This window comes from Oryctolagus cuniculus, chromosome 2 (assembly GCF_051225735.1).
Source record: "Oryctolagus cuniculus isolate XC-2025 breed Fujian yellow rabbit chromosome 2, ASM5122573v1, whole genome shotgun sequence".
NCBI lineage: Eukaryota > Metazoa > Chordata > Mammalia > Lagomorpha > Leporidae > Oryctolagus > Oryctolagus cuniculus.
In genome coordinates this window covers 94931648-94992595 of record NC_142868.1, presented here as the reverse complement: position 1 = coordinate 94992595, position 60948 = coordinate 94931648, and the positions used below count along the sequence as shown (strand labels likewise).

General features: G+C 52.8%; 1 protein-coding gene across 9 annotated transcripts; it reads right to left on the bottom strand.

The window, feature by feature from the left end:
- Positions 1-290: 290 nt before the first annotated feature.
- On the bottom strand, positions 291-45729 carry IKBKB (inhibitor of nuclear factor kappa B kinase subunit beta). Of its 9 annotated transcripts, none has more exons than XM_070068618.2 (23): positions 45547-45703; positions 45000-45122; positions 35884-35978; positions 34938-35248; positions 34737-34854; positions 31963-32032; positions 21204-21292; positions 20226-20315; positions 18577-18701; positions 14613-14720; positions 13243-13372; positions 12668-12862; positions 11689-11803; positions 10591-10714; positions 9874-10025; positions 9679-9740; positions 8659-8768; positions 7455-7504; positions 7249-7348; positions 6941-7088; positions 4807-4934; positions 2110-2200; positions 291-1203 (listed from the first exon to the last, which is right to left on the bottom strand). In XM_070068618.2, the coding sequence occupies exons 5-23, from the start codon at positions 34806-34808 to the stop codon at positions 1138-1140; spliced, it is 2025 nt and encodes a 674-aa protein (XP_069924719.1). In that variant the 5' UTR covers positions 34809-34854; positions 34938-35248; positions 35884-35978; positions 45000-45122; positions 45547-45703; the 3' UTR covers positions 291-1137. The 9 variants fall into 9 exon arrangements, 7 of the variants coding, with proteins under 7 accessions (XP_069924719.1, XP_069924718.1, XP_051688369.1 ...); XM_070068617.1 differs by having other exon boundaries at positions 34938-35711; positions 45547-45696; XR_011386389.2 differs by lacking the exon at positions 34938-35248 and having other exon boundaries at positions 7249-7374; positions 45547-45729.
- Between the last annotated feature and the right edge of the window lie 15219 nt (positions 45730-60948).

Here is a 60948-nt window from a genome sequence, read left to right as displayed (position 1 = left end):
GGAAGCCACTCTGCTAACCCCCTTAGCCCAAGTTTCTTCTCCAACTACACTCACCTGTTTGGCTCCACCTCTGTCTTGCTCTCCTGCTCTTATACATGAAAGTAAGTTTGGTGAAATGCTGAGGCAGCGCTATCACACTTTTCTATGATCCAGGCACTGTTTAGTTGTTTATAAAAGTTTCCGTTAGGTTGGATTTTCAGTTCGGAAGTTCTAACAATAGGCACTATAAAACTGGATTGTGGAAGGAACCCTGTATGACTGATTGGGTCATGTGACAAAATACAGAAACATTCAAAAAATAAATCCATTTAATAATACTGCTAGATGTTGTGAGAGGCAGGGCACTCCCGTGCCACCACCATCACACCCAGCTGTGTTTGTGCATGGATGGAGGGAGAGGTGGGCACAGTGGGCACGGGACAGTAGTTGACAGACACCTCTTACTCCTTTTCTCCTCCATGACAAATCACTCCCAGGTAATCTTTGGAACTCAAGAAAGGCAGGCACTGTTCCATCCTGGCCCCAGTGAGTCACTCTGGCCAGTGGTGGGGCAAGGCAGCGTGGGTGGCGCTCACCAGTCACTACAGCCTTGCTGAAAAAGAGGACGACCACCAGACTAGTAGTAAAAATACAATGTTAGCAGCAGTGAACAACAGGAAGGGGGGATGCGGCCAGGCCAAATCCATGGTTAAAAGTCTGTTTAAGAGAAGCCGAATCCAGATGAGACACTAGCTGTGAGGTGATGGAGCACAGGCGGCTCGGGCCTCTGGAGCCGGGGGCGGAGTGGGGGTCAGGAGGGGACAGGCCCGCACCAGGTGCCGCCCAGACTGTTCCGAAAGGTTCCCGTGCAGGCACCGCCTGTGGTGTGCCGGGCACACTGTACCTTGAGCACCTTCTTCATGGTGGAGGAAGCAGCTGCTGTGGCTTCGCTTCCCTGGGTGCTCGAGACAGGCCTCAGCGCTGGCCAGGCCTCTGGGATGAGGGCTTCCAGTGTGCAGACGACGGGCCGGCACTGCTTGCTGAGGGCCACGCCTTTGGTGCAGGCGAGCGCCCCGGCGGCTGGGAAGGGGACAGCCCTGTCTGGGCCCTGGGCACGGCACGGCAGGAGCCGCTGCAGGAGAGCCGCCGCCACGTGGGTCACACCGCCTGCTCCGGCCTGCTCTGTTCCTCCTCCTCCGGCTGTAACCAGCTCCAGTCAAGAGTCTGAAAGGCAACAGGCCTGTTACCCGCTCGGCCGCCAGCGAGACCACCGAGGACGCAGCCAGCACAGGGCGGGAGTACACCTAAACCCTTGTGCTGGCAACACTCCTGTGACGGCAGGGACCCCGAGCTAGGCCATACAGGGCTGTTCTCTGGACGAGCTCAGAGGCCCCACAATTCTGTGCTACAGAAACTGGGAAGGTGATGCCGCACTACTTGCAGCTCACAGCCCTGATTTTGACGCTCTCTGCAGGGCCGGCCCAAGCGGCCTGAGGAGACGTCCTCTGGCGAAGAGCAGGTGAGCTGTTCAGCCCCAGGAGCAGTGCAGCGAGAGACACAGCAAGCCCAGGAACCGGAGAGGACACCTCAACAGACCAGAGGTGACTGCTGCCGTCCTCTCGGACTCCTCGGAAAACGTACAACCCCTGCAGGAGGCTGGGAGGCGACTCAGAGGTCTACGAATGCCTCTGGGTCCTCGCGGCAAGTTCAGCTTTGTCGCACTGTCCTTACATCTTGTTTTTCTCCAGGTTAGTTCCCGGGACTAATACCGCCTGCCACTAAGCTCTGAGTGTCTGAGGGGTGGGACCACGACAGGCTCCTGCTTTGTCACTAGAGCTGAGCAGGGTCCCCACCACAGATGTTCAGCAGTGGCCCAAAGGCAGGGTGGGGCAAGCCTTCCGGGGATATACTCCCTTGCTCATCAGGACTCTGCGTCACGAGGATTAAGTAAGGTAACACTCACAACGTTCCTACACACATTCAGTAACAGCCGCCTATCAGTATGAACAGGACACGCATAGAGAACCACACACACACGCTGAGGTGGAGGGTGACCCAGCCGCCCCTCCCACTTTCTCTCCTGTGCCGTGGAGACAGGGCTTGGACAGCTGGGTTCGCACGGGCTGTTACCATGAAACTCTGGTCCTGCTCCTTCACGGTGTCCTGCATTGCGCTTTCCAGCTGGGTGCAGAGAGAATGCGCTTCAGCCACCAGGTCTTCACTAGAGAAAACGACCAAACTCTTAGGCAGTGGGCACTGTCAGTTAGCAGAGCTGACACTACTGTTTTAAATAGGCTAACAAGCTTTTGACAATAATTTAAAGATGACGCCCCAACTGTTTGACCCTGGGTGTCTGAGACCACCACCACGGCACTGGGTAGAGACCACATTGTCTCCTCAGGCACTGGTCAGGGGCCCAACGCAGCCATGAGCATCACCGGTCAAGACGCGAAGGAGCAAACAGATCTCTGATAAAAAGTCGGGAGGAAAGGAGCTCTTCCTGGGGCTGGTGCTGTGGCGCAGTGGGTTAACGCCCTGGCCTGCAGCGCCGGCCTCCCATATGGGCACTGGTTCTAGGCCCGGCTGCTCCTATTCTGATCCCGCTCTCTGCTATGGCCTGGGAAAGCAGTGGAAGATGGCCCAAGTGCTTGGGCCCCTGCATCTGCATGGGAGACCCCGAGGAGGCTCCTGGCTCCGGATCAGGTCATCTCCAGCCGTTGCGGTCATTTGGGGAGTGAATCAGCGGAATGGAAGACGTCTCTCTGTAACTTTTTCAAATAAATAAAGTAATTCTTAAAAAAAAAAAAAAAAGAGCTCTTTCTGACCTACCACATATTACAAGTTAACTCTCCAAACTGCCAGAGCCTAACGCTATCTCCCAAATCACCTGATTTCCAATTTCCTGAGACCTGCTGAAAACCAAGCTCTGGGACGTGATTCCGCCTGATGCGACCTCCCTGAGTAAGCTCAGGAACGGGCCCCAGCGGGAAGAGGAGAGTACAGGAAGTAATGCTTCCTTCTCAGACCATCGCCTCTGCACTCCCAGGCCTTTAGGGCCCTCAATGCTGAGTATGTCCTCACTCTGCCAAATACAGCATTCCAAGGAGCCTGGAGCGCGTCCGCTAAACGCCGTCCACAGGCCGCCAGCTCACAGCTCAGTGCCAGCTCCAGAGGGCAACAAGGGAGGCCACGCCCGCTTGCTCTTCCCCAGGGGCTCACAGAGGCCGAGGAGAGTAAGAACCTACGGTCACGTCAGGGCGGGCATTTGGCACCACGTTTACGGTACCACTTGGGACACTTGCTGTTACCGGCATTTGGGGAGTGAACCAGTGTGGGGAGATCTCTCTAGGTCTCTATGCCTTTCAAAAACAAAACCACAATCTGTCGTCCTGTAGGATTAAGTACCAAAACAGGCTACAAACACTCCAAGGACAGAAACAGATTTTTAAGAACAGCCTGAGATAATCATTTGTATACCACAAAGCTCACCTGCTTAAAATGTACAATTCAGTGGCTTTAGCATATTCACAAAATCACGCAGCTATCAGCATATCTTGTTTCAGGACATTTTCATCCTCCCTGAAGGAGACCTTCCGCCTATCATCAGGCACTGCCCACCACCCTCTCCGCCTGCCTGAGGGACTCGTTCATCTACTTCCTACTCCCAGAGATTCGCCTGCAGGAATAGATTTTAACGTCTCCAGCACCCAGTGTCTGGCATACAAGAGATGCCGAATGAAAGCCCCATAGGAAGAGAGCGCTAGCATGTGCCCGGGTGCCCAAGGCTTCCAGTGTGGTGGATGCAGAGAGACGCAGACGTGGCATGGTGAGGGGAGGGACACCTGTGGCTGAGCTGGAGTACTGCGTCCCAGGCTTCACGTGCGTCAGAATCGACCAGGGGGCGCACCAAACGCAGACTTGCTGGGCCTCAGCCAGAGCTTGTGATTCCAAGGAAGACTGGCTGGGCCTCAGCCAGGGCTTGTGATTCCAAGGAGCCCGGGTGGGATGGGAGAAGGGCCATTCCCACAGGACTGCGGGTCTGGGTGGGACTAAGAAGCGGACTAGCACAGGGGCGAGCAGAACGGTGCGCAGATCCACGTGGAGGTGGCCACCACCGCCCGAGGAAGTCCAGACCCGATCTCTGAGATGGGGAGGGGAGTGAGAATGAGCTGCTGCCCACGAGATGACTCGGCTGCGATTCGGGGAAGACTGATCTGGCAGGAGAGGGCTTGGCGGCAGCGAGGAACAGGAAGCCGGACATGGGGAGCCCTGCAGGGAGGGCCTGGCCCGTTCTGTCCACCTGCAGTGCGCTGGATCAGGCAGGGGGACCGAAGAGGGGACGAGAGGCACCGAGCAGCTGGGTAACTCAGGGAGAGGTGAGAAGACGGTGACTGGCGGGGGGGGGGGGGGGACCGTGGTGTGGGGAGGGCGCCCCCGGAGGGAAGCTGCTCTGGAGGCGGCTGGCACTCACCACGTTCTGGGTAAGCAATGAGGCACAAGGAAGCTGGTGAGGGACTATTTGGGGCCTACGCACATGGTACTTTGAAGCATTTGTGGAAAATGGAAAGAAAAGATGTTTATTTTTATACCCCCAAAATGCTGAAATCCATGTATTTGAGTGGTTTTCCCAAAAAATTCCTGAAAATGTTGTTTTATGAGAAAACGAGGCATGGATTTCAACTTTTTTTTTTTGCGCCAAAATAAACTTTAATCCTTTTGCACGACGTTTTGCAGCACCCTTGTCTAGAGCAAACACAGAGCGTCTGCAGGTCATCAGCCTCCCCACGCCCACAGTCTCCAGCCGCACCCCCTTTCACCACGGCTTACCTCTTCTTGACCGGCTCAGGCAGGCTGTCGGAGGCAGGGGAAGGCTGAGACATGAGCTGACCAGGGTGGCTGAGCCGAGACGCGTTCATGCTGTCCGGACTTCCGCTGACAGGACCGCGGACCTTGCTCTAGGGACGAAACCGAAAAGAAAGTCAACAGCATCTTGGAGCCAAGTGATGAGGCCAGGTGTGCCTTCCGACCCCAGCACCTTCGCACGGCACCACTGCTGGTCCCGCCGTCCCTGGCCCCACGCCAGCGGGTCTTCCACACAGGCCTCTAAAGAGTTTCTTTCTAGACAGGAACACTCACTGGGAGAGGATCCGAAACAGGGAGACGTGCTACTTGCGGGCTTTATCTCATTAGTTTGATTCCTGCTAAACTCTTAGAAGAAAAGAAAAGGAAGGTGTTTTGTTCTCTTTTCTAAGACTGAGACACGTAAAAGGTTCCAAGGCTCTCTGGGAAGGCACCATGTTCAGCACAGCTGACAAGAAAATCAAGGTGTCTGGGACTGGCACTGTGGCACAGTAGGCTAAGCCTCCACTTGCAGTGCCGGCATCCCATATGGGCGCCAGTTTGAGTCCCGGCTGCTCCACTTCCCATCCAGCTCTCTGCTGTGGCCTGGGAAAGCAGTAGGGGACGGCACACATGCTTAGGCCCCTGCACCCACATGGGAGACCTGGAGGAGGCTCCTGGCTCCTGGCTGTGGCTTGGCCAAAGCCTGGCCATTGTAGCCATTTGGGGAGAAAACCAGTGGATAGAAGATCTCTCTGCCTTTCAAATAAATAAATACATTTTTTAAAAAGCCTACTTTGTAGTAAAAGATTTATTACAATACTGGAATAGTCACCATTGCTGTCTCCTCAAGGACAGCCTCTCCCCAGCACCACCCAGCCCGCCAATCCCGGCCCGGGGCTTGCGCACGTCCTCCTCCTTCAGCTGAAACCACACGCGCCGGCTACCTTGCTTGTTGCTCCCTCCGCTGCATCCGCGCGGCTCCCACGCCTGCCGGAGCTGCTTCCTGCCCTGCCCCGCCCTGGGCTCACTCTTGTCCTTGCTGTGCCCCTCACTGGCCAGGAACTCCCGAGGACCGGCGCCATGCCTTTCCCCGGCACCTCCCGTTCTCCACGCTGCTGGGCACACGGTCAGCATTCAGTGAATGCCGTGTGCATGCAGGTGGCAGACCAAGCCGTCACCTGTGTGAACCTCGCCTTCCCTCTCTTTCTCTGATGCTCCACCTCATCATCTCTCCTTTCCCACAGGAGGAAATGCCACTCACCCCTACCCCAGGCCAGCCACTGCTCCCGCGTGACCTGCATAAGCCTTCCTTCTCAGGAGTGTGAATCACTGCCCCTCTGACACTGCCCCCGCACCTGTGCCCACCATACGCAGCTAGCTCCCTCTCCTCCCCTCGGCCCAGAAGGCTGCTGCCGGGTAGCCCGTGCGCCCCTGCCACCCTCTCCCGCCGCCCACAGCCTTGCAGGACGGGGCGCGCTCTCCCTCAGCTCTGGCTTCCAGGACTCTGCCTGCCTCTGCTCCTTTCTCTCCTTCACTGTCCACCTCCTCCCCGAGCTGCACTCAGTGGCGTGGCGGCTACACAGATGAGGGACACAGAAAGCATGGGCTGCGATACTGCAGGTGCAGGTGAGGATCAGCCAGGGTGCACTGGCACCCACTATTATAGTGGCCTGAATGGGTGGCCTATGAAAGATACGCCCACGTCCTAACCCCTGGAAAAAGGGTCTTTGCACATGTAATCACGTTAAGGACACTCTGGACTGTTCGGGCGGGACCCAAATCCAATGTCTCGTGTTCTTGTGAGAGACATGCAGAGGGAGACACGGACACAGACGTGGGCAGACAGACAGGGACTGGAGTGAAGTGGCCACGAGCCACGGCAGGCCTGCACCACCGGAGGGTGCACAAGGCGAGAGGGGACTGGCTGCCTCGCCGTGGCGCTAGCACCCCAGGCGTCACTTCTGTTGTGAGCCCCGCGCTGGCTATCAGCTACCAGACGCAGCTGCCGGGGGTTCTGCGGTGGCTCTATGCCTCCCCTGCGGGATGGGGCCCGTGGCACGGTGGGAGGGGCAGGGCCTAAGAGGCCAGCGGGTCAAGGTCCGGGCCAGGCCTCACTCACACAGGCAATCTTCAGGAGGTTCCACAGCTCCTTCTGCCGCTTCTCCTGCAGCCGAACCACGGTCTTCTCGTCCTCGTTCATCAAGCTCACCACCTCCTCCACCTTGGGCAGCAGCTCCAGCGCCTTCTGCTTGCAGACCACGGTCTTGCTGCAAAGGAGAACCATGCCAAAGCGCAGCGGCGTTGAACTGCGAAGCGGCTGACTGGCGGACGCCAACACTTGCTTCTCTGGCGGCTGAGCAGACCAGGGCCGGGCCGGGCTGGGCCGGGCCGCTCCCCACCCTCTCCAGGGGCCAGAGTGGGCCGTACCTGAGCTGCGTGTAAATCACCCGCACTTTCTTCTCAAAGCCTTGGATGGCCTGCAGCAGCAGCCGCACCATCTCCTGGCTGTCGCCGTCCGTGCGCTGGTCTGAGGACAGGGACACAGGTGCGGTTCTGCAGGGCGGCCAGCAGAGAGCGCCACGTCTCAGCAGCCACACCAAGGCTGCCCTGGGCAGACGTGGAGCCCCACTCACCTCGTGGTTTTTCTCGCAGCCGCCTGTAAAGCTCCCTGGCTTGCTCCTCTCTGCAACGTAAAAGAAGCTCCGTTCAGACCCCAGGTCAAATGCTCGCGCTCACCCATCATGACTGCTGACTGCTAGGAACAGGGCTGGCAGGGTGCTGTTTCTGTTTGTTTTGGAGACAACAGGGCGGGGACTGTCCAGCTTTGCCGGCCTTACACGGCCCACAGAATCATCTGGTCTGGCCCTGCAGGCAGGACTGGGAAGCCACTCAATCTACAGCGAGCTATCAGTTGATAAATGTGCGTGGCCTGCAAATGATGTTCTCAACAGCCAAGTGTCCCTGGGCAGAAAAAAGGTTCTGCAGCCTTGGAGACAGAAACAGGGAGGTCCCCCAGCTCAGGGCTCACCCTCCGACCACCCACGATGGCCAGGGCTGAGCGGGTGCCAGGCCGGAGCTGGGAATGCAATCCAGTTTTTCCATTAGGGTGACAGGGACCCAACTACTTGAACCATCACTGGGTCTGCATTAGCAGGAGCTAGAGCCAGAGGCCAGGCGCAAACCTAGGTCTTCCTGGCGATCTACCATTCCTCAACAGAGACCCAGGTGCCACCGCTGGGCCTGGGCCCCGGAACATGGCTCCCCTGGGAACACTCAAGCCCAGGGGGTGGGGGGACCCGGAGTCCCATCCCTGTCCCTTAACAGGGCCGAAACTGATTGACACTCTCAAAAAGGGTTATCCTTTGAACACTGGAAGAGAAGAGGATTAAATAACTACAGAAAACCCAGGACAAATAACTGAGCTTCTGGCACTGACTTCTTGACCTAAATGTGACGAACGCTGCTGCCCTCCCTGCCCAGCTCCCCCTGACTGCGCACAGTGGAGTGGCCTCCGTGTCACTTCCCCCATGGAGGACTGGTCCACCTGGTTCCTCTGCCCCTCCTCGGGCCCAGATGAACAGCTCCCAGGCCTGCCTTCTGTTCTGCGTTCCGCTCGTTGAGCCACCCTGTGTGAGCCGCGGTGTGGACGCAGAGCCGCCTCTCAGCGTGGGCGTGGACAGGGCCTCACGCCCCTGTGACGGCACGGCGCCCTTTCTGCTACTCAGCAATGTGGAATCGAAGGCTCAGAGGGCCGGCGCCTGCCTGGGCTCCTCGCAGGCACAGGTGGGACGGGCCCACAGAGCCTCCCGAGCCGAGGGAAGGTGTGCGGGCACTCACAAGTCGTCCAGCGTGCCCCCCTGCTTCCGGCCCATGGGGCTCCTCTGCAGGTCCACGATGTCGGTCTGCAGGGCCATCATCCGCTCCACAAGATGCTTCACTTCGTCCTCCTGAGGGAAGAGCTGTGCTGACGCCACCCGGCAGCATCAGAGCGGCCCGAGACGCACGTTTGCTGGGGCGGCAGGGTGGGGGCCAGACCCACACAAGACTCTCCACCGACTGGCTGGGCAGGACGCAGACCCCGGAGTCACCTTGGAGTCATGGCGCCTGGGTTCCGCTCTCCGTCTACCTCTCCCTAGCTGTGCAACTGCGGGCAACCCTCAGGTACGGCTCCCTCATCCCTAAAACACACGTCTCCTAGGGCCACTACAGGGGCGACGTGAGATCAGGGCGTGCGAGATCAGGCACAGGGTCTGGTATCTGAAGGATACTGAATACGCACGGCCTTCGCGTCTCTGAATCCGTGCATCCGTGTGGTGTGCACGGATGACGGGTCCCAGGGCCACGGCCGGGTGAAATAAAGGACTGTCTGGCCAGCACCCACCCCGTCAGTACAGGTTCCTGAAAGCAGGCACCAGGAGTGCACGGGAGAGCCGTGACAAAGCTGTGCCGGGTTCCTGTGCTCACGCTTCCTCCCTCGCCTTCGTGGGCACTATCTTTTGGCGGCCCCTGATTGGCACTGCAGGGAAAAGCCTTTGGCCTAGTGCGTGCTGGTCATTCAACCAGGAGGTCTTGGCTTTTCTCCGAGGGCGCTCAAAGCCTCGCTCCTCAGTTAAACCTGCATCTTCTCTGCCCATTCGTATAGCTCTGTGAGGAGCTACAGCAGGGCTCCCTTTACTGCCTATTCTCTCTCTCTCTCTCTCGGAGCTCCCTTCCAGCGAGTTTGGTGAAAGTCAAAGAACACAGCAAAGAAAACGCGGTTTCTGCCCTGAAGATCAACCTGGCATTTGATGCGAAAGCAGGAGAAGGCGGCAGCGAGCCTCATGCCCTTGGCAACACAGACACCCGAGAGTCTCCTACCCGCCCACACAGCTCCACGGCCTGTTCCATTTCCCTCCAGGCCAGCAGCAGCTTATCTGATGCTGGAAAAAAAAAGTGAAAAAGAAAAGAAAAATACCATAAAACCAAAACAGAAACAAGCAACTCTACTATCACAGGACAAAAGAAACCCCGTGAGAAGCACGGCCAAGGGCTCACTGCCAAGGGCACACTCACTGATCCCGAACTCGGTTTGCTCGCTATACTTCTCCAGGTCGATCTGGATGCTGGTTTTAAAGAAGTCCAACTTGGCCTTGAGCTGCTGGGATATGGAAGCCATGGAATTCTTCATCTTGGAGAGGCAGCTGTTATTACGGAGGAGGTTCATCCTGCAGGGGCCGCAAGACACGGGACCTTGAAGCACCCTGGGGACCCAAATGCCATTTCCTGCATAGTGGCAGAAGCCCTCAAACATCAAGGGAGGTCCCTGCCATCACTATTATTATTATTATTACATAATAACCATAAGGACACTCTTCTAGTCCTTAGCAATTCATGAAGTTCTGAACCAAAACGGGAAGCAGGCCAGCGCACACAAAGGGACACAAATCTAGCTTACACTAGCTGTGGCCACGCAGAGTGGGTACGTTTTTGGTAATAATAACTAGGGGAGTGTTGCTAACCCAGACTGCAACAAGCTCTCTGGGTTCCAGATTCTGTCCGCGGTCGCCAGCCCAGCCCGCAGCGTTGCCCTGGGCTCCACGCGCCAACCACATGCACCTCATCAGGGCTAGAAGAGGCTCCAGCCCACCCAGCCACTCGCCGCCCTTCCAAGCCAGTGTCTCCCTCGTTGTCTCAACGGCTGCTTCCGGGCCCCTGCCTCAGCCACCTCCCGCGGCCAGCGCCACCCGGCAGTTTCCAAGAGAGGAAGTCAGAGGGCGCCTGGCACCGTACATGGCAGCTCGCTGGCCCTGCTGCAGCCGGTTGCAGTCCTCCTTCAGGGTCTGGATGCTGTGCCAGACCTGGCCCCACACCTTCCTCAGCTGGAAGAAAGGGAGATTCCTCTTGGGCTCCTGAACTGGAAACAGAGGGGAAGGCCACCATGAACCACATCCTGCCTGCAGCCTGCCGGTGCTTTCACACTTAGAAACATTATGTAACTACTTTCCTATTATGCAAGTGTTTGGGTCTCCTGCCTGGTTCCTGCCGCCGACCTCTGTGGGACCTGTTCCAGCAGAAGTGAACCAGCGGGTCGGTGGTCGGTGAGGAACTGCGGCCTGGACTCAAAGAAGCAGCTCGGGAACCAGGTGGGGACTCACCCTCAGGCACCCAGGCCCACTGCTTTCATCAGAAGCTCTCTGTTCACAGAGTTTAAGGGGGAAAAGTTTTAAAAAAGACGCGGCTTCACTCAGCAGCACTGGGCATGCGTGAATAAACAAGAAGCCCGCAGGCTCTGAGGCCTTGGCCCCCGGCCATTCTCGGTGTGCGGGGAGGAGGTGGGGGAGATGTAGAATGGCCATCAGACATTCAAACAAGGGATCCTACACGGCCATTCCCGGAGGAGGCAGCTCCACATGGACCAACAGCGGGGAATCTCCAAACCACACTGCTGGGGGAACGAGGCAGCATGGAACCGCTCACGCCGCAGGCTACCCGAAGCCCTCGAGGGACACCCGAGGACCGGGTGAGCTTACTGGCCGGGGCATGGAGAGAGGGCACGGCCTACTTCTCACAGAATATTCATTCTCTTGTACTTCATGGTTTTGGTTTTGGGTATCATGATCATACATTAATTACTAAAAATATAAGTGAAGCTTCACAAATAAATAAAATGGCTCTAGGCAGTGGTACTCTCTGTCCTGTGTTTAAAGCTCCAACTCGTGAGGCTGGAATTGACCAATTCCCCGACTCCGCCAGGGCTACGGCCTGCACATCCCAAGCACAGAAGGCTGCCCCGAGCACGGGGCAGACGCGGCACCCTGAGCAGCCCCTCCCTGCTGTCTGGTCCCAAGCACTGTGACCGATCATTTGGCAAACAAACGACGCTCTTACGGATACAGCTGACGCTCTCAGGCTGGGGCCGCGGGGAGATCTGAGTCTCATAGGCGACTTTGCTGTTGTCAAAGAGAAAAACAAGATCCATGTCCAGGGTGCGGCCTTCATTTAGCTGCAAAAAGACAAGAACAGAATGCGATGTCACAGATCGAAGCCTTTCCCCTCCACCTGCTAACGGCGAGGCTGTCGGGGCACCTCCTGCTGCTCCCCTGGCACAGCCTCCAGAAGCCTCCGCTGATGCCAGCCTGCACCTGTCCGAGCGCGTGCTGACCACAATGTGTTACCTTCTAGCTCCCTGGTGGTCTTTCCCGTGCAGCCTGCAAGTTCACTGAGCATTGCTCTATGCAAATGACTCTTTCTCAGGCTTTGCTTTGCTTGACAGGAAGTTGGGGGAGAACAGGAGTGCACACAGGCGCGCTCCCTCTTCCCACTTCCATAGGTTTGCTTCCCCAACGTCTACAGCAGCTGGGGCTGCGCAAGGCCAAAGCTGGGGGCTGGGGACTCTCAATCCAGGTCTCCTGTGCAGGTGGCAGGAAGCTGGACTTGAGCTGCAGCCAGGACTCAAACCCAGGTACTCAAACATGGGACACAGGCACCTTAACCGGTGTTAGGCGGTGTTACCCAGCGTCTTCACCAGCAGGCCAAACGTCTCACCCGCACCCACATGCGTCTACTTCATCTCTGTTGTTGGCTTATGACACACCACACCTTCCAACACTGTGGTGTGTGACACAGCCTCGCACAGACGTAGTCATAGATAGTGCAGGCTGACCCCGAGAAAGAAAGCATCGTTTTGGTCAGAACGGCACAGAAGGCCGCTCCCAGTGGTCTGGAAGCGACACGGGAGGCATGCAGCGATTCGGGCCGCACGGGGGAGCCACACTTAAAGAACAAGGCAGCCCGCGTGACAAAGCAGCCGCGATCTGAAAGTGAGAGGTGCTTCCCCGGGAAGGTCTGCGGGCAGCCGGGGGCTCACCTTGCCGTCAGAAATGCACTGCGTGGCGGGCTTGTCGGGGATCAAGGCCAGACCTGCCTCCTGCAGGAGCTCCTGGTCCTGTTCGGAGATGCCCGTGTCGCTCTGGATTCTGGCCTTTAAGCTCTGCAGGCTCTCGTCCTCTGACACTGGGTAGCTGTGAACGGTGCCCGTGACCATGTTCAGGATGTGAACCAGCTGCAACACAACCCGGATGTTACTGGAAAAAACTGGTCTCCACGGATGCCCATGTTTGCCTAGACCCTCTGCTACTCCCAAGGCTGCCCGGTGCAGAGCGCGGGTCTCTGTGAGGAAGGGGAGCCGGGGCCCCTGTTTCATCTCTTCTCATGTTTAATAGTCCTGTCTGTCCACAGCAAAACCCTTAACAGCGATGTCCATCAGTCAGCACAGGGGTTCTGCCCTCTCCCCTGTGTACAGCCCTCTCACAGGAACCTAAACATCCCCAGGGGCCAGCCCACCTTGACTGGCCTTGCCCTGGGCATTCTTTTGCTTCCGAGCTACTGCGTCCCACTGCGGGCCCGGCCGTGGCCTCGGGGCGGGTGCGGCTCTGCGCTCACCTTTAGGTTTAAGATGTCGTCCAGGGCCTTGAAGCAGCCGTTGGGCCCGTACGTGGGATCCGTGCCCCTCTGCCGGGGATGCCACATCAGCATCAGCTGCAGCCACTTTTCCAGGCGCTGGGCTAGTATGCTGCAAAGGATGAGGGTGTCGGGGGAGAGCCACGGCCAGCGCCAGCCGCCTCTGTGTGCAGGTTACAACGGCAAGCCTGGAGCAGCCCTTAGCCCAGGAAGGTGCTCATACCCCATTATCAGACTGTCGGGGTTTGATTCGCGGCTCTGGCCTCCAGCTCCGGCTTCCTACCAGTGGCACACCCTGCAGAACTGCACTCAGGTCCCTGCCACCCACATGAGAGACTTGGATTGAGTTTCCAGTTCCTGGCTTCAGCCCTGGCTGCTGCGGGCATTTGGGGAGTGAACCAGTGGATGTGGGCTCTCTCATATAAATAAAAACATTCTAAAGGAATTGGCTACATCTTACTACTACATAGATGGCAGCCAATAAACAATTACCGAAAATGAAACTGGATTAAGCAGAGAGCAAAAGCACAAACATTTCCAAGCAATTTAATTACTTAGGTGCGTGTTCCATCTCCCCTGCCCTGCTAACTCAGCCCCCAAATCAACCACTGTCTACAATCTGATTCCTGAGACCAGACCGCAATGCCACTCACACTGCAAAGACTGGCTTGTCGACTACGACACAGTACTAGGCCACAGGAGTGCAAACAGAATGAGCTGTGAGTCCCCACCTTGAAAAGAGTTATCACTGGACAGGAGTCAAACCTGGTGCAAAGCCAGAAGGAACACAAGGCAGAAGTACGAGTGGTATTAAGAAGCACCAGGAAACGATTCTGTGAACCTGCAAAACAGGACTTCTAGGGAGATGAGGGAGGGGAATACATTCTAAACCGACGACTGGAGAGATGATGCCAAATGTTTAGTCCCAGGGTGATATGCTGATAATCTATTTAGAAGTTATCAGGGATAGACGTTCTGTACAGAGTTGTTAAGATGCCACTTCTCTGCTCCTGATCCCAGCTTCCTGCTAAACGCACACCCCAGGAGGCAACAGGGGATGGCTCAAGTACTTGATTCCCTGCCACACACGTGGGAGACAAGGATTCAGTTCCAAGCTCCTGGCTTTGGACTGGCCCAGCCTTGGCTATTACAGGCATTTGAGGAGTGAACCAGCAGGTGGAAGATCTCCTGTTTGTGTTTCTCTCTGCTTTTCCGATAAAAATGAATACTTTTTTTTTTTAAGTTATCCGATGTCATCTCAGACTTGTATTTCCTTCTTTTTTTTTTTTTTCAAACTTGTATTTCTAAAAGAAGGAAGTAAAATAGGTAGAAGAATAAACCACTGTGTTTACCTGTTAAGATTGTTGGGGTAGGGTAAAGAGCTGGAAAACTTCACTGCACCGTTCAAGTCTTCACTAACGACAATGTCCATCTCACTCTTCTGCCGGACTTTCGAGTGCCTGCAAACGTGCAATCCCTCACGTCACTCAGTGGCCAAGGGTCAGCTCACCTTCGTCAACTGTAACTATGCAAGAAACGCACGCCCCCACCCCCGAGATGGGCACTTAATCTTTGGGACAGTGGTCGGCACTGCCTGGGTTTTCAAGCCTCTGGTGGGGCCCTTAACCACCTCGTACCCCGAGTTCTGCAGACAGTACTCTCCCTCTTTATCTCATTCTGGGCTCCCCTTTCATTTCCTCTACTTTCCATCTCATGTCATTCAAACAAACTCAGGCTTAGAGAAACTGAAGGAAAACCAAAGTGGAACCCAGGGGCCCCACACTTCCCTGGTCTCAAGGACTCGACAGAGCCTCATTCGGTGGTAAGGAAACAAAGACCAGGCACTTTGTCCAAAGTCCCACAAGCAGAGAGTGGCAGCATTGGGACTTAACTCTCAGTCTCTCACTCCACCTCAACGTCCAAACACGTTCTCTTCCCAAGACAGCTGGGAAATTCAAATAAAAAAATGCCTTTGTTTGCAGCTGTTCTCACTGGCAAGCAATAACTGGCCCACGGGAAGATCCGGAGGAGCAGGTGGGGCAGTGGCTGCGGCCTCCAGCTCTGGGCAGGGCTGTGGGACCTGCAGGTCGGGGGTCCCAAGGTGTCCTACTTAGTTCTCTAACAGGGAACTTGGCCTGTCAAGAGAAAGCTGTAAAGTAAAAACTAAGTCAAAACCACTTTGTTTAGGCTGGTCCTAAGAATTTACCATACCAAAACAAAACAAAACAAAACAAACAAAAAACGGCCCAAATTGCACTTGCCCTGCATTTCCTGTCTACCTGCCCTCAGTGATGAGCTGGCGAGGCTGCTGTGAGGTGCCCCGGCGCTGAGAGCAGCTGAGACAGGCTGTTCTCAGAACACAGCTCCCCACGGGCTTCCCGGGAAGCCCTCTGGCCACAGTGCGCAGGAGGGGAGCGCGAGGACGCTGCCTCTGTGGACTGCGTCTCCCAGGCAGGGCTGAGCGCCAGGGCCACGTTTTCAATGAGCACATGTTCTTCCTCTTCGTCTTGTCGACAGTGGAAAAGCTGGACGTCTGAACTGAAGAAGTGCAGCTCTTCCTGGCCGGTGCAAACCACCAGGGATCTAGAGATGCTGCAGTGGGACTGCAGGGAGTCCTCAGCACTCCGGGAGCCGGTTTACAATGTCACCAAAGGGGGCGCACGTGGCCATCTCCCCTGGCCCCGCTTCGCTCAGCTTCCTAGCACGGGTGTCGGTACGAATGTGGAATCGAACTGGGGTGCCAGCACATAAAACCGCTCTTCCAGAACCAAGTGGAAAGGCTCCACTTTATTATCATGAAGATTCTCATGCGAGAAAAACTTGCTCACGACCCCCAGAGGGGGGCAATAGTGACTCAAAGGGCTTTTCTTTCTCCCGTGCAGAAGCAAAACCAAGCGCATACAAGCCAAAACCTCGCTGTTAATCACATATTTCTAGGATATTATCCAACTGTGGCTGTGCAAGGATTTGCCTTCCCTTGAAGGCTATTTTAAGAAGCAAGAATTATTGTTAAATTTTAGGCTGGCGCCACAGCTCACTAGGCTAATCCTCCGCCTAGCGGCGCCGGCACACCGGGTTCTAGTCCCGGTCGGGGCGCCAGATTCTGTCCTGGTTGCTCCTCTTCCAGGCCAGCTCTCTGCTGTGGCCAGGGAGTGCAGTGGAGGATGGCCCAAGTGCTTGGGCCCTGCACCCCATGGGAGACCAGGATAAGTACCTGGCTCCTGCCATCAGATCAGCGCGGTGCGCAGCACACCGGCTGCGGCGGCCATTGGAGGGTGAACCAACAGAAAAAGGAAGACCTTTCTCTCTGTCTCTCTCTCTCTCACTGTCCACTCTGCCTGTCAAAAAAAAAAAAAAAAAAAAGAAAGAAAGAAAAAAATTTTTAGGGAGTAAAAATTAGGACAGATAATGACAGATAAATGAAATGAACCACAGTACAGCTATTCAATGGAGTACTCAACAGGTATCACAAATACGGGAAACCATGGAGCATTTCCAATATTAAGTGGGAGAACAGGTTCTATGAGACTATGTATGGTAACGTATCTTCTTTAAGTATAAAACACTCACACAAGGGCCAGAGTCACAGAGCAGTGGGGTAAGCCTCTGCCCACAACACCAGCATCCCATGTGAGCCCAGTTCAAGTCCCAGCTGTTCCTCTTCTGATCCAGCTCTCCGCTAAAGTGCCTGGGAAGGCAGAGGAAGATGGCCCGAGTGCCTGGGCCCCTGCCACCCATGTGGGAGACCCCGATGGAAGTTCTAGTCCCCTGGCTTCGGCCTGGCCCAGCCCCTTGGTGTTGTGGCCATTTGTTTGGGGAGTGAACCAGTGCACAGAAGATGTCTCTCCCTCTCTCCAACTCTGCCCTTCAAATAAAAAAACCTAGTCTTTAAATACACACACACACACACATCCACAGAAGGGCCTGGAGACACACAGATATGTTTCCAGACTGTGTGGTTATCCTTGATTCTTGTTTTATTACTATTTCCATATTTTCCAAAACATAAAAACAAAACAAAACTACTCTGGCAAAAACTAGGGATAATCAAATTGAGTGGGGCTGTTTAGACTCAACACGAGAACATTCTCTCAGTGCACAACGCTTTGAGAGCACACGGGCAACATCCGTATCATATTACTGTTTTATGAAGAAGGTGGAAACACTGAATGAACAAACAGTGCCATTCACCTGAGTGTGTAAAAACACCCACGGATGTTGAGGAAAATCAATGGCATCAGATGTCTGTGGAGAGGGAAAACAGGTGGCCCGGACGCTGGACTGAGTTGATTTTTCACTGTATGTTCTTTCATAGCATTTGAAGTTGAACCATGTGAACTCATTACTGCTCCAAAAAACAGAAATAAGACTTCAAATAAAAAATTTTGAGCAACAGCAATATCATTTGAATGAGTAAATGGCCTTTCCAGGAACAATTTGGAGTGAAATCTGACTGGGAGAGCACTAACTTTTAAATTACGTATTTCAAGGTGCTGGTGTTGTGGTGTAGCAGGTTAAGACACTGCCTGCAGAGCCAGCATCCCACATGGGCGCCAGTTTGAGTCTTGGCTGCTCCACTTCCGATCCAGCTCTTTGCTATGACCTGGGAAAGCAGTAGAAGATGGCCCAAGTCCCTGGGCCCCTGCACCCGCGTGGGAGACTGGAAAAAGCTCCTGGCTCCTGGCTTCAGACTGGCCTGACTCTAGCCGTCAAGACCATTTGGGGAATGAACCAGCGGATGGAAGACCTCTCTCTCTCTGTAACTCTGACTTTCAAATAAATAAATATTAAATAAATCAAGAGATTTTAATTTACTTAAGAGTTACAGAGATAGGTAAGGACAGAGAGAGAGCTCTTCTATCCACTGGTTGTTAACTTTCCAAATGGCTGCGATGACTGGAGCTGAGCTGATTCAAAGCCAGGAGCCAGGAGCTACTTCTGGGTCTCCCATGTGGGTACAGGGGCCCAGGGACTTGGCCCATCCTCCACTGCTTTCCCAGGTGCATTATCAAGAAGCTGGATGGGAAGTGGAGCAGCCAGGATTCAAACCAGTGCCAATATGGGATGCTGGCACTGCAGGCTGGGGCTTTAACCCGCTGAGCAATAGCACCAGCCCTGATAAATAAATCTCTTTCAAGAAAGTTTAATTGTGTCCTCCGACTTTATTAGAGAACGTGTTTTAGAATTTTCAGGTTCATATCTTAATCTCCTCTCTTAAAGCGCTCTATCCTAGGAAAATTCATCAGCAGAAGTCTCCAGGCTCGAGCCCAAAGTGCCTGGGGAGGAGAAGGCACAAAGTGGCCGGCCGTCACTCACCACTGCACAGGCTGCCAGTTGGGAAGGAAGGGTCTGAAGCCGGTGATGCACTCGAAGGCCAAGGTGCCGAAGCTCCAGTAGTCCACGGTCACCGTGTACTTCTGCTGCTCCAGCAGTTCCGGGGCCTACAGCGACAGACACGGCGCCGGGCAGGGCTCCCATCACCCACCATCTCAGTGCCCCGGCCTATCCGGCGGCAGGTGACCACCCAAGCGTGCCTCATTCGCTCCCAGTAATGCAGACAGAAGGGCTAAGGGCAGGGGCAATTCTGAGGTGGGTCAAGGTACCTCCTACCCGCCCACCGTGCTTTCAGCTCCCCCCTTTACACACAGGAACTCCTGAGCAGCGGCTCGGGACGGGCCACAGCTGCAGGTGGTTTGTAGACGGGAGGGTGGGCTACACGGAAGCAAGGAGAACAGCAGCAGAAGACACACGGCACACGTGTCGTAAGCGCCAGACGCCCAGCGCGCGCATCATACACAGCAGGCACACAACACACACAGAGCGCACCAGATGGCTGGCACGCATACGCCTCATAGGCGCCAGAGACACTCAGCACTCACGCCATCCGCACCAGTCGTCCGGCAACGCATCGCAGGTGCCCGATGACCAGCACTTGCCAGGACATGCATCGTCCGCACCAGATACACGACGCACACACTGAATGACCACCAAACACCCTGAACCGAGTTAACACCTGACCACACAACAGGGCGGGGTGGTTACACTCTGGCAGGGACTGCTGCCAAAGCGAGGGAGCGGGGGGTGGGCGTGGGGCACCAGGACGGGCCACAAAGCTGGGCTCAGAAAGCTCTTCACACGAGCGGATGGGAGGGGCCGTTCCGGAAAGGGCCGTCATAGCAAAGGCATGGGGACAGGCCTGTGCACAGGCTGGCGGGAACTGTGACACTGGAGGAAGAACAAGGAGTCCCAGTAAGAAATGTGGGGATGTTCGGGTCAATCTGATTATCTATAAATAATCCCGCAGGTGAGTGGTGACTCAGCAGCGGGTCAGAGCGCTGGGGTCTGTCCCTCAGCTCTGAGCCTGGGCAGTGCTCAGCGGGCCCTACTTAACTACTCGTCCTGGGCACCCAGGTGCCTGAGTCAGCCCCACACACGTCAGCACGCTGGGAACCGGGTCACAGAGAAGCCTGGCACCCAGTCGGCAGGCTTCAGTGATAGGATGACTGAGGTCAGCCAGTCGAGCGCCTTTCAAGTGCCTGCTACACAAACCGCCGAGGCTGGTGTCCCAGAGGAATGAGGGACTCAGGCAGAACCCCGACATTTAGGCTGGAGTATGCAGAGGGCGTGGAGCGCACAGCTCTGCCTGCTCCTCGATGCGTGAGACTCCTCACAGAGACCGCGGTCTCCACGCCAGCACGCGTCTACTGCATGCTCTTTATCCTCAGACAAAACACTGAGGCCGGCGAGGTTATGGGGCCTGGGTAAGGGAGCCAGCCACGCCCTCCGGCAGCAGAGACAAGGACCACATCCTTCCGCAGGGCCTCTGGGGGCACAACAGGCTGACGTGAACTGGTGACAGGCTGGACCTCACACCGGAGACCACACAGAGCCGGCAGCACGGGGCTGCCCCACCACCATGGCCACCAGAGAGAAGCTGAGAGGCAAACGTAGATGCCACTTCTTACCAGGTACTGCAGGGTCCCCACAAAGGAGGTACAAAGGCTGCCCTGATCCAGTTCCTTGGCGTATCCCAGGTCAATGATTTTGTGTATTAACTGAAAAGGAAAGGGAGGAGGGAAAACCTGAGGGTTAGGAGGCGACACTGTCCTTCTACAAGGGTTCTGGTCGCCTGCCCTTAGAGCTACGTCATTTCTAAATTCCCAGGTGGGATGAGATCCTGAATCCCTAAGAGCCACCACACACAGGAGGGCGCCCTTGTACGGCTCATGTTCTCCTGGCTCGGCCGCTGGTCAGATGGACGCACCGTGCACCAGACCTCAGACCCAGAGCCCGGGTCAGCCCCTTCCCGACACTCCCCAGCTGTCACATCTTAGCATCGCCAGCAACGTGAGCGAGCGCTGAACAAAGGGGAGCCTGTGGCTGTCAGAGGCTGGGCCTGGGAAGGCCATGTGTCTGAAGGGATCAGGTGTCCTAGGAGCCAAGGGACCACGGCCCCTCGGCTGAGCACACCAACCTCTACCCCTCACCCCACCTAAGCAGGGTGGTCGTTGATCAGCTCACTCACAGCTCTGGGGGACTGCGAACTGGACCAGGCTGGAGGAACAGGTGCCCCAGCTCTCGATGCCCCTTCCCAGCCACGCTTGGAAGCAGCTAGTGTAGCCGCTTTGTACACTAGCAACCAAAGTGGAGGCCCTCATAACAAACGCAGCCTGCTTCTGAGAAGCACTGGTCCCAAAGGCTGGGGGTGGAGGCAACAAACATTAGGTTCTTATCGGATTCCTGCAACGTGGGCAATTAACAATGGGAGCCATTCAAACTGGCCTCCATCTGCAAGCAAGGACTTGTTGCTGAATTCTGATCCCCAGAGAAGCAAAGCCACCAGGCGAGGAAATGCAAATATAAACAGGCGTACAGAGCTGCTCCTTTCCCACGGGCAGCTGCCCCGAGCACTGCCCACTCCCCTGTGCTGGGAGGCCACTCACTCTTTGCTCTCCTTGCTGCAGAACAATGTTCTCCGGCTTCAGATCTCGGTGGATGATTCTGTTCTCATGGAGGTATCTAAGCGCAGAGGCTACGAGGGCGCAGAGGGAGTGAATTCTCAGTAAGCCAGAAACGCGCTCTCCATCGGAGCGTCCTGTGCCCCTGAAGTGGGCCGCAGCCTTAGTGTACAAACTCTCAGTGGAGCTGGGGAGGGGAGGGGGGGGTGACCAGGCTACACTGGCAGAGCCACCGGAATCTGGATTTTCCATGCAAAGAAAAGGCTCTCAGCCTGGCGTCCAGGAGGCGGCCAACCACAGTCGAGAGCAGCAGGTGGGCCAGCAGCATCCTACTGCCTCAGACACCCTGGGGGACCCACAGTCTGAATTGGCAAGTCCAGGTGACGCTGACACCGACAAAGTTTGAGAAGAGAACTCTTCTTGGCTACAGGCGCAAAAATCTAAATTCCACAGGGTGGGCAGGGAGGAGGGCCCTTGGGGCCGAGAACACCGTGGCCCCAGGGTCTAGAGTCTCACAAGGTCAGAGCCAGCTTCCAGGGAGAAGTGGGAAGTGGGAGAAGCCACGAGGAGAGCCTTCAACACGTGTAGACAGTTCAGTGGATTTACTACGTGCCCAGCTCCCCGAAGGGGTCAAGAGCTCAGCACGCAGCTGGGAGTGAAGTCGTCTGCACAACACTGGCTGTGAGGTCATTCGCTGGCCACAGCTTCTGCCGGGAAGAGGAGAGCGATGTCGCCCAAGGCTCAGGGCCACGGGGGTCTGTGTGTGTGGCTCAGGCTCCAGCCCAGAATACCTCGCCTTTACCCGTAAGAGAGGCCTTACGACTTTAACCGAGATCCTGGCTAACTGTACAACCAAAGGAAAGAACCAACAAGCATCGAAAGGAGATTAAATAGGCCCGGGGAACTCAGACTACAAACTGGAAAGTGTAAGTTGTCTGGAAACCAAATAAGCACACAGAAGTCAACAGCTTTTCTGTCAACTGCATCTAGCTGAAACGGAAAAGGGAAAAAAAAATCCACTCACAGTAGCAACAAAAACTGAAAACACCATGGGGTAAAAAAGAAAGAATCATGCTTTGTGAAGAAAACTATATGACGTAAGTATAAAAAATTATCTAAGAAGCTTTCAGAAGTTTATGCTGGGGGCCAGCGCTCTGGCATAGTGGGTAAAGCTGCCACCTGAAGCGCTGGCATCCCATACAGGTAATGGTTCGAGTCCCGGCTGCTCCACTTCCAACCCAGCTCTCTGCTATGGCCTGGGAAAGCAGTGGAGGATGGCCCAGGTCCTTGGGCCCCTGCACCCACGTGGGAGACCCAGAAGAAGCTGCTGGCTTTGGATCAGCGCAGCTCCAGCCGTTGTGGTTATCTGGGGAGTGAACCAGCAGATGGAAGACCTCTCTGTAGCTCTGCCTTTCAAATAAATAAATAAATCTTTAAAAATAAGTTTGGGATGAAAAAAAAATATTCCTAAAGCCTAAAGCCAAAAGGACTGGGGGGAAAAAAAGCTGCAGTTCATACACCAAGCCAGAGGCTCTGCCACACCAGGGAGAGGGGCAGCTGCCGGAGGACGCAGACGCTGGAAGCACACCAGCTCCCAGGCGCGCTCACCAGCGGTCCGAGCAGCGCTCGTCACCGCAGCAGTGAGATGCCCTCTTCTCCCTCTTCACCCTGAGGAATCCCAAATGACAAACAACAGCACTCCACATTGCTGGGGCAGTAAAAAAAAAAAAAAAAAAAAAAAAAAAATCAATGAATATTTTCTGGAAAAGTAATCTGGCAACATCAATTCAATGTACTGTTTGGCCCACTATTTCCGGCTATGGGAATCTAGCTTATGAAACCAAAGCATCCTGGCCAGCGCCGCGGCTCACTAGGCTAATCCTCCGCCTAGCGGCGCCGGCACACCGGGTTCTAGTCCCGGTCAGGGCGCCGGATTCTGTCCCGGTTGCCCCTCTTCCAGGCCAGCTCTCTGCTGTGGCCAGGGAGTGCAGGGGAGGATGGCCCAGGTGCTTGGGCCCTGCACCCCATGGGAGACCAGGAAAAGCACCTGGCTCCTGGCTCCTGCCATCGGATCAGCGCGGTGCGCCGGCCGCGGCGGCCATTGGAGGATGAACCAACGGCAAAGGAAGACCTTTCTTTCTGTCTCTCTCACTGTCCACTCTGCCTGTCAAAAAAACAAAACAAAACAAAACAAAAAAACCAAAGCATCCTAATGTACGTGTAAGGCCACTTCCTGTGTAACACACATGTGAGGATACTTGCTGCAAAGCTTGGAGTGAAATAACCAGGAACGAACTGAAATTCGACCATCACTGACTGGATGAACACACTACAGCACACCCACATTATAACAGGTAACTCTTAAAATTTATGTATTATTTTTGGCCTCGGATATCAGTACTGTACTACTGAGTTACCGGCATTACCTGCTTTTTGTTTTAAATAAAGGAAAGAAGCAAAAGCAGCCACAACACTGAGAGGTTTAATCCCGAGTGTGCGTTCTGTGTGTCTGTCTCACTGGTGACAATGAGGACACAGCCCAGGCAAGCCCAGTGAGAGGCAGTGCCGCGGGGCCCTGTGAGCAAGTCTCAGAGACAGAGGGCCCTGGGCAGGACAGCGGAAAAGCAAACACGCTCTGGAGAGACCTGCAGCCACATACTTCCTCAAGCCGCATTGGAAAGTCAAATCAGAAGAGCTAAACGCGGATGCCAGCTAAGCCAAGCTTCTATTTATGTCTGCCTGGACCATATAGCTCCAACAGTCCATCGTTACTCCTTTTCTTTTCCTTCCTAAAGCGACACAGAAGCTCTGAGGAACGTCTGGAAGGAGTAAAGGACCCACTGCCTTCCACGTGCCCCCAAAATTCCACTCCTTATCTTCAGCTGTATTCACCTTTAAAGACCAATCTTTTGGGGGACAGCTCTGTGGTGTACAATGTTAGGCCTCTGCCTACAGTGCTGGCATCCCATATGGGTGCTGGTTCAAGTCCTCGTTGTTCCACTTTCAATCCAGCTGCCTGCTAATGCAGCTGGGAAAGGAGCAGAAGATGACCCAAGTGCTTGGGCCCCTGCACCCATGTGGGAATCTGGATAAATAAATATTTTTTTTTCAAATAAATTTTTTCTTTAAAAAATAAGCATTTACCCTGTTCAAACTTTTAAATTTTTATTTATTTGAAAGCTGGGAGGAGAGCGGGGAGACAGAGAGACCCCACATCTGCTGGTTCACTCCTCAAATGCCCACAACACTGGGACTGGGCCAGACTGAAGTCAGGAGCTGAGAACTCAATCCAGCTCTCCCATGTGGGCAGCAGGAACCCGAGGATCTGGGCCGTCATCTGCTGCCTCCCAGTGTGCACAGTGCTAGCATCAGGAGCAGAGCTGGGATGTGAACCCAGGCGCTCTGATACGGAATGCGGGCGTGCCAGGCGTGCACCAAATGCTGCCCCCATGCAAACTTTCAAACCATCCGCTGGTGTTTCCTGGGACGTCAACTGCACGGACAGGGTTCAAGTGAAGGACCTGCCACGGAGAACAACTTCCTCCTGTGAGTCTCATCAGCAACAGTGCCCAGGCACTTCCACTTTCCCCTGGATCCTGAGGTAGAACAACCATAAAGACACTTCAAAAAGTGTGCGGAAAAAGGGGAATGAAAAGATAATTTGGTGCAAAAAGAAAAACAGTGAAATCCATGCAGTCTTTTTTATATAGAATCTGCAGTTTCCATGAGCCTTCTGAAGAACTTCCACAACTGAAGGCCACGAGAGTCCTGTGGAACCTGCTGATGAAGCCGAACTCCAGCCACGGCCCTTGCTTGTGGTCAGCTGACAAACCGCCAATCAGGGAGCAGAGGGGAGCGGCCAGACTTCCACGTGGACTTCCCATTGACCACACTACAAAGTTTAAAGGGATGACCAAGCTCCCTGGAGAACGAAAAGTTTGCAATGCATTCCATAGAGAAGAGAAGACCAAAAAGTTGAGGCGAGATGAGACGAGAGAGAAACAAAGTCACCAACTGGTGGCCCACGTCACCACGGAGCAGGAAGGGCACCCAGGTGTGCGTTCACTTTGTGAAAATGGACTGCGTGCCTACTCCATGCCAGCCATGTGTCAGTGGATTTTCCCAAAAAACAAGACTGGCAGGCCAGCCATGGACACGCGGAGAGGCTGAGCCTCGCTCAGGTTTTCTTGCTAGACCGGTCTCTGACTAACCAGCAAGGTAGCATGGGAGCAGCACGAAGCGCTAAGAGGAAAGCACACAATTCACCTCTTCACTCGAGGAGAAGCCGTGAAGTACCTCGTTTGCCAGGCACTGCGGAAGCATCTTCCTCACTTGCTGCATAGATGCTGCAGGCGACTGGCCTCGAACACAGGTCAGCCCTTACTGCCAAGGCAGAGGCAGAGACCACACGACCATGTCGACTGTAAGTGTGAAACCAGGGGCGGAAGAGTTCTACAAAGGACTCAATGGAGAGAGAAACAGGGACACGCGAGGGAGGCCACGGCACATGGGGACCACGCAAGGCTAAGAGGCGTGGCCTTATCTACCAGTGGACTATGATGACCGTGTGCTGTCAGACACATGGGAGGTAGAAAAGAAGGCCAGGTAAGAGGTCATCACGGTGACTTCCCATGACAATGAAATTAGTGGAGGCAGTGGAATACACAGGGAATATGGGCTATGCAACACAAAGGACGCCTGAATGAATTTGGAAACTCAAAAATAAACTCTATTTTGGGGCTGGCGCTGTGGTGTAGCCGGCATCCCATATGGGTGCTGGTTCAAGTCCTGGCTGCTCCACCTCTGATCCAGCTCTCTGCTGTAGCCTGGGAAAGCAGTAGAAGATGGCCAAGTCCTTGGGACCCTGCACCCACATGGGAGCCCAGAAGAAGTGTCTGGCTCCAGGCTTCGGATTGGTCCAGCTCTGGCCGTTATCACCATTTGCGGAGTGAACCAGCGGATGGAAGAGCCCTCTCTGCCTCTCTGCCACTCTGCCTTTCAAATAAACAAATACATCTTAAAAAAAAAAAAAAAAAAAAGCAAACAAACAAAAAAAACCTGTATTTTGCAAAGGGGAGACGGTAGGGACCCAGCACTTGAGCCATCACCACTGCCTCCTGGGGTCTGCCTTAGCAGGAGGATGAAGTCAGAAAGAGAGCCATCCATCAAACCTAGGCACTCCAATGTGCGACGGAGGCGCCTTAACCTCCAGCCCAAACTCACCCCTGGAGATTTACTGGAAAAGCGTGGAGCAGGACTAGGGTCAGATTCCAAGAAGAGATAAGATTCAAAACTGAGCGACGTGTCTAGTGACACAAAGGGGAGGCCAGAAAGGGATGAGGCTTCAGGAACAAGTCTAGGACGTTCATTCGGAAGTGACTTTGGGAGAAACAACCTGTAGAAATGCACGTAGCAATTAGGACGGAGATCAGGGTTGGATGTCCGTGTTTTGGGAAATGATATGGTTGGTAAGGATGCCACGGGAATGGCCTGGCAGACGACACTGGAGGGCTGCAGAAAGGAGAAGGGGATAGCAGACGAATCAAAGCAAGCAGGAAGTCAAAGCTCCAGTCAAGATGAAGCACGCCAGTGCGTGGGCGGCGGTCAGGCCTGATCAGCTAGCTGACATCAAAAGGCTTCTGGGGCAGCCTCGTTCAGAATGGCTGAGGGCCACTGTAGGACACAGCGGGTTAAGCTACCCCCTGCGATACTGGCATCTCGAATCAGAGCACCAGTTCAAGTCCTAGCATTCTGCTTCTGATCCGGCTTCCTGCTCACGCACCTGGGAATGCAGCGGAGGATGGCTGACGTCTTTGGGTCCCTGCCACCCATGTGGGAGACCAGGATGGAGTTGCTGGTTCCTGGCTTCTGCCTGGCCTAGACTCTGCTATTGTAGCCATCTGGGGAGTAAACTAGCAGACGGAAGACCTCCCCACCCCTCACTCTGCCTTCCAAACAAATATTTCAAACATAAAATAGGCTACCTGAACAGTGGAGATGGCAGAGGGGACCTCAGAGATCACTTTGAGGTCCAAATCCCTGCTTTTAAAGTCAAGGACACACAGGCCTGCACAGTTCCGTGTGTTACCCAAGGTTACAGAGCCTCAACGCAGAGAAGCCAGGACCGAAAGCCAGCTGTCTTCTTCATCGCGGTATTTATTGATCTGGTCACTTATGTTTTCCAACATCCTATCTACAAATGATCTGAGGCCACGATCATCATTTTTTGTTAAAATCAACAGTGCAGTCAGACAGATGTATCCTGTAGAACAAGTATGAAAACCCACAATGACAGAAGCACTGCATCTGGAATCCAGCCGAGATCCTCTCTGCTCTGATGCTCACGTCCTGGACAGCTGCTGGGAGCAACTCCGACAGAAGACAGAGACACGATGACTCAGAGAACGAATGAAGAACAGACAAAAATGGGGGAGGCGGGGCGGTCCCTGAGGTTCAGGGAACCCCACGGTCAGCCAGCACAGCAAAGCAGCCACCTGCAAGGCCAGGGAGAACTGATTCAGACCCAATACGGCCACGGAGACTACCCGGCTGGCCCTGGCACTGGCACGACCCCGCACCCTTGCAGGCAGCAGCAAACACCCGCTCGACTGCTCAGGACTCTGCTCCTCCACTGGCAGGAGGAGACACGAAGCCAGACTACACAGACAGGAGGCCACTTCTCCCTGACTTCCCTGAGCTATCTGAGGGGTCACATGGTGAGGAAGTCCGAATCACTTCCAGCTGCCTCTGCACCTGTCCCCCGGTGTGAGTGCAAGGGTCTGACAGGCTCGTCCTGGCTTCGGGGGAAGGAGGCTCTCCAGGGGCTTGCCAAGCCTCGGCCTGCTGCCTCCTGTGGACTCTACAGTATCTTCCTGGCCCACTTAACATTCACTGCAAAAATCCTACGTGTGCCTGTTGCCTGGAGGCTGCGCCCAGTGCACGTCTCTGGGAGGTCAGGGGCCAACAGGTCTAAGCAGGAGAGAAGCAGTGACTCAGGACCCAGAGGTCGAGGGCGTGGCTCTGCCACTTCTCTGAAGTCAACCTGGCAGAGAACAGCAGCGGCGACTCCAACAAAGGGCACGGCAGGGCCAGCACTTGGGACAAGCGGGAACAAAATATGCTCAGGAAATGTTTCAACACACAAACGAGTTATGTTAGATGGGCTCCACAAAAGCTTTTGAACTCTGACTCGGTCACAGGGTTCTTGCACAAGAAATAAATCTGACAGCTCTTATTCAGAAATTAAAAAAAAAAAAAAAGGGAATAAAAGGATGATCCAAGCTTATCAGCAACCTCAAAAGCCACCACAAGCAGGGGATGTGACTGTGTCCATAGGCCACTGAGATGGGCGGGGTCTGAGGGAGGTGGGCCACTTCCAGGAAGAGGACTTACAAGACAACCATGTGTCTGGTTCCCTGGGCCCACCCTCGGGTCCCAGCCCACACGAGGAGCTGAGGGGCAGGAAATGAGAGGAGCGAACATCTGCTGACTGCACACTCTGCCCCGACTAAACACTGCAGCAGCCACATGTGTATCACCTCATTCTGTCCTGCTGACAAGTCTAATGAGGTCACCTTCCCACTTTACGGCTAATAAAACGGACGTTCTGAAGATTATGTCACACTGCCGATGGGCGGAAGAGCTGTCCCTTGCCCTGGGAATGCTGATTGCATGTGGCATCTCATGTGGGAGCATCAGGGTTTGATGCCCAGATCTGGCTCCTCAATCCAGTTTTCTTGCTAATGCAGACAGATCCTGGGAGGCTACAGGAACTGGGTCTCTGCCATTCTCATGGGAGACCTCAACGGAGGTCCTGGAATCTGGCTCTGGCCTGGCCAACTTCAACCACTGCAGGCATGTAAGGAGTGAACCAGAGGACACGAGTGTTTTTTCTCTTTCTCTCAAAAGAAAGAAGGGGTGGGGTAAGTTTAATTTTAGTACGCTAGCACTTCAAAGTCTAATTATTTCCAATATACAGTCACAGAAAGAAAAGACAGAATCACCAACTCAAAGAATTTAATATTCAGGGGGGATGCCGTGGAGTGGTGGGTTAAGGCCACCACTTGGGATGCCTGCATCAAGTATCTGAGGGCAGGACTGAGTCTGGCTCCTGGACTTCTTCTTCTTCTTTTTTTTTTTTTTTACAGGCAGAGTTAGACAATGAGAAAGAGAGAGAGAGAGAGAGAGAAAGGTCTTCCTTCCGCCGGTTCACCCCCCAAACAGCTGCCACAGCTGGAGCACTGCCCCGATCTGAAGCCAGGAGCCAGATGCCCCCTCCTTGTCTCCCATGCGGGTACAGGGCCCAAGCACTTGGGCGATCCTCCACTGCCCTCCTGGGTCACAGCAGAGAGCCAGACTGGAAGAGGAGCAACCGGGACAGAATCTGGCACCCCAACTGGGACTAGAACCCGGGGTGCCGGTGCCGCAGGCAGAGGATTAGCCAAGTGAGCCACGGCACCGGCCCTCCTTGGCTTCTAATCCAGCTTCCTGCAAATACACTATGGGATGCAGGAGATGATGGTTCAAGTGTTTGGGCCCTTGTCACCCACGTGGGAGACCCAGATGGAGCTTCTGGCTCCTGGGCTTCAGTCTGGCCCAGCCCAGGGTGTTTCAAGCATTTGGGGAGTGAACCAGAGGATAAAAGATTTCTCTCTCTCTCTCTCTCTCTCTCTAGCTTTGCCTTTCAAGTAGATAAAAATATTTAAAAAAATACTTCATTCATTAAAAAAATTTAATAGTCATGCACCTGTGGACCTATGGAAGGGTTGTACCACGAAAGTACCCAAGAGCTTATCTGCCTTCATTGTTCTGACTTATGTTCAAAGTATACACACGAAACTTGAACAGCACAAAAGCTACCACCTAGGGCCAGTGCCGGTAGCTCTGCAGGCTAAGCCTCTGCCTGCGGCACTGGCATCCCACATGGGTGCCGGTTCATGACCCGGCTGTTCCTCTTCTGATCCAGGTCTCTGCTAATGGCCTGGGGAAAGCAATGAAGTGCTTGGGCCCTTGCACCCAGGTCTGGAAGCTCCTGACTCCTGGCTTTGGATCTGCCCAGCTCCAGCCGTCGAGGCCATTTGGGAAGTGAACCAGCGGAGGGTAGACCTCTCTGTCTTTCCCTCTCTCTGCTGTCACTCTGCCTCTGGAATCAAATAAATAAATAAATAAAACTCTGCACATGACTCCAGCTTCCTGCAGACGTACACCCTGGGAGGCAGTGGTGATGGCTCAAGCTCTTGGGTCCCTGTCACCCATGTGGGAGACCTGGATGTAGTTCCTGGTTTTGGCCTGGCCCAGCCCCAGCTGTTGTGAGCATCTGAGGAAGGTGGCAGATGGGAGCTCGCTCTCTCTCAAATAAATAATACAACTGTTTTTTTTTTTTCTACAAAAGTACACCCAGACCAAAAGAATATAAAACAATGAGATGCCCTATCAGTATAAGTAGGGGATTACCTGAGAAAGGACAAAGCTATATATGAAGAAGTAGACATGTACTTGAGCCAATAATGTAAAGAGTTCCTTGGTAACTACTTACTAAATGTGTAAATAATCCAATAAGAGAAAGGAAAATGTCTGCGAGAATAAGACCAAAGGAAAAACCACACTTGACAAACTAACCAGACACACAATAAAAGCTGCCCACAAAAACAAAAGAATATTTCCCAACCCGCTAACCTGTCTTCTACCCAACAAAATGGAGAACAATCAGGTAATCTGGCCCCTGAGAAAAAAATCAAGAAACCACCCAAGCGTAGGTTGCATGGGGTGAGCCCCGTGGCAGGCTCTCCAGGGAACAAGCAGATTCCTGACCTAGGGGTTAGTCCTCGAGGCAGACAGAGGGTCTCCAGGGGACCCACATGGGCCTAACTCTTTCAGCTTTCCTATTTGACAACACCCCCACTCCCCCCAAAAAAGTTCAAGCAGACAAAAAAAAGTTTATATATACAGCTTCAAAAGATGGAGGGTGGAAGAGATGAAAATGGTGCCAATCTCCAGAGAGCAGGAAGGGGCAGGGGCAAATATTCAAAGATGAACTCTGGGGCAAATCTAAACCTCAGATCACAGCGACTCACGCCAACAACCCTGGGGACTGCTCTGCTCTTAAGAACACACAGCTCAGCAAGGCTCTCTGAGCGCTGACGCTCCAGGTGGGAACCGCGTGCCGACTCAGCGTGCCCGGGTTCCCTCCCGGAGTGGGCCCAGCTCCAGGAGACTCCAGCGTGACCTCTGCTGTGCAGGTCACTGCAGCCAGCCTGACCTCCTCGGAGAGCGAGGTGGACACTCCCATCTGAGGACGCCGACAGCGTCAAGGGACGGAATGAGGGCGGTTTTTCCTACGCTTGTGGCTGGCAAAGAACCGCCTACGTGGCAGTGGAAAAATTCATTGCCAGGCGACAAAATCCTTCAGATGACAACCGATTCCACCGCTGGCCATTCCAGGAAAAGCAGGGAGGGGAGCTTTCTAATGGGGAAGGAAATCTGGTATTCCGCGTTCATCATAATTCACCTCATGACTGGTCAGGAAGGAAGGGGTTAGGGTTAGGGTTAGGGTTAGGGTTAGGGTTAGGGTTAGGGTAACCTTGCTGGCTTTCCCACTCCAGCAGGGCCCCCTCGGCCCCCATCCCCACCCTCTCTAAAGGTCAAAGGACCAAAACTGCCTCCCTTCTGTGCTCGGCAGGCATGCACAGGGGCGCCACACTCTCTCCTGGAAGGGTGCGGCCTGACTCCCAGGGCTGGGATTTACCAATGTCGCTCAGCAAGGTGAGGATGGCTCCTTCCCGCAGGCCGCAGCAGTTCTCAAACTGGTTCAGGTACTGTGGAGAAGGTGGGAACAGGTGTCAGAGCAGCCGGGCACGCGCCTCCATCGCAGCCAGCGGGCTGAGGGCCGACCCTGGACATGGGCACTGGGACCCCCGCTTTGGAGGAGGCCTGGGCAGCGGGGCTGGCAGGAATTGGCCTGAGGAGGAAGGGAAGCAGCAGGGAGAACTCCCGTCCTTGGACGGCTGGCCCTGGCGGCAGGTGTTGGAGTCACCCTGTGACGAGGCATTCTCCAGTCTCCCGGCTGCGAAGCGGGCCAGAGTCCAGGCCCTGCCCCAGCGATTCCCTGCCCTGCAGAGCCCCCTGAAGGAGGCAGGCAGGCGGCCACTGGACAACACCCTCCGACCACTTCCCTGTCGCCTCGCCACGCACGGTGATGATCAAAGCCGAGAGCAGCTAAGGAGCACTTGCAACGTGTCTGGCACCAGCTGCCATGTACACGGCTTAGCTCAGGGAAGCTTCGTCCCTGCAGGTGTTCAGTTAACCCTCCAGGCTAGCATGAGGCAACGGCGGTTCCCGTGTCAGAGTTAGGAAACAAGAGATGAGAGGAGTCAGATATCTGCCAGCTCACGGGGCCCTCGGAGGGCAGAGCCAGACGTGACTCCCCGGCTCTCCTGGCCTCTCATCTTACCAAGGGGCTCAACGTGCTGCTGGGAGCTGGCATTGGATGGAGACGACAGAGAAAGCCACCTCCCGGCTGAGCCTCGGACTCGTGACCAACGGTCAAGAGCCTCTACCTGCTCGGGCACAGACTCCACTTTCAGATCTGTTCTGACTTGCACATCTGCCCCTGTGCAGGACAAGCTCATCTCCCTGTGCCCAAGGTCAGAGATTCTGAACTTTTTCAGGGAGGGGGCTGAACTTTTCCAGAAAGGCTACTTGGTTTGAACAAATGGAACAATCGATCAAGTGTTCTAGCAGCAGTGGCCTTCGGAGTGACAGCAGGGACAGAAGACGCCATCGCTTCCTGCCTCCCCGGGTCACCCCGCAGCCCACACTGGGTCAATCAGGTTGAAATCCCCATCGTCCCCTCCCTGGCCCACTGGCTGGCTCTGCCTCTGCCTGACTTCAGAGCCCTCCGTCATCCTGCCCAGCCCACCGACTACCCACTCGAGTGCAGCGTGCCTTTATCTGCCACTGCAGGCAGGAACCCGATGACTGTCAAAGGTTAGGAAAATAAGGCTCCCATTTCTCATCGCTTATCAGTCCCTTGCTCAGAGGTCATGCCAGAGCGCGCTCACATCCTGCCGTGACGCTGCCCACCGCCCACCGCCCACCGCAGGAGAAAGTGGTGCATCAACCCTCGTGGAAATTTTCCTTTCAAAAAAAAAAAAAGAAGAAGAAGCTGGAAAGGCCAGAATAGAAACAGAAATGAAAACAGCACGTGAGAGGAGTCTGGGAAACTTCCAGGTGAAGACAGAGTCAAGTGCAGGGCATTCCTGGCCCCAGCATCGGGGCCTTGCAGGGTGCAGAGGGGAGGGGAGCTGCACGCACACACGTACACACACTCACAGGCTCACATGCGTGAACACACATACACTCACATAAACACACAAACACACACACTCATATGCTCACATAAATGCACATTCATACACACATACACACACTCATACACTCACATAAACGCACAAACACACACACTCATACGCTCACATAAATGCACATTCATACACACATACACACACTCATACACTCACATGCGTGAACACACACTCATACGCTCACATAAACGCACAAACACACACACTCATACGCTCACATAAACACACAAACACACACACTCATACACTCACATAAATGCACATTCATACACACATACACACTCATACACTCACATGCGTGAACACACACTCATACACTCAAACACATACTCTCACATAAACGCACACTCGTACACACATACACACACTCACACAAATGCACATATACACACTCACAATCGTGTACACACTTACACATACACTCATACACACTCACTCTCACACAAACTCACACACACTCTCATCAGAGTTTTCATTTTCGTAAATCAGTGTGGCTCTGCTCAGTTTCCCAGACGGAGAGAGGGCCTGCAGTGGGACTCACAGCACTGTGGCCTAAACACTGCTCCTGAAGCTGTGTGAGGTCTGATAGTTGACTTGACCTCTCCGGGCCATGACACCCGCTGGTAACACAGGATCCCATCTGCACCAGCGTCACAGGGTGGTTAGGGATCAAGCGAGGGACTGTCTTAGAGATGCCCTGGGAAGTCGGCACACAGAACCATCCCTGCACTGGGAAGGCTGCCTCTGCCCACCCTGAACTCAGGGAAGAGAAGCCGAGGTGGTGAGAAGGAAGGCAAAACCCAGCAGGTGAGTCAGTGGGGGACCTGTAGCCCCATCCCAGCTGCCTGATTACTAACTAAGCCAGTTCCCTTCCTGCTACGCCTGGTGACTGCGTGTGGTGCCCCACATCTGTGGAGGCCAAGCCCTCCTAATAAGGACAGTGGCGATGCTGCCGCTGAGACCGATGGCCCCAGCACACAAGGGTGGAAACGTTTACTCTGGAGCTCAGCCAGCCTTTCCCCACAGCCCTGGTCACAGTGTAGAACGCACGGCAAGCCCCTCCCTGCCGCTTTCCTGACAGCCTCTGACTCAGCCTCCGACTCCACCCATGTCACCCCAACGCGGGCATGGCCGGGGCAGCCCCTCCGCGTCCCACCTTGCGGAGGTCTCCTCCTTGGCAGTACTCCATGGCCAGCAGGGGCAGGTCGTTGGGCGCCAAGTTCTGCATCCCCTCGGGGACATCCCGGGCGGCCACCACGTTTGGGTGGTTCAGCCTAGGAAGGAGGAGAAACCAGTGAGGGCAGACCCCAGCTTCAGCTCACCCACTCCTCCCGCCCTCCACGACAGCCAAGTCTACCTTACGAGAGCCCTCAGCAATCAACAGAGGAGACGCCTGTCCAGAAACGCACAGTGTATCCCAGAGTCTGCCCGGCTAGCTCCACTTGCAGCAGCACGAGGTCAAGACCTGAGTGCAGGCATAACTGAGCCTGCTTTGGAGACAGAGCAGGGAGCATTTCCAAACGTGGGCACGCAGGCCAGGGCGCCTGGTCGGCAAGCTTGGCAGAGTGAGCACCTGATTGACGTCTTCTAGGCTGGCTCATCCGCCCAAACGCTTCACTAGCCGGGGGACAGCACCCATCAAGTGGATCGACACACCCTGCCTGCACCCTGGGGAGTAAATACCAACAGCAGTGCCATAGCACTGGGGAGCTGCACCCCTCCCTGAAAAAAAAGGATCTTCTGCCAAAGGATCATAAACAAAACCGACCAAAAGACCCCGTGTAGACTTTAACTGCTACTCTTCCCACCATCGTGAGTAGTGCAGTCACTGGGGACAGCGTTCTGACACAGTGGGTAAAGCTACCACGTGTGACACCGGCATCCCGTATGGGTGCCAATTCACATCCCAGCTGCTCCACTCCTGATCCAGCTCCTATTAATGGCCTGGGAAAAGCAGCAGCAGATGGTCCGAGTGTTTAGGCCCCTGCACCCACGTGGGAGACCCAGATGAAGCTCCTGACTCCTGGCTTTGGCTTGGTCCAGCCCTGGCCACTGCAGCCACTGAGGGAGTGAACCAGCAGATGGAAGATCTCTCTCTCTGTAATGCTGGCTCTCAAATGAATAAACCAACCTTCAAAAAAAAGAGGAAGAGGAGGAGTCACCCATCCACACAGCCTTGCTGGCACCCAGCTGGAGGAGAGGCACAACTTTGCCACACGCAGCAATGGGGCCGTTGCTCCAGATCCACACCGGGGTCCCTAGAGGCCACTCCACCACAGCTGTCTGGCAGCCCAGGCCCTCACCTTCTCATGATCTGGATCTCAAGACACCAGCGCTCTCGGTTCCGTGGGCTCAGCTCCTGCCGGCACTGCTTGATGGCGATCTGCTCGCCTGTCTCCTGTCGAAAGAGAACGTTGGGAACCGGCACAATGAACAGCCAATGCAGAGAGCGTGCCGGAGCGCGAGCAAGCAAGCTACGTGGGAGTGGCTCCCGGCCTCAGGCACAGCGCCCCAGGGCCCCTGCCAGTCGGCTGCTCCCTCACCCCTCACCCCACCTGCCCTTCCTGCTGCCTCACCTCCACCCACCCAGAATCAAAGCTTCTGAGGCCTTGCTCTGCAGCCTCGGTGGCCATTCCTGCCCAGAGGGATCAGCCCCTCTGCACACCGGCTGGGGCCCCAGAGGCTGAGCCACACCGCACCGCTAGCATGTGACCGCTCTGACCTAGAAAGCATTGCATGGCACGTTCACCCAGCAGAGCACACAGACGCACACTCGGATGCTTCAAACTCCAGCGGTGCCATTTGCCAGCTGTGTGACCTTGGGCACACCCGCATGTCTGACTCAGTTTCTCCACGCACCTTTCAGGGCTGTCATGACAATGAGCACCTGGCAGCGCACCTCCACCTCCCACAGGTCCTCTTGTCATGGGGAACCTTCCCACGCTCGGCTCCAGCCCATGTTTCTGGCCCATCTCCTGCAACTCTGCCACCCGACACTGCATGTATCTCCCAATTAGTCTTTTTGCTGTAGTATAATAGGGTTTTTCTTCCCCTTGTCTTTGTTCAATTACAGACTTGTCCATCCTCATGGGCTGCAACCTCTACGTAAGTAACGAAAGTCCTTTAACCATGCTTTCTTGAACTGAACAGAAGGCAGATTACAATTCTGGGAGGAATAACTGACTGCATGACTGGCTCCTGAGGTACACCAGGGAGCTGGGGGGACAAGCCAGAAAGCGAGGGCCATGAGGCAACACTGTTGGCAGCAGCGAGCAGAGCAGCTCCATCTGCCACAAGGGCAGTCTGCACTATGCCCTGGGCCTGCCCAGAAGGCAGAAGCTGGGAGCATCACTGAGGGACAGCAGCGGCCTCTGGCAGCAGCTAGCGTAGCTCCACAGTGCCAACATCCTGTGTAGTCCATGCACCTGCAGCAAGAACATCTCCAAGGGCCACAGCCTGTAAGACGTTACGGTGGCCGGCGCCGCGGCTCACTAGGCTAATCCTCCACCTTGCGGCACTGGCACACCGGGTTCTAGTCCCGGTCGGGGCGCCGGATTCTGTCCCGGTTACCCCTCTTCCAGGCCAGCTCTCTGCTGTGGCCAGGGAGTGCAATGGAGGATGGCCCAAGTGCTTGGGCCCTGCACCCCATGGGAGACCAGGAGAAGCACCTGGCTCCTGCCATCGGATCAGCGCGGTGTGCCGGCCGCGGCAGCCATTGGAGGGTGAACCAACGGCAAAAGAAGACCTTTCTCTCTCTCTCTCTCTCTCTCTCTCTCTCACTGTCCACTCTGCCTGTCAAAAAAATAAATAAAAATAAAAAACAAAACAAAACTCTACTGTTCTCACTTAAAAGATGTCCTGGAGGCCCTGCTGGCAATCTGTTTTCCGAGTTCATGACAACGCATGCTGAAAAGGATCCCAGCTCTTGTTAAGTGCAGCAACTGCTGTGGTACTGAATGGGACTCAGACACACAGCAAAACCTGGAGTGCCATCCAACTGCGTGCCAGCCTCGTCCTTACCGAACTGGTCAGGATTCCTACAGGAGCAAGGACCCACCTAGTAAACACAGGAAAAGTGGAAATCTCCAAACACAACCAGAGTCACTGATCAATAAAGAAATCCTTTCCATGGGTTTTCAATAATTTCAGATAAGGTGGAGGTATCTTAACCATTACAGCTCCTGTGCCAGCGGACAGACACTGAGAACACCTCTAAGATAGTCCTAGAAGTTGCTTTTATTAAAGGTTAATATTGCTTTGGTTAAGCTCTCCATCAAGCAGTTACCTCATGTGCCTACTTTTGAAGAAAAAGCTCTATGGAAATATAACTCATGTACTAAACATTCATCCATTTAAAGCAGGCAACTCAGTGGATTTTGGTATACTCAAGAGTTGTGCTGCCAAAAATCAGTCAACTGTACAATGCTTGCTTACCCCCCCAAAGAAGCCCATACCCATCAGCGGTCCCTCTCCATTTCCTTGAACCCCTCCCCCCAGCCCCTGGCAACCACCAGTCCACTCTCTGGCTCCACGGAATCGCCTGTTCTGGTGGTATAAATGGAATCATACAGTATGTGCCCATTTGTGACAGGCAACTTTCACGTGGCAGTGTTTCCAAAGCCTGCCCATGTTGTGACCGTATCCAGCCTGGGGCAGTCATCCTGGCTAACCAGTCACTCTCTTCTTGTCTTTGTCTACTAGTAACCTTGATATCTGTCTTTGATTCTGAGGCTCTCTGAAGAGCTGACCTCTTTCGATAACTGCAAGTCCCGGGGCAGGCACTGGGTGCAGTGGCTGAGATGCAGTTTGGGGCACCTGCATCCTATATGGGAGCGTCTGGGTTTGCGTCCCAACTCTGTTCTCCATTTCAACCTCCTGCTTATGTACACCCTGGGAAACAGCAGGGGACGGCTCAAGCACCTAGGTCCTTGCTACCCACATGGGGAGATCTGACTTGCGCTGCTGGCTCCTGGCTTCGGCCCAGCCCAGTCTCAGCTGACGCAGAGATTTGGTGAGTGAACCAATGGACCAACAATCTCTTCTGAATAAATTTAACATTTTTTAAACTATAACTCCTGTTGCTATTGAATCAGTTAGTGCAACTGTACAAGTGTCCTTGGGTGGGAGCCCACCTAACACTTCTCGAGGGTTCAGAGAGATAGCACAGGACATTTGTTCAATCACTGTGCAGACAGCTGTATGCAGCAAAGCCCTGCACCCTCTCCCCCATGGGCGTCCCAATGCCTCGGTCTGTTCTCAGGCCAACAGAATCCGGTTTCAAGTTTCCCTCCCCATGTGTGTTCAAACTCAAACCTTTCTGTACAGTTCTGCCGTGGCTTCATCAATAATACCTCTGAAGGATGATGCCGGCTACAGTTTGAATGTCTGTTCCTCCCAAACTGATGCCCAAACGTAGCTACCACTGTTAACCTACGAAGAAGTCAACCTTTTGAGAGGCAAATTAAGCCACGGGGCAGTGGGCAGGGTTGACGCCTTTTTACAAGTTTGGCCCTCTTGTGCCTCCACCAAGTGACACCACTGCCAGAAGACTGTCACCGGCCGCTGGCGCCTGGGCCTTGGACCTCTCGGTCTCCAGGAACAACTTTCTCTGCGTCATAGATGACTGCATCTCAGGCACTGTGGCGGCAAATGGACTGAGACCCGTTACAGACCCTTGCTTCCCGTCCCGCAGGGCCTCCCAACACTCAGATCTCGCTCCGCAGCATCCCATAGGACAGGGGCGGATGGGCCAAGCTGTGATAGGAAACATGGTTCCACCCTCTGTTCCCCGTGCAGATTATCATACGCAGGGGTTAGAAGATGCTGTGACTCATGGTTTGTTACCTCAGAATGACTCTGAGACTCTAAGCCAAGATACTAAAAACTCTGCACCTACTTAACTTCAAAACACAGAATGGTATATTCACCTCTTGTTGTCATTTAACAAAGGAGCACGAACTTGGTGGCTTAAAACAACACAGATTCATTTCCTTCTAGTTCTGTGCACTGGACGTCTGACAGGCGCCTCAGCAAGCTGTGTTCCTCCTGGAGAACAGAGAAGAACCTGCTTCCTGCCTTCCCAGCTTCTAGGGCAGCCTTGCAGCCCTTGCTCACGGCACCCGCCCACTCTCAAAGCCAGCAGGGACAGGCTGAGCCTCCAACTCTGCTCCCGACAGTGCCAGACACCTTGTGGGCACAGGAGGCAGGAGCACTGGCTCAGGAGCTGAGTAGGTCAGGTTGAGCTGCTTATGTAACTCACGGGGGTCCTGGCCCGGGAGCAGGGAGGACGCCACCTCTTCCAGTGACAGCGGTTAAAACGCAGTGTCTGTGGCGTAAGCTTGGAGAAAACGCTAACAGCACCCCTTCCTTTTTCTGGTCCTGCACTGGTGTCATTGTCCTGACTCACAGCCTTCTCTTCCACTCGGGCCACCAGGTCTACCTCCTTGAAAGATCCACGTTCCAGTTCTCCGGGAGCCTTCTCTTCCCTCGCAAGGCTCAGAAAGGAAGACGTGGATGAAGCACTCGGTACAGCCGGCCCACACGGACTCTCCACACAGGGCAGCCGTTATCACGCCCACACAATCTAGTGCTTAGATTTAGGTTTAATGTATTCCTAAGCATTCCTCTCACCGACTCAGAGCCCAAGCACACTGGGCACAAAGCTCAGGAGCCGGCTCAGTGATTTCTCAGTAAACCGAGTGGATCAGTCTTATTTAAGACTTGGAGACACATACACGTAGATAAGCTGAAGTGAACTTGGTCTTGCCCGTGGAAGGCACAAGTGAAGGTTGGTACTACTTCACAGCAAAGATAAGTAACACCTTCCTTCTAACAGGCAGACGTGCATTGCCTCGGTCACTCTCAGAAATATTCCACAGGGCCTCTCTCCCATCAAAGTGCAGAGGCTATAAACTGCAAGGCTCTCGGGACATTTCCAGATGCTTCCAGAGGGCACTGGCCCACAGCCTGCCAGCCATGCTGGGCATCCAGAGTTGAGGGGATCGGTATCTTAAGTACCACCACAGTCCACGGGGAAAGTTGCCACTCAAAGTCAAGGAGCTGACCAGCGACGGAGCCAGGATTTGAGCCCAGGTCTGTGCAAGTTTGAGAGATGTATCTTCCCCCTTACTCCTAAAAGGTGCTGTGGCTGAGGCCACTCAAGTTACCTCCTTTTCCTCTTCCTTTGTATTTACAAGGTCTTACTGAAACTATCACCCTATGCAGCTGGGCCTGACGAACGGCTTGTGCTCACCTGGGCTGAGGTTCAAGGGAGGTGCTTGGAAGAAGACACAAAGAAACCAGGGAACCTGGGGTGGGGTCCCATGGCACACCACTCGACACAGGGAAATCCTCTTTGGAGTTCTCTGCTCAACAAGGAGGACATACATTTGGTCCTCCAAAGAACTGTTTGTCCCTCCGTGCTTCAAAATGGCTTAGATTGATGGTGGAGGTTACAGGAATCCCTAAGAAACATCCTCATCTCGGTTCCCCCCTACAGAGCAGCCCCACGCCACAGGGGAGGAAGCAGGAGGCTGGGATGCAGAGACGCAGGTTCCAAACCTGCTCCTTTACGCCCTAGCTTGGCCCCTTGGCAACTTATGTGACTTCTTTGTCATTGAGTTTCCTCAGCTCAGTGGGAAGGAGGACAAGATTCCTTCCTGCCGGCGTTACTGTGAGGCCTGGAGCAGAAGCACGGAAATCACCTTGCCTAACTATTCTAGGTTCCCACTAAGGGGTGGGTCTGATGGTTAGGTACCCCTTCTCCAACTGAGGAGCCCACTGTTTGGCTCCGGCTTGTAATTTCTCTTCAAACACACAAACCACATATACTCTGTCTCTGTCTGTCTGTCTGTCTGTCAACACAGTACATAGAGTATTGTGCGAAAGGTACATTGTGAAGTACAATCATTGCTCTTGACGAGAGCTAAGTCGCCAACACTGCCAGATCCCAGCTGCTTTCTTCGAGAGGCTCTGGAGGAGGGTATCCGTCTCCAGGCCTGGACACTGCTTAAAGACCTCTCTCTCCATAATACCCCCGCAGCCCGTGGGATCTCCCAGACTGAGACCCACCCAGGAGGATGTAGAGATTCTTGGGTACCTGGGCAAGCATCCTCTGAGGATTTTTTAAGTGTTCAGCTCCTCTCCTGCCCGCAACCCCGCTAATTTTACCTCCAAAGTATCTTCTAAAACTCCCCAACTCCCACCATCAGCTTTCCGACTAGGACTACTCCAGCTCCAGCATGGCCCCCCCACTCACTGGGAAGGGGCCTCGCTAGCACCAGCCACCTCACTGTTCAACAGCCAGGAATTTGGCGAGGGCTGGTTGGTGATTTGAAATCAGCCATGGTGGGAGTGGGTACCCCATGAAAATTGGCACAGAACCAGGGCATTTTTCTGGGAGCTAAAAAATTTTCCTAGCACCCTGCTGCCTGCCTGGGTCCCTTGCAATCTGTCCCTGAAGTTAGAACTTCCTTCCAATATTGTCCCATTTCTCTCTGGATCGAAACAAAACCCTCTTGATTTAAACTATGAAGTCCTGCAGTCTTTCACCTGCTGCTCTCACTGAACTTCACCTGGTCCTCCCTCCAGTGACACTGGCCACCAGCTGCAGCTCCACAGGGCCTCTGCACAGACTACCTCTGCCCAGCTAACTTCTATCAGTCTCTCGGGTCTCAGCACAAGCACCAATTCCTAACCCCTGGCTGATCCCACCTCCCTGTCTACGGTCTCTGTCTGCTGGGTCCCACTCTCTAGTTGCATTTAGCATAGTTAGGAGTTTACAGGTATAATTAGTTGATTAAAGGCTCTTTCTCCTCTCTGCCATTCTACCCATAGCAGACATTCAATAAATATACAGGGGTTGACTGAATGAAAAGATTTTGTACACCCAACCATACACAACACAGTTGCTGTGGAGGAATTGCAAGAAATGCAAAGCTAGACTGGAACTCAGAGCTTCCTACAGACAAAAAAGCGGGACATGAGGCATGTCAAAACGCATGGTGACAAAGAATTCAGTGGAAGGACCGCTTCCCACAGAGCGAAGCAGTTCGTGACGGGCTCACAGAGGAAGTGGTCTAGCGCTGCTCCTGGAGAGATGAGCAGAATTCATGCGAAGGCTCTGAGGAGAGGGGCTTGTCCCACAGGAGTGCTCAGCAGACCAGCCCGCGGGAGCCAGCAGCGACGCTGGACTCTGGAGGAGTCGGTCTTACGGACAACTAAGGCTTTACAACAAGGGAAGACCTGCATGGTGGTAACTGGGAGCACTAACCCCCACACACATTCCTGGGCCCTAATCAAGGCCGGAAACAAACCCCATGTGGCAGCAGCTTTCCCAGCAGGCGGCACAGGGAGGCCGTTCTGAGCCGGAGATGACAGGCACATGGTACGCCTGCATGGAACGCTGTTTTGAAGGAATTCAGGCTGTTTCCAGTTCTGAACTAAGCCGTCTAGAAGCAGCCCAGGCCGGTACAGGGAGGCCAGAGAAGAATCTGACCCTGGCTGTCCTGTGACCAGGACGAGTTTAAGACGGTTACATTTCTGAGGCCTCCCCAGTCATAGGTTTGCGGGAATCCCAGTTTCCAAGCTGGCTGTGAGAAGCCTACCACCCAGGCCCGCAGTCTCCTTCCTCCGGGGTCCTTCCATCCTCGTGGAACCGACAGCACTCAGAACTGTCCTCCATGTCTGCCTGGAGCGACCTGGATATGGCCAGCCTCCATGACCCTTTCTGCATGCTGCAGCCAGGCTCCCAAAAAGGGTTTGCAATCTGGGGCGGGCGCTGTAGTGCAGCAGGTTAAAGCCCTGGCTTGAAGCGCCGGCATCCCATATGGGTGCCTGTTCTAGTCCCAGCTGCTCCTCTTCCAGTCCAGCTCTCTGCTGTGGCCAGGGAAAGCAGTAGAAGATGGCCCAAGTCCTTGGGCTCCTGCACCCCTGTGGGAGACCCGGAAGAAGCTCCTGGCTCCTGGCTTTGGATCGGCACAGTTCCAGCCGTTGCAGCCAATTGGGGAGTGAACCAGCGGATGGAAGACCTCTCTCTCTCTGTCTACCTCTCTCTGTAACTCTGTCTTTTAAATAAATAAAAATAAATCTTGAAAAAAAAAGGGGGGGTTTGCAATCTGCCATCCCTTTAGTGCAGAAAGCCACTTTTGCATTAAATCCCCTTCCAGGACTGCAGTGGTGGGGAGCTCACTGTAGCTATTTGGTAACTGAGGGCTCCTACAAATTGGGATCCACAAACATAAAAAATAAATTAAGCTTTTCTAGTACTAACTGCACAGCAACCCTCTCAGAGCAGCACCATGTGGCCCTCTGGGACTGAGGAAAGTGGGCATCCCACAAGGCTGGGGTGGCCCGGGGCCTGTGGAGATCTGTGCAGGTCACCTGTGCCCCTCTCAGGCAGAATTAGGGAATGCATTACTCAATTTATGAATGCGACGCTCACCCAACAAACATGGGCTTCGAGTCCTGAGGAGAGCTTCAGTGCATGTACTTCCTGCACATGTGACAGAACTGACACTGGCCCCGTGAGAAGCTCAGCCAGACACCTGAGGGGTAAAGTCGATGAGACTCTACCCAGATCTAAAAAGAAGTCAACCCAAACAACTCCAAGCTGTAAAAGTCATCGAAATACAAAATTTTCACTCATTAACAATGTGATAGTTCTCACTGTCATGCAAATCTGTGTGTTTTGTGCTGTACAGTGCTTAGCAACAGTGGGAAGACATAATTATCAAATACTTTAAGTATTATAAATTTTTCAATAATAAATACTTGAGGGGCCATCGCTGTGGCATAGCAGGTAAAGCTACTGCCTACAGCGCCAGCATCCCATATGGCCACCAGTTCCAGGCCCGGCTGCTCCTCTTCCAATCCAACTCTCTGCTACGGCCTGGAAAAGCAGGTAGAAGATGGCCCAAGTCCTTGGGCCCCTGCACCTGCATGGGAGATCTGGAAGAAGCCCCCAGCTCCTGGCTTCAGATCGGCCCAGCTCTGGCCATTGCAGCCATTTGGGGAGTGAACCAGCAGATGGAAGACCCGTCTCTCTCTCTCTCTCTCTCTCTCTCTCTCTCTACCTCTCCCTGTAACTCTGCCTTCCAAATAAATAAATAAATCTTTAGAAATACAAATGTAAATAAGTAAATATTTGATTATTTTCATCCTTAAAAATTTTCTCTGTATGTTTTAGAATATGGAACACACCGGTACATGGTGTGCTGGTAGACAATATCCTAACCTCAGCATAGCTCCAGAACTGAATATATACTTCTTTAGGAGGCACGGTCAACACGGCCCAGGGATCAAAGTCTAGATGGGTCCGCTGAGCTTGGCCACTGCCCCTTCTCACTCCCTCCGGAAGGCCAGGCCAAGGGGAGGCCCCAGCCGTGCGAGCAGGGAGGAGCCGAGGCTGCGGGAGCCCTACCTGATTGTGCCAGCGGATGACGTTTCCGAAGCCCCCAGTTCCCAGGCGTTCTTTCATTTCCCAGGCCCCGCAGGTCTGGGTTGGCAGCGAAGGCGACCAGCTCATGCTGACGTCCTGTTAAGTCTGTAAGGAATTTGGGGTGGAGTCGGGGCACAAAAGGTTAAAGTGCGAAACCGAGCAGCTGAACTGATTTTCATTTGTGTCCAGAAACCGGGTCGTAAGGTCGGTCGCGCTGTCTGGGGTCTTCCCCACCCCCCAAGTCACCCCAGGGAGACGATGCTCCACCCCCAGGGCCACTCCCCGGACGGCGGCCACGCGCGCCAAGCGGTCACGCGTGTCCGCAGCCAGCCCGGCCGCCCGTGCGCCTGGGCTCGGCGACCCCCACCCGCAGCGGCACGGCGCGTGCGCGCCGCGAACCGCTACTGCCCGCCCACGCCGGGGTTCCTCGGGGCCTCCGTGGGGAGACAGGCGGGGAGCCCCCGAGCGAGCACCCACGCGGACCTGGGGTCTGTGGGGGGCCGGGGCCTGCGCCGCCCGCGGGACTCACCTGTCGGCGGGGACGCGGGGCGGGGGCCAGGCTCCCGGGGCTGGGGACGCGGGGGCCGGGGGACCACACGGGGGGCTCTGACACCCCCCCACCGAAGACATGAAAATGCGGGAACCTTAAACCAGCCAGCCCAGCGCCACTTCCTCAAACACTTCCTGACCTGACGTCACGGACCACGTGGCCGCGCTTAAAGGGGCCGCGCCCTGCCGCGGTCGCGCGAGCCGGGCCTGCTCCTGAGGCCTGTAGCGCGGGAACCCCAGCTGTGGGGCGGGGGGCGGTTGTTTGGAAGGCCCGGACGACTCTGGAGGGTGCTGGGCCGAGTGTGCTCTCCGGGGGGGGCGAGCGCAGCCCTGAAACGGAAGCCCCCCCCGCGGCGCTCCCGGGCTTTCACCGGGGAGTCACCGGGAAACTTCCCGCGCCCGCCGCCAGCACGACTGTTTACCGGGAGCGCCGTCCCGGGCCTGGCGCGGGGGTCCTCAGAAGTGACGCAGCGCGCACAGGAAAGGAAGGGAAATGCTTTTGGCCCCAGCGTGCGCCTAAACCCGAGGTTCAGCGTCCTGACTGGGGAAATGGGGGAGAGGCCCTCAGCCCGCGCTCCTCTCTCATCTGCTTCTCACTGTTGTGAGGAGACGGTGTGCATGTATTTTACTCAAGCAGGAAAAACGTATTAAAGGAGACCTGAGGGGGCCTGGCACAGCGGGTTTGAGACCCGGCTGCTCCACTTCCCATCCAGCTCTGCTGTGGCCTGGGGAAGCAGTGGAAGATGGCCCGAGTCCTTGGGCCCCTGCACCTGCGTAGGAGACCAGGAAGAAGCTCCTGGCTCTTGGCTCCAGATCGGCGCAGCTTCGGCTGTTGCAGACGTCTGGGCAGTGAACCAGCAGATGGAAGACCTCTCTCTGTCCCCTCCACACCCCACCCCCGTCTCTGCCTCTCCCCTCTCTCTGTAACTCTGACTTTCAAATAAATAAATAAATAAATAAAGGACACCTGAGGAGGATAATATTCACAACTCCAGGCACGGCCCTAAACTCTGTTCTTAAACATTTTTTTACTCAACGCTTTGGCAGCCTTACCAATTGCACAATACCACATTATTGCCATCCCATTTTGCAGGTGGGAAAACAAGCTCAGCGTAGAAAAAGTCTTCCATGCCGCAGCCACAGAGCCACTGATACACGAACCCAAGCAGCTGGTTCCCAGGTCTCACTGATGATACTAGGCTGTGTGCTAAGAAGCCAAGAAGGCAGACTGCATTTGGAGTCCAGACAGTTAACTGCCCACCTCTGATGTGTAAACATACATCTCTTCTCAAAATGGAGGTTAAATCGCATGAAATCATCCTTTTCTAGGAATCGGGAACAGTGGAAATGCGAGCCACCAAGAGCAGCAGTTTCCATCTGGTTTGGCCTCACAGTGGGAGGACAGGAAGGCACACAGGTCAGACAGGAGATGCCCAAGGAGCAACACAGGGGTCCTGGTCAGAGGTGCCTCCCATCCAGAGATCGACGCCAAGTCTTAGGAACAGGTGTGCTCAGGGCTGAGGCAGGCACGGTCAGGATGAAAAAGAACCATGGGTAAACAGTGGTCAAAAACGTGGAACTGTGCCTGGCGTGACCTAGATGTAATGTGTTTCTTTAATAAACACAATTTTGAAGAAAAACGTTTATTGAGCACCTATGTGTGCTGGGCACTCATAGAGTCTGTTTCCTGGGTGATGTTGGGGAAACAGTTCTCTGAAATTCCTGTCCCGGAGAAATTTACGAGGCATCCACTGATAGTACTGTGCCACTGCTGTTTATGATTTCTTGGTTGAAATATGTGACATTTGTTCACCTTCTATAAATAAATTTCAAAGAAGAAAAAAAGAGTTCTTATTTTGCTCAGCTAAAATACTTGATTTTTCAACTGAACATAAATCTGTCTGATAAGGCCTCATGTCACTACGTTGTGGTGTGTTTTGGATCTGGGAAGTGAACCAGCAGATAAATCAATGATGGCCAGGAAAGGGTCTCTGGATTTTATCATGTTCCAAGATGTTTATCATCTTCAGCCCCATTTTTCAGCCAGATAACAGCTGTCCCAGATCCTGCTGTCGTGATGTGAGCAGACTGTTGACAGAAGATATTTGAAATGCACCAAGGAAACACTTCTATTTCTTCCTGCTTTGAGGTTGAGCTCGCTTTAAGCTCTGTCTGTGTGGTAATCGAGAAATACTGAACAGCCCGGATGTCTGGAACAGTTGTCAGCAGCACTGGCCCCAGGGGATCCAAGAAACGTAACTCAAACTAGAGGTCTCTGGAATCTTTTAGGACGAAGGAGCCTCCGAGAGCTGGACCAGACGATATAAAACCAGATGCTGGCCGGCGCGGCAGCTCACTAGGCTAATCCTCCGCCTTGCGGCGCCGGCACACCGGGTTCTAGTCCTGGTCAGGGCGCCGGATTCTGTCCCGGTTGCCCCTCTTCCAAGCCAGCTCTCTGCTGTGGCCCGGGAGTGCAGTGGAGGATGGCCCAAGTGCTTGGGCCCTGCACCCCATGGGAGACCAGGAGAAGCACCTGGCTCCTGGCTTCGGATCAGCGTGGCGCGCCGGCCGCGGCAGCCATTGGAGGATGAACCAACGGCAAAAGGAAGACCTTTCTCTCTGTCTCTCTCACTGTCCACTCTGTCAAAAAAAAAAAAAATATGCTAATTGTTCTGCTGTAGAGACATTTATAGCACCAGAGATGAGGATAAAGTTTCTGAACATTGTTAATTTTATAATGAAATCTAATTCCCAGAATAAGTCAAAGATAACAATCCTCTTACTCAGTCTCTTTGTGTCATCATTTGATTAAACTCTGCTGTCTTACCTTATACTGGCCAGGCAAAGCCTGAATGCGGAAAGGATTGTTTTCTACACAATCTGGGAGCTGAGTCATAGTAAGAGGAGCCAGCTTTTGAGATAGGAAAGTAAAAGAACAGACCACTCAACAGGGAGGGTTTCCCGCCCTTGAAGAGTCAACCGGGCCCAGTGTTTCAGCAGTTCTCTCACAGTGTTCCAGATTCGTTTTATGGAAAGGGAGCTGCAAGCAAGGACTTGCTCCTTGGACAAACTTGTACTCCACTGCCAGAAAAGTTGTTTAGTTGGAAGGCACGGAGAAATCCCCCTTTCTTTTAGCGTTCATGGGAAACACAGGGTTGGGTGGCTGGAGACGGATGGTGAGAATGAAACTTGGTCCAGATCCTGTGGGGCTCAGTGTCGTGCTGGCTGCAGAAGAGGAAGAAGAAAAAAAATGCAGCCAACTTATATCTCAGTGAATGAACCTGGGCCAATGGTGAAACTTTAGAACTAGCAGAGCCAGACAGGCCACCATTGTGCCTTATCCAAAGGGTACATCAAGGAGCTGGGGCCCTGAGTCACCCTCCCAAGGAGTGATATCTTGGGGGAGGGAATCGCCTGACGAGCCACCTTTATTTCTGTACACATGTGTTTTCACTCCAGCAAGCTCAAAGTCACTGTGGAGCAGCTGCCCCACCTTTGGCTGTGGCGGCAAGGGGCTGAATTCGGGCAGGGGTGGGTCCTAGCTAGCCTTACTTCTGGGCTCCAACTTTTGCTCCAGGGTAGCAAAGATTCTGTGTACTGCTGCACCAAATGTGCTCAATACAAATTCTGTGCATGGATAAGGGAACTGGCCAATGCAGGGACAGGAGATGCTGCATTCTTTAATGTTTGTTTACAGCTGCTCTCTAGAATCTGCCCTGCCGGCCCTCATCCTGGCTCGGTTGTGAACCCTGGGCAGTTGTTTAAATCTCACTGAATCTGTTTTCTCTTCTGTAAAGTGAGGCATCATAGAACCTATTCCTTGGGGCCAACACTGTGGCATAGCGGGTAAAGCTGCCACTGCAGGGGCCGGCATCCTGTATGGCCGCAAGTTCATGTCCCAGCTGCTCCACTTTCAATCCAGCTCCCTGCTAATGTGTCTGAGAAAGCAGTGGAGGATGGCCCAAGTGTTTGGGCCCCTGCACCTGCATGGGAGACCCAGAAGAAGCGCTAGGCTCCTGGCTGCGGATCGGCCAGTTCTTACCATTGCAGCCATTTGAGAAGTGAACCAGCAGATGGAAGACCCCCTCCCCCCGCCTCTCTCTGCATCTGGTTTAAGTGTGCTAACACATAAAAGTACAAAGCCCGGTGCGTATTAAGCCCTCTTAGAATAGTGGTGATTAGTGCTATTTTTTTAAAGGCAATAACCCAGAAGACAGCTGAGGTCTCTATCCTTTGTGATTCAAGTGTGGTGGGCTCTCCCCTCATAGTTCAAGACCCACCTTCCTTTCCCTTCTCCCCAGGAGCAAGGACCAGAGACTGGTGTGTGCATATGGTGGGTGAGGTAGGAGGTGGGCTTATCACTCGCCTCCGACTCTGATCTATGCTGGCTAAATCCTATTTGAAAGAAAATATTTACCTATTTGAAAGACAGACAAATAGAGAGGGCTCTCACCTGCTTGTTCACTCCTTAAATGCCTGCAACAATCCAGACCGTGTTACTGTTGCTGGGAACCAAGAACTCAATCTAGGCCCCCTACATACAAACAAGAGCCAGAGACGGATTTTGAATTAAGGCCTCCAAACAGGGGCCTCTGTTCTAAAAATCCTCCCTGCCCGTTCCAGGTGGGTCCTCCTCCCCCACCACAACTGTTAGTTTGTCACCATAGTCTATTCCAGTCCTTCACAGCATGTGTTAATTTTGATAGGCTGTTTACTGTGTATGCCGGCCTCCCCAGTACTGTTGGCGCTCTGCCTGTTGATTCCGCACCCAAATATCCAAGAAGTGGCAAACACTTCCTGGCCATGTGGTCAGCACTTGGTCATTATTTACAGGAGGAATTCAATCCATTTCGGGATGATTTCACCATCCCAGGCTGGTGGGTCCTGTTCCCTACTCAGATATGGAGGTCGGTCCTCCTCCTTGATTTCATCCAACAATAATCCATAGAAGAACTTGGCATTTGACAGACTTTACCAAAAGTTTGGAGAGGTGTGATGATTTACAACATGGTGTCACACGTAACTTAAAATTAAACATGGAAGTTAGCATTTGGTGCAGAAGTCAAGCTGCCTCTTGGGGCGCCTGCATTTCGCATTTTTGTTTCTAAGATTTATTCGAAAGGAAGAGTTAGAGAGAGAGAGAGAGAGAGAGAGAGGTTTTCCATCTGCTGTTTCACTCCTCAAATGACTGCAAAGCCAAGACTGGGCCAGGCTGAAGCCAGGAGCCACAAACTCTAGCTCGGTCTCCTCCACAGGTGGTGGGGCCCAAGTACTTGGGCCATCTTCTGCTGCCTTCCCAGTGTGTTAACAGGGAGCTGGATCAGAAGTGGAGCAGCAGGATGTGAACAGATGTTCACCGGGACGCGGGCATTCCAGACTGTGGCTCAACCCTCTGCGCCACAGCGCCTGCCCACGCACTCAGTGTGTGACTGCCTCCGTTCAAGCCCTGCTCCGCTCTGGATTCAGCCTGGGGGGCAGGAGATGATGCCCTTGCTACTCACCTGGTTACCCACATGGTTAGACCTGGATTGAGTTCCGGGTTCCTGGCTTCAGCGCGGCTGAGCCCTGGTTATTGTGTGCATTTGGGGGTGGGGGTAAACCAGCAAATGGGAGACCTCGCTCTGTCTCTCTCTATTTGTCTCTGCCTTTCAAACAAATAACAGATGGATAAGTAAATAAAATTAAACAGCAGACAATTTCTCTACAAAAGTCCCCTTGTCTATGACTGGGGCCTCCAGGCTCCCAGGTGGCCATTCTCTCCCCTTGTCCAACTCCTCTGGCCTCCTGCTCTTGAACAAAGAACCAAATTCCCTCCCACTTCTCTTGCAGCGCAGTCAGCTCTCCACAGCCACCTCTCCCCATCTTAGCAGATGGAACACAGACTTGCTCCCTAGTGTAAGACGGCCAAGTGAAGTGCAGCAGCTTCACTTTGACTTTGAAGCCCTTAGGCGGTGCACCTGCTTGTTGGCTGACTGCCCCATTCCCCAGTGCAACGCTGTAGCTTTTCAAGTAGGCAACCTCTACTCCAGCCCTTGGGCCTCCCCTTTGCATGGCCAAAGACCTGGGTTAAATAAGCGACTGTCCACACTGCGTCTGATTCCTTTCTGTCTCTGCTCTAGCTGCCACCCCCTAGTGATCTAACTTGAATGACACTTCCCCTTAGAAGGTAGAAACACTGACAGATTCTAAATAACGTTTGGTGGCTGCTAACTAACATTTCTTTCTTTCTGTTCCTCCTCCTATTAAGGACTCTCTGCCAGTCTGAGTCCATTTGCACTGGTCCAGTGGCAGGGCCAGTGAAACAGATAAAATGTGGCAGCATAAAGAAAATTAGCTCTGACTTATTTTATTACCAGAAGACAAATGATTTAAACACATAGACAATCTCCCTCTTTCAATTTTTTAAAAAGATTTACTCATTTATTTGGAAGGCAGAATTACAGAGAGACAGAGTCAGAGGGAGAGAGATCTTTATCTACTGGTTCACTCCCCAAATGGTTGCAATGGCTGGAGCTGGGTCAGTCTGAAGCCAGGAGCCAAGAGCTTTTTCTGGATCTCCCACATGGGTGCAGGAGGACTTGGGCCATCTTCTACTGCTTTCCCAGGCTGCAGTAGAGAGCTGGATTGGAAGTGGAGTGGCCAGGTCTCAAACCAGCACCCATATGGGGTGCTGGCACTGCAGGTGGCAACTTTACCAACTATGCCAAAGCACTGGCTCTCGATTTCATTTTTATTTATTTATTTATTTATTTGACAGGCAGAGTGGACAGTGAGAGAGAGAGACAGAGAGAAAGGTCTTCCTTTGCCATTGGTTCACCCTCCAATGGCCGCCGCGGCCGGCGCACCGCGCTGATCCGATGGCAGGAGCCAGGAGCCAGGTGCTTTTCCTGGTCTCCCATGGGGTGCAGGGCCCAAGCACCTGGGCCATCCTCCACTGCACTCCCTGGCCACAGCAGAGAGCTGGCCTGGAAGAGGGACAACCGGGACAGAATCCGGCGCCCCAACCGGGACTAGAACCCGGTGTGCCGGCGCCGCTAGGCGGAGGATTAGCCTAGTGAGCCGCGGCGCCGGCCCTCGATTTCATTTTTTAAAGAGATTTATTTTTCATTTGAATGGCAGAATGAGAGGGGGGAAAGATAGAGAGATCTTAATCTGCTGATTGACTCGCCAAACGGCCACAGCAGCCAGGACTAAGGGACACTGAAGCCAAGAAGCAGGGACTCAGTTCAGATCTCCCAGGCGGCTGCAAGGGCCCAAGCACTTGGGCTGTCACGTGCTGTCTCCCAGGTGCTTCTGCGGACGTCGGATCAGACGCAGAGGTGGGGCTCATTCCAGGCACTCTGGGTAGGATGTGGGTGTCCCGAGTGCTCACCCGGCTGTGCCACAGCTCTTGCCCCTTTTTGGCTCATCTTCAGATGTCAGTCTACAGAGGTGTAGTTTACATACATTGAAATTTACAATTCTAAGTGTGCGATTTAATGAGTTTTTGACAACTGCTGTAGCCTGTAACTGTCAGGGGAATCGCTGTCGCCCCACCCCTACCCCTGACCCCCAGCTCCTGCATCCGCTAGAGCTGCAGTCGGCGTGTTATCTGGTTTGGTCAACTTTAATTTCTCAGCTACAATTTCTAGAAAACTCCTGGGGTGTGGCCACGCTGCTGGGTTGGGCTGGATTTCTCACACCACAGTCAGAGGGTGGAGATGACTGAATGGCTGACCCAGCTGGGAGGGGCCCGGAGCAGCTGCCCAAGGATAATGCAGGACTGACCTGGCCACGCAGGAAAGGGCTGCTCGCGGCTGGGGCTGCAGGGGCTGTGCCAGGAATGAGGAAGAGAGAGAGAAAGGGGGAAAAAACCCGAGTTTAGAGGGTGGGAGGGTGGGGAAGCCCACAAAGCCTGAAACGACGAGAACTTCAGGGATAGGCTTCAGCTCTGCTGATTCTACAGTCAGACCAAATCTGCCTGGCCCAGGGCTCTCTGCGCGCTTTCCCTTGTCAGTGTGTCTGTCTGCCCTACCTGCTGGTCCCAACCTCTCCTTTTCTGCAGGAAGCTGCCCACGACTCTCAGGGCTGCTGGGTCACGGGAGAAGCCCAAAAGGTGCCACCCTCCCCCCCCCCCCCCGGATAACACTGTGGGAGACCAGAATATGCCACCCCAAAATATGACCCATTGGTATAAGGATTTTAAGATTTAGTTTATTTGAAAGGCACAGTAACAGAGAGAGAGAGAAGGAGGGAGAGGGAGGGGCAGGGCGAGAAGGATCTTCTATCCGCTGCTTCACTCTCCAAATGGTCACAATGGCCAGGGATAGGCCAGGCTGAAGCCAAGAACCAGAAATTCCATCCAGGTCTTCCACGTGGGTGCAGGGGCCCAAGCACTTGGACCCTCTTCTGCTGCCTTCCCTGGTACGTTAACGGGAAACTGGATGGGATGCCAGCATCACAGAGGCAGTTTAACTTGCTGTACCACAACTCTGAGTCAAAAACTGTAAAAACAGACAAAGATGGTCGCCATGTAATAATGAAGAGATAAATGAAGCAATGGGTAATACATATACATGCATATGTGCACCCAACACTGGAGCACCAAATGTTATAAAGAAAAGCATATTAGATCTCCAGGGTGAGATAGATAATACAACAATAGAAGCAGACTTCATCATCCACATTCACCAGTGGAAGCCATAGACAGTTCTAGAACATTTCATTCAACAACTTCAGAATTCTCATTCTTCTCATCAGCACATACACTAGCCACAGTGATAAATCTCAAGAAAATGTTTATATGATGGAAATCATAGCATGTGTTTTCTTTGACCACAATGGAATAATACCAGAAACTAGCAACAAGAAGAACCTTAGAAATTCTGCAAATATATGAAAGTTAGACTACATCCTCTTGACCAACTAATGAAAAAATTAAAAGGAAGTTTTAAATGGTCTTGAAACAAATGAAAATGAAGACACAACATACTAAAAACTTTGGATATAGCAAATAGTATAAAAGATGGAAGTTTATAGCAATAAGTGCTGACATCATAAAAATAAAAACATTTCAGATAGACAATTTGAGAGTGCAATTCTGAGAACTAGAAAAGCAAGAATAAATCAAACCCTAAATTAGTGAAGTAAAGCAGTAAAACTAGTAAAGCAGAAATAAACAAAATAAAAGCTAAAAATATAAAATATCAATGAAACAAAGAGTTGCTGTTTTGAAGAGATAAACAAAATCAACAAACTTTGTTTAGACTAACCAAGAAAAAGAGAGAGAACACACAGAGACAGAAAGATGAAGAATCAGAGATGAAAAAGGAGACATTGCAAGTGATACCACAGAAATACAAATCATTAGAGACTGTAGTGAGCCAACATACTGGAAAAGCTAGGAGAAACAGAGAGAGTTTCTGGATATGCATCACCTATCAAAATTGAGCCTGAGGACACAGGAGATCTGAACAGATCAAAACAAGTGACAAGATTCAAATAGCAGTAAAAAGCCTGTTAACAAAGAAAAGCTCGGGATTGGGTGGGATTACTGAATTCTAACAAACCTTTTAAAAAGACTAACTTCAGGGGCCAGCGCTGTGGGTGGCAGGTAAAGCTGCCGCCTGCAGCACTGGCATCCCATATGGAAAACGGTTCAAATCCCAGCTGCTCCACTTCTGATCCAGCTCTCTGCTATGGCCTGGGAAGGCAGTGGAAGATGGCCCAAGTCCTTGGGCCCCTGCACCCACGTGGGAGACCTGTAAGAAGCTCCTGGCTCCTGGCTTCAGATCAACGTAGCTCTGGCCGTTGTGGCCTTGATCAAGGGAGTGAACCAGTGGATGGAAGACCTCCCTCTCTCTCTCACCCTCTCTCTCTCTCTCTCTTTCTGCCTCTCCTTCTCTCCGTATAACTATGACTTTCAAGTAAATCAATAAATCTTAAAAAAAAAAAAAAAAGAAACTACTAGAAGAAAACATAGGGGAAATGTTTCAGGACATTAGTCTGAGCAAACGCACAGGACATAAGAGCAAAAATAGACAAATGGGATTACATACAACTAAAAATCTTCCGCACAGCAAAGTTGAGAATATCCAGACTGCATAAGGAATTCAAATAATTCAATAGCAGAAACCCAGTTGAAAAATGGTTAAATACTTGAATAGACATTTCTCCAAAGAAGTTCTACAAATGGCCCACAAAAAAATGTGAATCAAAACCACCATGAGACATCATATGCCCCAGTTTGACTGGCTAGTGCCCAAAAGCCAAACAAGTAAACGCTGGCAAGGAAGTGGGAAAAGGTGACCATTCAGTGTTAGTGGGAATATAAATTGGTGCAGCCATTTTGGAAACAATATGGCGTTTCCTCAAAAAATTAGAAATACAGCTATCATACAACCCAATAATCCCATTACTAGATATACATTTAAAGGAATTGAAATCAGTATGTTGAAGAGACAGATATACTGTTATGTTTTTCCAACATTATTCACAATGGCCATGATATGGAGTCAATCTGGGTATCCATTAACACGTGGGTGGTTGAAGAAAATGTAGCATATATACCCAAAGGATTATTATCCAACTATAAAAAGTGATATTCTGTCATTTGCAGCAATTTGGATGGAACTGAAAAAGACTGTTAAGTAAATTAAGTCAGGGACATGAAGACAAACACCCTATGTTCTTATTTACATATAGATGATCTTGTAAGAAGCAAAGAATGGAATAGTGATTACCAGAATCCTGGAGATATCAAGGAGGGAGGCATGGAGTGGGGATAGCTAATGGGTACTGAGGAGCAGCTGGATTGGAGGACTAACTCCTCACGCTCTATAGCACAGTTGGATAACCATGGTAGACAAAAATTAATGAAATATTTCAAAATAGCTAGCAGAGAGGTTGAATATTGCTAACCCAAAGAAATAATAAATGTCTAAAGTGATAGCTAGTATCTATCATTGTGCATTGCATGCATGCATGCCTTCAAATGTCTCACTGCACCCCATAGTATGTATAATTACTACATGTCAATTAGAAATAAAAATATGTATTTAACAAAGACATGAGTGATTGGAAATAGGTTAGATATTTTATCCATTCAGTTGGTCTTTGGAAAATTCAGATGGCTGCTAGGTGTCTGCTCATCCACTAGTCTGAACTTTAGTCTACAGCTTCCATAAGGTTGACCTCTGTAAATGTTAAGGAGCTGGAAGTGATAATTAACCTGATTCAATCATTACACACTGTATCCAGGCACCAAATTAACACAGTTACCCCATATATATGTTCTACTATTACATGTTAACAAATATGTATATATGTATATATATATAATATGTAAAGACTTATCAGTAAAAAAGAAGAAAATTACTCTGAACACTTGGGGAAAAAAAGATTGATATCTGAACTTAGGCAAATACGCATCAAAACTCAGAGAGCATAACATTCCTTCTCCATGCCTTTGAGATGTGGATTTTCTACCCTACTTTCTCTGGATCTGAGAGCTATTCCTTGGAAAGCTTCCTTTGAGAAGGTGATCCTCATCAGGAGGAAAAGGCAAAGCTATCCAGAACCAACTGGCAGATGAGAAATCTGAACCTTCTCCACAGGCACTGATAAAATGCTTCAGCTACGTGAGCAAACCTGTAGAATCTGACATAAACACAATTTGGATCCAGCTATTCTTCTAGAAATGAGCAAGTTTTATGTCCTTGTCACTGGCAATGGCTAAAATTTTAAAACAAAATCTAAAACATCTATGTGTCTTTATGTTTATATATCTACATATGTTATATAGACGTGTGATTTTTAAAAAATTTCTGGATGGTATTGTCAAAATGAATTTATAGGCCAGCGCCGCGGCTCACTAGGCTTATCCTCCGCCTTACGGCTCTGGCACACCGGGTTCTAGTCCCGGTCGGGGTGCCGGATTCAGTCCCGGTTGCCCCTCTTCCAGGCCAGCTCTCTGCTGTGGCCAGGGAGTGCAGTGGAGGATGGCCCAAGTGCTTGGGCCCTGCACCCCATGGGAGACCAGGAGGAAGCACCCGGCTCCTGGCTTCGGATCTCTGTCTCTCACTGTCTATAACTCTCTCACTAACTCTGCCTGTCCAAAAAAAAAAAAAAAAAAAAAGAATAGTTTAAAAACCAGCATGTAAGGAAAGTCAGATGTTGGTTTTTTTGTTTGTTTGTTTGTTTGTTTGTTTTGTTTTTTAAGAAAAGACCTGAGGTTCTAAGATGAACTTCTTGGAACAGGCATTGTGGTACAGTGGTTAAGCTTCCGCTTGGGATACCTGCATCCCGTTTCTGAGCACCTGTTCCAGTCCCAGCTACTCTACTTCTGATCCAGCTTCCTGCTATTGCACCTGGGAAGCATGGATGATGGCCCAGTGATTGGATTACTACCACCCACGTGGGAGACCTGGATGCAGTTCCAGGCTCCTGGCTTCAGCCTGACCCAGCCATGGCTGTTGTGGGTATTTGGGGAGTAAACCAGTGGATGGATGAAAATATCTCTCTCTCTCTCTCGCTCTCGCTCTCTCTCTCTCCCCCTCTCCCCACCTCTCCTTTTCAAGTAGATAAAAATAAACTTTTTAAAAAGATGCATCTCTGTTGAGCAAGATGGCAGTTATGCAAAGTTTGGAGGTTGGGTAAAGCTAGTTTCAGAATGAAAAAGGAGAACAAAGACCAGAAAATGATGGATATAGAAAGCTGAGGCGTGAACCTTGTGTTGTCAAACTGCCTAACACTGAATCAAGTTATTATAAGGGTTTCAAAAATGACCTTAATATCAAAAGAACACTAAGCGGGAGCTTGGTCTTCTCTGTTAAAATTACAAAGTTTCCGGGCCGGCGCTGTGGCGCAGCAGGTTAACGCCCTGGCCTGCAGTGCCAGCATCCCATGTGGGCACCGGTTCCAGTCCCGGCTGTTCCACTTCCGATCCAGCTCTCTGCTATGGCCTGGGAAAGCATTATAAGATGACGGCCCAAGTCCTTGGACGCCTGCACCCATGTGGGAGACCCGGAAGAAGCTCCTGGCTTCAGATCGGCAAAGTTCTGGCCGTTGTGGCCAATTGGGGAGTGAACCAGTGGATGGAAGACCTCTCTCTCTCTCTCCCTCTCCTCTCTACGTAACTCTGACTTTCAAATAAATAAATAAATCTTTAAAAAATGACAGTTTTCTCTGATTATTCTCCTCTTGATAGGATCTTGTGAAAGATACTTCTTTACCTTCTAAGTATCTGCCTAGGAAACCTAGTAGCTGTCTTAGAGGAAAAACGAGTAGGAAGGTGTTTATGTTTTATCAAAGTTATTTCCTGTGTTTCCTGTTGTTTTTATCAGGTCTTTGATTACTTGAGAATATAGTTTCTATAGCCGTGTTACAGTGACCTGCGATTCCATTGCATCTGGAGTTTTAAACTTTTTGACAGTTTAGGCAACTACCCCAAATCGCAGTCTGAATGAAGTCTTTGGGGCCTGACCTGACTTTGGAACTTTCCAGAGGGTCCTTGGAAGATCTCAAAGGATTTTTCTGTCTTCTAATAAAAAGCTGTTAGACAAGTTGGGCTTATTTGATATGGTAAATTATCTGGGAAGCATTGTAAAAAAAAAAAAAAAAAAAGAAGAAGAAGATCCTGGGGCCTTCGTTGTGGCACAGAGGGTTAAGCTGCTGTTTGCAACACCTCACCTGTATTCTATATGAGTGCTGATTTGAGTCTTCCAGATCCAGTTGCCCCGCGTCCATTCCAGCTCCCTGCTAATGGGCCCAGGAAGGCAGCAGAGGATGGCCCTAGAGCTTGGGCCCCTACACCCGATGTGAGACCCAGATGGAGTTCCGGGCTCTTGACTTTGTCCTGGCCCAGATCTGGCTGGTGCAGTCATTTGAGGAGTGAACCAGTAGATGAAAGATCTCTGTCTCTCTGTCTCTCTGTGTCTCTCTCTCTCTCTTTCTCCCCTCTCTGTCACTCTGCCTTTTGAATAAATAAACCAACAAATCTTTAAAGAACAAGGGATGCTAAGTCTTCTTTATATTTGTGTTATCTATTTTTTTTTTTTTTTTTTTGACAGGCAGAGTGGACAGTGAGAGAGAGAGACAGAGAGAAAGGTCTTCCTTTTGCCGTTGGTTCACCCTCCAATGGCCGCCGCGGCCGGCGCACCGCGCTGATCCGATGGCAGGAGCCAGGAGCCAGGTGCTTTTCCTGGTCTCCCATGGGGTGCAGGGCCCAAGCACCTGGGCCATCCTCCACTGCACTCCCGGGCCACAGCAGAGGGCTGGCCTGGAAGAGGGGCAACCGGGACAGAATCCGGCGCCCCGACCGGGGCTAGAACCCGGTGTGCCGGCGCCGCTAGGCGGAGGATTAGCCTAGTGAGCCGCGGCGCCGGCCCTGTGTTATCTATTATTAACATGTTTTTGTGAAATTCTTCGAAATCTGGTATAATGTCATTAGTCATAATTCTTGGTATAATGGTATTAGTCATAATTCTGGCTATTATCTTAAAATGTGGTATGTCACAGCGGCAATAACCAAATTTCCTTGTCAATGGTATCTTCCAGAACTATCATCAGGTTTTAACCATGGCCAGTTAAGTCTTCTGTCATCCAGAGACAGGTAGTTGTTTTATTCTGATGCTTCCCTAAGAGTTTTCCAAGCAGAACAGTGCATAGTACTTCGTCATCCAGGGGTTTGATGAGAAAGACTTTGCTAAGCAATGCATTATGATAACTTTAAGATCCTACCATCAAATTGGATAAAAACATCCAATAGGAAAAACTGATTCTCAAAATATGCCTCAAGTTAAAAAAAATACTCGTTGAGTTTAACTATTGTATGCTTTAACAATGAGTCTGGTCATGCTTTAGACTCCTGTTCTCTTGGGAAAGCTGTTTATGATGCAGTTGTGGGGCCGGTGCTGTGGCAAAGCGGGTACAGCCTCTGCCTGCGGTGCCGGCATCCCATATGGGCGCCAGTTCAACTCTAGGCTGCTCCACTTCCTATCCAGCTCTCTGCTATGGCCTGGGAAAGCAGTAGAAGATGGCCCAAGTCCTTGGGCCTCTGCACCCACGTGGGAGACCCGGAAGAAGCTCCTGGCTCCTGGCTTCGGATGAGCGCAGCTCCAGCCGTTGCAGCCATTTGAGGAGTGAACCAGTGGATGGAAGACCTCTCTCTCTCTCTCTCTCTCTGCCTCTCTCTAACTCTGTTTTTCAATTAGTAAATAAGTCTGTAATAATAATAATAATAATATAAAAAGATGCAGTTGCACAGATACAGAGGGCACATGGAGATGAAAACTGTAAACTGAACAATGTGGACAGAAGCAGCAGAAGGAAACCCCTAACCTGCTGCGCCAAAGCTCGACCAGAACTTACACAGCACAGGGTTCTACTGATGCAGGGATGTGGA

Excerpts from the sequence above, each read along its gene's own strand:
- IKBKB (XM_051832409.3), bottom strand. The coding sequence starts at position 45,104 with ATGAGCTGGTCGCCTTCGCTGCCAACCCAGACCTGCGGGGCCTGGGAA. Across the intron at positions 21,293-31,962 it reads CACCTTGCTGAGCGACATTG|CCTCTGCGCTTAGATACCTC; the intron begins GTAAATCCCAGC and ends GCGCCCTCGTAG. Across the intron at positions 8,769-9,678 it reads CCGTGGAGCTGTGTGGGCGG|GAGGACGAAGTGAAGCATCT; the intron begins GTAGGAGACTCT and ends CTCTTCCCTCAG.